Genomic DNA, 61,151 nt, shown 5'->3' with positions numbered 1-61,151 from the left:
CACCACCACACACACACACACACACACACACACACACACACACACACACACACACACACACACACACACAGTCATAACTCGGTTTTCGACCATAATCCGTTCCAGAAGGCTGTTCGAAAAGTGATTTGTTCAAAATCCGACACTATTTTATTAGACTATGATTAGGGGCTAATACACTATGCAGAAATAACAAAATACAGTCAGATTTGCGTAAAACACAACAAACACGTCTGCTCACAATGAACGCTACACGAGGAAGCGTCACTTCTTCGTGTAAGGAAGCCGAGAGGAGTCTAGGAGCGTATTCGGGTTTGCTCAGTTTGGTCGAAAACCAGTTTTCAGTCGTAATCTGAGGCGTAAAAATCTCGAATTTTCTGGTCGAAAACTGATTTGGTTGAGAACAGAGACGTTTGAAAACCGAGGTTTGACTATATAAACAGTATTTGTGTGTGTGTGTGTGTGTGTGTGTGTGTGTGTGTGTGTGTGTGTGTGTGTGTGTGTGGGTGGGGGTGTGTGGGTGGGGGTGTGTGTGTGCGTGCGTGCGTGCATGTGTGTAGAGATCTTCTGCAGTCTGATATGATATGGCGTGAGGTTAAAAATACGGCATTTTCCGAACATTTAAGGTTGGTCAGTGTTTATTCGTATCTACAACTGTTCGTAATTTGGATGCTAGTAACTTAGGGAGATCCTTAACAAAGTTAACAGTTTGTGCAAACAACAACAGCAAAAACAACAAAATCACACCATTTGGATAGAGGCCCATTCATTTTTCATTCAAAAGTGCTGACTCTCATTAGTCACATGATTTCTTTAAAATTTTAATCATAATAATAATTATAATAATAATAATAATTCAAAAAGTGGTGTATTTTGGCCAGCAAAAAAAAAAAACACAATAAAATCACAATATGGAGCATGCTTTTCAGTGGACAGCGGAGACACGATTGTTTTAGTTTCAGTGGGTGCCAGTTGAAGTTGAATCAGTGCGCTTTTTATAGGCCCATTTCAAAGACTCTGAATGCCCGTTTCAATAAGTTTTTACACTCGCGTCCGGTTGCTGATCTTAAGCCAAGACAATTAGGCTAAGTAGCTGTATAAACTGCTCCCATTTCCTGTTGTTCCCTTTGCATTGAGAAGCTTGTCCAATCAAACCCGTGTGTGCGCGCATCCTTTGAGATCTTGTCTCATAACCGCACAAATCAGGCTTCTTATGAGCTTTAATGGGCAAACGGAGAACTAAGTGCGACAAAGCCTGTGTGATGTCTGACCCATAGTGGCCAGCGCAGACCTTAACATGAACGGGATTAATGCTGTGTTTCAATTAACGGATTCTCGGGTTATTTCCCACAGTCCTTTGCTGTGCTGGAGGCTCACACGCATGTGTATTTAAGAGGTTTTTGTTACCTAATAAAAAGGAGTAAGAGAGAGCAAGCGCAATGGAAATTCCGCAAAATAGTGCCCACACCTCTGCGGAAACGTTTATTCTAATCCACCGGGCTCTGCGAAAGTGTTTGAAGCACTCCAGAGTGTTATGTCTAGACCTCCAGACCGCATTCCTGCCTCCCTCCCGGGACGTGGCCATCTAAGGCAAGAAGAGAGCCAGCGCGCCGGGTGTCCGATGACTCCAAGCGAGCAAATAAACATCAGTGAAATGTTAACCCATTCAGGCCCGGGGGCTGCCATCACTGTGCCACTGTTGACTCTCTGGAGGGTCTAATCATTCCCAAGAAATGCTCTCTTGAGGGGAAAGTAGTCACCACTTAGCCTGCGGAATGACTCATGAGCATGGAGTTGGAGCTCGACTGAAACCAAGTTTCAACCTCTGCCAAAGCCATCAGCCCACTGATTTTTAATAATATTAAAAATATGACTGCTCTATGTTGTACAGCAGCCACATAGCCATGAAATGTAACATGGACACCAGACTACTATATATCAGGGGACACTTGAGTGGTGATAAAGTCATACAACTATTTCTTCATACGTTTTGACTATTTTGTGGATTCAACTGCAGTCTTAACGCTACTTCACGATGGCAAATTAAAAATTTGTGATTGCTGAGGTATTTTATATCAAGGTCAGAGGTGGGGAGACTATCCAAAAATTGTACTCAAGTAAGAGTACTGTTACTTTAGAAAAGGGGTGCCAAACATACGGCCCGCGGGCCGGAACCGGCCCCCAAGGAGGTTCGATCTGGCCCGCAGGATAATTTAAAAAATGAAAAACTGCATTAAAGACACAGAATGAATATTTTTAATAAAATGCAAGTCCTAGATTATCCGCTAGGGGGGGCACAATGTTTTGATCAGAGTAGAAAACAACATTGTTTTGATCAGAGAAGAAAACAGCAGTCCCAGTCTGTCACTGAGGCAAACCCAACACAGCAGACGGTATCAATCCGCCAATGCTTCTTTATACCAAAACAAAGGAAAGACATGATATTTTGGTTATTGATAGCAGAGTATGGTATAATGTTAATGGTCCAGCCCACTTGACATCTCGTCCGCATGTGGCCCACAATGTGAAATGAGTTTGACACCCCTGCAAAAGTTTAGAATAATAGGATGCCAGTCAATTAGTACCATAGTTTAGTGAGTATAAAACTCATTTGTCACATTATTGAACTTACATCATTTGCCAGCGGCGGACCCGAAAGTCCGTCTTCATCAGGGCATCGCTATTTCAGGCCGAACCAACCTGTCTTCGTTTTTTATAACGTGCTTCCTTCATCGCTAAATCACATTTTGTCACCACTATTTTAGGACCCTCAATAAAAAAAAAAACAAAAAAAAAAAAAACTCTTTACAAGGTCAACAAGCACACAATTTGATTCATGAACAAAGTTCGGACCACTTTAAATACACTCCAAAATTACATTCTTATACTATTATCGCTCCTCCTCCAGCTGTTTTCATTTCCTTACTTACCTTCCTCTTTGCTTTTCGGGCCCGTGGCAGTCCGGAGGACGGCCCAAAATCGCTTCGATTGGCGCTTATTCCAACAGTGTTTCAAAGTTACCATCGGTTGTCAGTTCACCAGCGAAAACAGGAGTCCATCATGCCGGACCAAGTTCCACCGGTACTATGCGGCCGTTGTGCGGAAGAAAGAAGGTCAAAGGTTGAACAGTCATCTGCAGACAATGAAAAAAAAAAACGCCATTAAATGACGTTGCTGAAAGGTGACGAGCTGTGAATGTTCACTGTGAGTTGATGTGTGTGTGTGTGTGTGTGTGTGTGTGTGTGTGTGTGTGTGTGTGTGTGTGTGTGTGTTGTGGCTCCCCTGCCTTTGTCATTTAACTCAGATTGAAATGCAACGCTAGGTTCAATTTTATACAAATTATCCAATATTTTAATTCAGGCAGATTCAGCCACAACAAATAGTCTTTCAGCAATTTTATTTGTTTGCACTTGTGAAACACCATAATGGGCTCACTGGGCAGGGTTGACATAGACAACAACAATGTGTTTTATCACCATCGAAGTGGAGTTATTGCACGGTACAATCAGAGCGCAAAACATTTTTTCAGTTTTTTTTCTTAGTCTCTGAGGTAAACATAACTTTTGTGTGAGGCCAGAGGTATTGAGGCCAGAGGTGTTCTGCATCTTCCGAAGGGTGTTGATTCCTCGGTTGCTTTTCCCATACTTTGCATAAATTTGAAAATTTTGCCCTTTGCGGGGACCCGGAGACTTTGTGTACGGTCATGTGAGTGCCTGGTTCCGTTTAATTGATAAATGAAGTCACACGTCACTTGTAGTTACGATGGGTTGGTTCAACACAGTCACACGACAGTGGGCGAAGCACTATTTTCACCGATGAAGTGCAAGAAATTGTCGCGCAAGCAAGAATGGATACAATCAAATAAACGTAGCAAGCCGAATGTAGCTCAAGGCAACTATCTAAAAGGATGTTGCATGAAAACGACTCTGACAAGACAAGATTATTCAAGCAGTTGCTCAAGTAAATGTACAGTCATGTGCAGATGCTATCAAACGTTAAAGATTGATTTTTTTCCTTAGAAGATCCAGTATTGGTTTTAGGATTATGTTTGCATTCACCTTGTCCTCTCTACAGTTCAGATTTTCCATCTCCAGAATTCATGTTTGTGTGGAGATTGAAAAAAAAATAAAATAAAACAGAAGTGAAAACAAAACTTCCTGCCATTTTTCTGCTGAAGTGCCATTAAGGAATGCTTTGCGCTCACAAGGATGATTATTATCAGGAGAACAAACTCAACCCAAATTCTTGTAGGCCGTCTCACAAAGTGTTGAAAGCCAGCGTAGGTCACGTGGGAAATTTCATCCACACATCACCAACTTCTTTGAGCTGTTCTCTTGCTTTGAATATGAAACAGATAAAGCATCCTGGATGCAGTGAAAGTAGTGAGGTTAATGGGGGGGAGGAGGTGATGTTGAATATCTCACAACTATAAATGGAATTGTGAAACTATGGCGGCTGCATTTTCTTTCCCCTTTTCATGATTCACTCCTGCAGCTGCTCGGCGTTGAAAAGGAAGTTGTTTTTTTTTCTGACCTCCTGGCAACACTCGTCGTTGGCCCACAAATCTGCAGTAGCCACCAAGAGGGAATATTGGATTCATTTGTGCAAAATCCCAAACACGCATATGAAATTTCACATGTCAGCTATGGCTACGAGTGATCCAGCGATAAATTACAACGAAGCTGTCCACTTCAAAAAGTGACATTATATAGTTTGGCTTTGTAGTGAGATTCCAAGAGCGGGCGCACAGAACACAGTCGCACGTCAGCTGCATTCAGTCTTAGACGAAACAAAAGGAGATCATGTACCGATAATCTTGCAATCCGTTAAAGAATTTTTAACGATACCTGGCACAAGATTACCAAGGTTTTCAATGTCAAGGATCAGATCGGTTTATCCACGTCATGCTTTGCAAACCATTTTTCAAATGCATGATCTATTTGTTTTCAGACAGCCCCTCGAGTTATAATTGAGCAGACTAATGGAAATGAGTGCAGACTAAGCACAGATTTTGTCACTTTTTTTTTTTTTCCCGGCCCAAACCCGCCACCGCCGCAGTGATGAACGCCGGGAATGACTAAGTGTGTCCTTGTGCAACACAAGCACCCAGAATGGAAAGTCTGATCTAAGATCTTTGCTAAAGTGACACATAAGCACACTGACGGGAACTAGAACAGGACGTGGGCCGCGTTTGCAAAAAAAAAAAAAAAAAAAACGAAACTAAATTACTCACCTACCTTTTTCAACGTGACCTCCCTGACTAATTGAAAGGAAATAAAAAAAACAATGCACTTCCCCTTTAACTTTTAATGGGGTAGGACTGCTACATACCTGAGAGGCGAGACTCTTCACAGTGGAATAACGGAAAAACGACAAATAAAAAGTCCTCCTTTCGATACGCTAAGACTCTTGAGTCGTGTGACATCACGCATAGGCTTTCTTTGTGAACCTCAACACATAACGTATTAGGCACCAAGCTGTGTCGCAAATAGTGAAAATCAACAAGTAATTACCTATAGATGCCACAAGAGGGCAGCAAAGAACTGCTTTTGTCTAAGTGAATTGCTCAACTCACTTCAAATTGTTTCCTTGGCACCAAAACAATACTATTAGGCCGGAACATAAAAACAGTGAAATGGCAGTTTTATGAGCAAATAATGGAAGTTTAGGTTTCCCGCAAAATCATGAAATGCCCCCCAAAAAAAAAACTAAATACGGACCCAGGAACACACAGGGTTCACTGTTGACGTGTCACTGTCTCTCGTTAACTGTCTGCTTCATCCCGTGAGGCATTAAGGTTATTCTTATATCGAAGTATTTTAACTTATTTAGTACATTGCTGCAAACTGCACACAGAATAGTAAACAGATGATTATGCTGAGTGCCTTTCTGCATCATTCTTCGCATGAAATCAGTCAGCACCAGCAAGACGGACCACCCACCGTCCTGCCGACGCTCTCCACTTATCTAATAATCTGGCTATCAGTCATCAGGCGCTCTGTCGTCACTCTGCCAAAGAGGATGCCGTTTCTAATCTCCTGATCCTCTTTTGTTGAACCGCCCCAGACTCGCTCGCCCTTCCTTTTTCACGCCACGAAGCATCTTGGCGCCGGCCCACCTGCTTTAAGACATCTCCTCTGGCTCTGGGCCCAGAAAGAGGCCCTCGCCACCTGTTGCTTCTTCCACGTGTCACGCTGCCGTTTTGCGACGTGTGAGAATGAAGCACAGCTACCACAAGTACTACATCATGACCTCTTGTGTCATCAGGCTCAGCGCAAGGAGTTCTTTGTGCAGGAGCGCTACGGCCGCTACGACCTCAGCGATCCGTTCCTGGCTCTGCAGAGAGACGGCGAGGTCGTGGGGGCCCACCGGGGCAAGGACCACCCGGCCACCTCCAACCCGCTGGTGGTGCTCAAGCTGGTGGTGAGCCACTGTAGGAGGATGCAGGAGAAGATGCTGGCCCAGCTGGCGGCGGCGGAAAGCAGGCACAGAACGGTTGGTCTGTCGTCATGAACACTTGAGAGTGTTGAGCAGGTTGACTGATTTTGCGCAGATGCAAAACGAATAAGTCATCCACAGTGCTGTAGGTGGCAATAATGTGCAGTACAAAGTGATTGACAACTGCCAAAGTTGATGAACACATGGTTCTAAAACAGACGGCAATGAAAAAATATGGAAAGGAAAACAGCATAAAAGTGAGTTGCATGTTTGAGCTACTTGTGAGTTTCAGATGCAAAGGGATCGTGTTCGTGACAGAGTTTGTCTCACCTAATTTATCGGTCTCCTCCTTTTTAGGTGATCATGGACCTGGAGGAAGAGAAGAGGAAACACGCTGAAGACACGGCCGAGGGTGACGACGTCACCTACATCCTGGAGAAGGAGCGGGAGCGTTTACAACAGCAAGTGAGATGTTCCACATGCCATCTGCTGGAAAAGATCTTCTTGTTTCTCTCTTCAAAAAAGACATTGTGGCAGCTTTTTTTTCCACGTTTTGAATATCATCATAAAAAGTTTCTGGCATTCCATCCATTCATCAAATTTCCAATCCGCTTATCCACACAAGGGGCGCACGCATGCTGGAGCCTATCCCAGCTGTCTTCAGGCAGTAGGCGGGGGACACCCTGAACTGGTTTCCCGCCAATCGCAGGGCACACATAGACGAACAACGATCTGCGCTCACAACCACACCGAGGGACAATTTCGAGTGTTCCATGAACCTGTCATGCATGTTTTTGGAATGTGGGAGGAAATCTGAGTACCCGGAGAAAACCCACGCTTGCACGAGATGATACATGCAAACTCCGCACAGGAAGGAGCCAGGATTGAACCCACAACCTCTGCACTGTGAGGTAGATGCGATAACCAGTTGACCACCGGATGTCAGAATGTCAGAAGGGAGCCACCTTCTGACATTCCTTTATTAATAATTTACATTTTCAGAATTTCAAAAACCCACGATTTTAATAACATGTCAAAAAATGTTCAATCACCTCGTCATTTTATTTTTATACAATCGTAGGTGAAGTAATCTCTAATTATACTACATAGTGGGAGGCACGTTGGTCAACTGGTTTGGTGCAGAAGTGCAGGGTTGATTCCCGGCCTTCTTGTGTGGAATTTACATGTTCTCCCAATGCCTGCGTGGGCTTTCTCCGGGTACTCCGGTTTCATTCCAATAACATGCATGGCAGGTTAATGGAACACTCTAAATTGTCCCGAGGTGTGAGTGTGAGTGTGAATGGTTGTTTGTCTATGTGTGCCCTGCGCTTGGCTGGCAACCAATTCAGAGTGTATCCCGCCTACTGCCCGAAGTCAGTCAGAATAGGCTCCAGCACGCCTGTGACCCTCGTGAGGATAAAGCAGATTAGAAAATGGATGGATGGATATTACAGTGGGCGAGCCTGCCCTACAGCAGGCTGCCATGTTTCGCCGCCATCTTTCTGTTACGTCTCCTGGAAGGAGAAAATGTAGTTCCTCAACATCATGACGACAGCGTGTGTATGCAATGCAACACAGTTATTTCGTCACTCGAGGGAATACTAGAAATCGTTTGGGATGACACTGTAGTGCGCTCCGAGCTGAGGTCATTGCATTCTATTAGTTCACCTTTAGATAGCACTAAATTGTTCACACGATATATTTAAAAAATATATATTTGAAAGAGAACCTTAAAAAATATGTGCAAATGGAATCGAAATAGCATTATTATATTGTTTTTCAAAATCCTTCAGCCCTCGTTTAAATGATAATTATATTCCAAAATATATATTTTCATGCTAGTCAATCACTCGGTTTGCGGGCGGAGCTAGGGAATTGCGTTCAAGCGAGCAGTTGCTGATTACGTACTTGCTGACTTTGTGGCTTTATTCTCTGACTTTTAATAACCTTTTTAAAAATAAAATCCAGGAGCAACTAATCTTGCCTCATTTTGTGGCATCATCAGAGACCCTGAGACTCCCTTCAGGTCGGGAAATATTTACCCATCCAGCCTGTAAATTAATGACACTTGATCAAAACCACCACTAGCTAATTGAACCATGTAACAAGATTTAAAAACTCTTCGTTTCGTGACGTCCTCTCGCTCGCCCTTTGCCCTCCGCTGCCACATTTTCTTAAAGTTAAAGCAGCAAAAGACAGATAAGATTTTGCTCAGTGATTCCTTTTGGGCTTATCGAGTGTTTGTTTTGGTCAAACATGCACACACGCGGCACACATCCAAACATCGAAGTACCGCCGACCCACTTCCCTCCCATTTTGGTCATGTAGGGGCACTGGCACTCACTCACTCACATTGACAGATTACTTTCCTAATGGAATTTAATTATTTATCCCTTCCTCATGGCGGTTTAGCCAGGAAAAGACCGACAGCAGCAGGAGGCAGCAGGGGAAGGACAGGACCGGAAGGTGGGAAGGAGGAGGGAGGGAAGGGGGGGGGTGCTCATTTCCTTGTGGCAAAATCTGGACCACCTCACTTTTTTTTTTTTTTTTTTTTTTTTTTTTTTTTTTTTAAAAAAAAAAAAAAAAAAAAAAAAAAACCTGACTGGCATGGTGGTTTAATTTCACACTTGATGGGTGGGCAGAGACCTGACTATTTGCCTCCAAGCAATTAAAAAGTCAATTTACCATCATAATTCCCCTTGAACACGCCTGATCATTACATGTGGTGACTCTTCTCTCTCCATAGCTGGAATTTGAGCGTGGCCAGGTGCGGCGCTTGGAAAAAGAACAGCGACGTGTCACGGATCAGTTGGAGGAGGAGCGAGCGCAGCACAAGCAGCTCTCCTGCGCTCTGGCCAAAGAGTGCAAGTGGGCCAGCGCCAGAGCCTTGGAGGAGGGCCACCGTCTCACCGAGGCCGGTCGCAAGCTGGACAAGGTTGATGCCGTTTTCCATATTCTCTGTCGGGCCCAACTGAGCCATCGGTTGGCCGATTTTATTGGTTGTTATTAGCCCTTGGCAAAATCACAATCCGCCATTTTGCTGATTAAAAGATAATAAATTATTACTTTCTCATGAGACCGTAAAGGCTGTTCAGGATAGGAGTTGCGCAGAATGTCGTTGCACCGTTTGTCCACTAGATGGCGGTTTGACTCAATTCAATCCAATCAGCGTCTTTGCTGAGACGGTGATGCTGTTCACCGAATTATTGCCTAGTTGGGCTTTAACATCGTCATCATTTGCAACAACATGGGCAGATTACCGTGTTTGTGATTACTTTTGTGCTGCAGAAGCTGCTGAGCGGGATATTTCTTTGACAGCTTCCCAGCTTTAGCAACATGTGGAGATGTAAAAATAGTTCATGTTCTTAAATCCACAGCATATAAAATCGAGAAGAGCAAACAGGAAAAAAAAAATTGGGAACGTTTTAGCATTTGCGTGACTGTGGAAACATTTCTTGATGGTAAAGATTTGGCTTCCGTTTTGGATGAACCCTCTCCCTTTCTGTATATCATCCATCCACCTATCCATCAATTTTCCGATCCGCTTTATCCTCACAAGGGTCGCGGGGGGTGCTGGAGCCTATCCCAGCCGTCTTCGGGCAGTAGGCGGGGGACACCCTGAACTGGGTGCCAGCCAATCGCAGGGCACACAGAGACGAACAACCATCCGCGCTCACACACACCTAGGGACAATTTCGAGTATTCAATCAGCTTGCCATGCATGTTTTTGGAATGTGGGAGGAAACCGGAGAACCCGGAGAAAACCCTCGCAGGCCCGGGGAGAACATACAAACTCCACACAGGAAGGCCGGAGCCGGGATCGAACTCACGGCCTCTGTGAGGTCGATGCGCTAACCACTGGCCACCGGGCTGCCTTCGGTACATCATATATTTAAAATTCAACTCTGTCAAAGACACATTAGGACATCTGAGAAATGTCTTTCTGGTTGTTATCTTGAAGTCATCATTTCATGGCAAAGAAAATAACGGGGTAGAAGACGTCGTGTAAAATTAAAGGGCATCATACATACATAATGTTTCTCCAGTCACATAGTCACATCATTATCATTTTGCCAAGGTTACGGCATTTATTTTTCACCAAAATCTAAATTCCATCTATTAATGTTTGTTGTTTTTTTTTTTTTTGCATGTTTTTGAACTTGAAAATTCCACTCTTGTAAAGTTAAAATAAATGCTGAGGGGCAAATTATTGGAAAACCGTCAAATGTTTTGCGTGTACTTCATATCCTTGTTGTGAACATGAAAGGACCAAAAATATATTATGTATATGTTTTTAATAATCGGACGATTAATCTGTTATCATATTTTTTTTCCTGCCAAATACCAGAAATGGCATCGGCCTCAAAAAAAAAAAAAAAAAAATCCCTATCGGTTGGGTGCGAATTCATTCATTTTCCCGATGTCACATTTCACATTTTATGGGTGTCGCTCAGGAGCGGGAGGCCTGCCAGGCGCTGAAGGAGGAGTTGGAGGAGGAAAGGAGGCGAGCGCTGAGGATGGAGGCCAGGGTGGAGGAGCAGTTGGCCGAGTTTGACACGGAGCGAGAGCAGCTCCGCTCGCGACTCAAGAAGGAGGAGGCGCACTGCGCCAGACTGCAGCAGCAGGTGGGCTGCGCTCATGTGCTACATCAACATTCTCGCGCCATTACATTTATTTCAATGTAAGCCTCACTTATAAAACCAAAACATTTACGTATATGAAATATGATAGTGTTTATTGTAATACAGATTTGTTTTTGCTTGTGTGTGGGAAACAAATTTGCAGGTTGATTTTTTTTTCAGATTGCTTTCGCCCCATTTAACATCTTTTTTGTCTATTTGGAGGTGGAGGAGCTTCAGAGGAAGCTGAGAGATGTCAATGCGGTGGCAGACCTTCAAGAGGAAGGTGAGCAGTGGACCACAAAGGTTCCTTTCACAAAGAAGACGGCAGAAGCGAAACTGGAACACAACGAGGACGAAGGTCACCAAGGAACCGTAGAGACAAACGTCAACGGGCACCGTTTAGCGACGGAGGCTGACGATCCTCCTAACAGCGGACCCCCAAATGGGAATTCTCCAGATCAACAGACACTGAGTCCTTCCAAGTGCATTTCCCCCATCCTAACCAAACGTCCCAGCGCTCAGGCGGGTTGCAGGTCTTCGTACCAGGCCGGAATCAACCAGCGCTTCCATGCCGCCCGCCACAAGTTCCAAGCGGCCCCGACTGACCCCGAACCTGCCCAGCCAGATGCCGCCGGCACCTACCCTGCTCCTTCTCCTCCTCCTCCGGCCGAGTCAACCAAGCAGATGGCCCGCAGCACTGTCACCCAAGTCCTATCCCGCTTCACCACCACGCAGCAGGCACCCAAACTCTCCGCTGCCAACCACTCGCCCTTTGGGACCGACTACCGCTGCTTGGCCGCGCCCTTGTCACCCGTCGCGAGCCGGGCGGCGGCCCCATGTCAGGGGATCCGCTCGCCCACAATCCCAAGGGGGGACAGGGGAAACCCTCCGCCCATCCCGCCCAAGAAACCCGGCTTGGCTCAAGGCCCGCCCTCGCCGGCCGCCGTCCCAAGGTCGGGCAGCCATTATAATGACGGCCACCTCTCGGGAAGCTGCGGCCTCACTTCCGCCCAAGATGGCGTCAAAGAACTGGATGTGGTGCTATCGTCCAATTAACAGACTGTTCATGAGACTATTGAAACTGTTATATATATATATGATTTTTATATTTATTATGGCTGTATAGAAATATGCATCGGCTCACATGGTTGTTCAAACAGCAATACAAGAATCCCTCATGATATGCTGAGTTAGGGCACTAGCCACGAATAAGTGCCAGTTTTTAAGAAACAACTGAGGATCCAGGCTCCACAGACAAAAACAGGAACTGGTGAATTTAAATTTAAATAGTGAACCATGAATATTTGGGGGATTTCTGTATTGTATGTTTGATTAATAGCTGTCCTAATGTATTTGTACTCATAAACTTTATATGCAGTTTTTAAATGCCGCTTTTATTGTTATAAAACAGTACAGTCAACTTTTATAAAGGTTCCTTTCCTACGACATGATAGAAATCTAGTTTTATACAATAACTTTACTGTACATATAGTGATGATGATCACATTATTATATTGTCATGAGCACGGTACTATTATGTATGTATTTTGAAGAGATTAATATTACAGCCAAGTTGCTATTTCTGTGCACTCATTGTACTGTATAACATTCCTCTTCTGTATGTGCTGGAAGGTTTAATAAATGAAACGCAACAACGATGCGTGATTTTCAACTGCGGTCAACACATACGGTCTTTCATAAGAGTGAAAAAATAGACGTGCAAGACCAATATGGTATCACGATTTATAATATAAGAAACCCGTTATTTGTCTCACAATGGAGAAATTCCCAATTTACAGCAGCAAAATTATGAAAGAGAGAGAGTAGAAGACAAAAAGTATATAAATATAAACTATAAAATATAAACATAAGCATTAAAACAGCTTGCTTAATATACATTATATTAATATCCACCAATACACCCATAAATAATACAGTATATAGCTTCAGTACATTTTAGCTGCACCTCTATAGAATGTCCTCTAGGAGTCAGTATTGGATTTAATCACTGAGGCATTTTTGAAGCAGATGAGAGCCCTTGATCCATTTTCGATAACTTTGCCAATTAATTGTCCTAATAAAGGTCAATGGCCTGTTTTCAATCGGAGTCACGCCCACTTGGATTGGACACCAGACAATCACGTATAGACAACCATTCACAGTAATATAAGATTTATAGTCGATTATTTGTTTTCAGAAAAAAATTTCAGTCCATGAAAAATGAAGCAAAAATCAAAGTATTGCATTCATATTTCTGGTCACAATACCGTGCAGTTCCTTGCTAACTACAGGCTACAAGATGGCGCCAATAGGTAATTTTTTTTTCCCTTTTTTAACATTTTTTTTTTAAGATAGTCACGGCAGAGGTTATCCATAATAACTTAATAACTTTTAGTAAAAACAATTCAGATCACACAAAAGCATGAAGAAAATGTGTATGGTTTGATGTTTTGGTGCGCTTTCACTCAAGCTGGAACTGAGGCCTTAGTCAAAGTGGAGGGAGTTCAGGAACAGTTCCAGATCGCAGTCAGCACAAAACAGTCTTCAAGAGAAAAAAAAAAAAAACGTGTCAGGAAAAGCCTACTAGAACATCTGAACTTTGTTTGCAGTTACTCAGCAGCACTTTAAATAGTGTGAGGTCATTGCTGACTTCCATTGAACATGACTGAATGAGATTGGTCAATTCTAAACACAGCCACATCCCAAGTTATACAGTAAGAGGACGTGCCCTTTTTTTTGCAACCATATGATCTCAGTTGTGTATTTCCCCTTTTAAATAGATTTCATTTTTTTAGGAGTTACAAAGATTATTAAAAGTATAAAAATTATTTGTCTTGGTCTTTTTTTTTTTAAGTCACAAAACCCTGGCATTTGAACAGGGGTGTGTAGACTTTTTATATTCGCTGTGTTCATGGGAGGCACTGCTATAAATCAAGCCCCTGGAATAAAACCACTGCTCTCACCATTTTGCATTATGACTTTGCACACTGTCTGACAATGAAGATACACGATCGCAATGCCGTGAGTTCAGGGAGGGGAGGGGGGGTTAATTATTGTACACCCCCTCCACCCCCGCCCCTGTCTGACATTCCCAACATCCGACGGGTCTCCTTCTGCCCCCCAAATATAGCTCAGGGCCATGAGAGCGGCCCAGAATAGGAGATGTGGACCCCCCGCCTGACTCGAGGAGCCACTGGGTGAGCGCAGCTGGCGGGCGGGATGAACCAACAATGACGTCACGTCATGTCAGTGACATCAATGCACACAATGACCCCAAAAAATTAAATAAATAAATAATAATAATAAATTATAAGAAAAATGGAAAACTTCCAATTTTTTCACTTTTGTTATGTAATAATTTGTCAGTTATTAAAGAAGGCTCATATTTAATCTTTATCAAAAATTATGTATTATTCCATTGAATCATTCTAGTTTTTCATTTAGCGTCGTTTTGATTGTATTTCGATGATTTCATTTGCATTATTTTTGTAAAGCAATCTACATATTTTTTTAAATCTATCAAATTTTTTTTTTGCAATCAATGCCCATACTGTTTCAATTTTAAAATGTAACAATTCAAATTTGTTTGTATCATTTTTAATAATATGAATTTTCTTTGTGAAGCACTTTACAATCATTCATGTTTACATTTTTGATTATTTTTATAAGGTATAGACAAATTCCGATACCAATTATCAGTATGGTCATTGGGTACTCGTGAAGGCTGCCGAAAGCAGCCAACAATACATCAGGCAAAAACATTTAATCAATTAAATCTGACTTTGTAAGTTCTCTTTGCCAGTAGTTGACACATCGGCAAAAAATTGAGCATTAGAAGGAAAGGTCTTGAGTCGCTATTATTTGACAATATGTTATTTAAAATTTCTTGTTTCAAAAGTACTAATGGTATCGGTACGCAGTGTCAGTGATTACTTAAAAGTAAAAGTATGGTATCGGTCGGAGAAAAGTTGGTATCAAATAGCCAACATTTTGTATAATTATTTTAGAACAATTTTAGCTAGTCATTATTCATTCTGATTAATAATATTTTGTATTAATGATGATAACCATAACATTGGTAGAGTATTAATTGTTATAGGATTCATTGTTACAGGAGGAGTTATTTTGTTTGGTCCTGTTACCTAAAAAATGTTTTTTTTAATTACGTTTGTTTTTTGTTGACATAAATTGTTTTCTACTTAGTTTTTTTTTAATTACTTTAGTATTTTAATGTACTGTATTTTATTGTTAATGCTTATATATATATATATATATATATATATATATATATATATATATATATATATGCTTTTTATTTTGTGAGTTTTTGATGATTTTGTAGAGGTTGGATTACGTATTTTTTATTCTCCATTCATGATTCAGACAGATAGACAGACAGACTGGGTTTAACTAAAATTAGCCCAGATGATTTCTTACTTGCACCTTTCAAACTATTAAAGAAAAAAAAGTGATGGGTGGTGGTGGGCTTGGTTCTATTGTGGGGTGGTCGCGGGGGGAGGGGGGGCGGAGAAGGTGGGTGTGTCACATCCCATCACACCCGTTTGACGAGCCGGAGAAGCGCGTGCGTGCGAACGTGCGTGCGGAGCGTTTGCGCATCTTCTGTCTTGCACCACGGATACAAATGTATTTGTATTTTTTTCTCAATACCAAATGTTAACTACAAACCAATCCAATAACTTTCACGAATGTAACCATGGTTTGATCCCGCCGTTAATTACGCGGCACCCTACCTGCATCAACTGAATCGAGCGAACGCCGACAGGACGTCGGGACTCACTGGTGGAGCTTGACGACAGCGCTTACAAGTCTTTTTATGGGCTTTTTTTTTTCTTTTTAATCATTAACGATGGACGTCGGACGAGCACCGAGCCGTGACCAAACATGAGAGCGCAATCTCCGAACTCTACGATGGGCAAGAGGACGCTTCGTGGAAACTCCAAAGCCAAAGTGTACATGCTCATTTGGCTGCTGCTCGTCTGCACGCCAAGAGTGGATTCATCCTGGTGGTGAGGGACCATTGACGGGCTTTCACAGTATACATTTACATTTCTGTATGCGTTCGCACGCCGATTTGACACTTTTTCCATTGCACGTGGACCTAAAACTGTCAGCGCATTTCATGCTGAGAAGACAAATACAGAAATACACTCGTGGAAAGCAAATTCAATTCAATTATAATCACGTTTTGGTGTTATAAAGCGATACTTGAAATTAACCTACCCAAAGAAAAAAAATTAAAATAAAAAACAAATACTACACAGTAAATTAAAAAATAAAACAGAAATATTTCAGCATGAACACCAAATATTGATTAAAAATAAGGTGTCGAAAAAAATACAACAAATAAGAAAAATAGACAAAAGGAAAATGAAATAAAATAATGATTCATGTTCAGTACATATGTACATTAATAATACAATATAAATATTCAAACCTGTGATAATACACATATAATAAATTTACAAAAATGAAGACTAAATAACTGATAAATCAAAATATAATAAACATAATTTATAGGATGAATAAAAATCAAAAGATACATTAATGAAAAGTGGTAATGAACCAAGTTTTTGATATTTATTTCTATCAGCCTATGTTAGCATTAAATAATGTTTAATGCAAAAACAACACATGAAAACAAATCATAACATAATGTTACTCTTGATTATTGAACATTAAACAAAATAAATAAACAAATAAATAAATAACAGACATGATAAAATGAATGCAACATAAATTAAGAATAAAAAAAATCTTAAATATCACTGGCTTTGGGCCATAACCTCCTACTGTATGTCACAATTTGGTAAATTTACTCCCCCCACCCGTCTATACTATTGCTCAATTCAGACGCGTGGGAGACGCGGGGGTGTCATTCCCCCCCCCCCCCACCCCAAATTATTGACCAATCTCAAGTGTTGAGAATGGCTTGCTTTCTTTGATGCAATGTAAAAGATTACGTTGTTGGGGTCTCCTGAAAAGTGATGATTTTGGATGTGCAAGGATTCGACCCGACGAAATGAAAAACTGAACTGCTTTACATACTTACAACAAAAACAAAAAAAGAACAATGACAACATTTTGCAAATCATTTAGAAACAAACCAACAAAATAATTTTTTTAAATGAGGGCTGTTTCTAGCATATGGTTATGTCATTGAGCTCCATGAGAGATCCCTCAAAATGCACACACAATATACTAAACTCGTTCATAAATGTTGGTAAGCGAGTGTTCGGTCGTACCTTATATTGTGGCCCATGCCTTGATGAAGATGAATGGGTTGGTGGGAGGGCGTACATCATCTCCCCTATCCTGTCCCATCCATCTTTAGCTGGGACTTAAGTGTCAGGTGTGGGCGCCGGTGCGTGTACAAATGAGGCTTGATCAGTTCTTTTCAACAGCTTGCAAAGAAGACAAAAACGCGCAACAACAGTTCAGCGTGCATCAAAGCTGCAACTCTCTTTCTTTGAACTTTGACTTTTTCTCCACATTCACTGCCAAGTGATGAAACTCCGGCGGCATGCGTGACGTCGTTACCATGATAACCACGAGTGGAAATATTTGCCAAACCCTTGTGTCGAAACAAGCGGCTGCATTAAAAGTAAAAGCAAGCGTTGTATTTTCACTCGTGGAGGCAGCACTTCATCACTGCAGCGGCTTAGCGCGTCCTCAAGTGTTTTATCGATTAGTGAAGCAGCGCAAACATCAATGGAATGACACGTAAGGGGCTAACTATTTACACCAATTCAGGATGTCATTTCATGATCTGCTTTCATCAAAATACCGAAAAAAACCCCCAACAATTACAGCTTCAATTTTACATTGTGTTTAAAAATAGAAAAACTCTCATAAAAACATGTTTTGACACATCCTATTTCTTGGTTGGCTAAAGTCAGCTCACTTTTACCGACACAAACCAGGCGCGGCGACTGAGGCTTGTGACCAAAGCCCAGCGTGAGGGCAGGGGAGAAAGCGAGCTCTCATAAAGTAAAAAATAAATACGGTATTTAGGCACATGAAAGCAGCACTTGAGACACAACACTGTGTGTGTACTAAGCGAGTATGTAAGTACGTGCTGCTAAAAATGTTGGTTCATACCATTCTGTGCATTTGATGAAATTCAATGCAGTGCGGCTCACCTTTTGACTTGGCAGGTTTCAGACAATGTAGAGTCACTTGAAAGTGGCTCTGGATCTTTATCCATTTCAAATCATTCAAATTCATCCAATTCAGTTTGAAGGTACAGTAGTTATGATGTAACCAAGCCCCACTGTTACATCACAGTGGGGCTCACATGCTTTTTTTGAGATACTGTACGGGTAAATCACGAACAATTTACTTGTTTTTTGTTTTTTCTACTTTCACACTTGGATGGTGTGTAGGCACTTTTATACAAGCCATCCATTCAGTTATTTGCCTCAACCATTAGGCGCCCTTTCTCCGTCTAAGTGTGCGTGCGTCCTCAAGTATCTTTTGGCTCGGCCGCTGTGAACAAGACAATAAACACAAGTAGTGCCCCTGCTCAGCTTTTAGCACTCGGCCACACCGTTACACTCCAGAGGAGCCACGGCCATAACGGGAGTGGAAACTGAACGACGGGCAGCGATTAAAGGGACTCTTGTGAGGATGTACACTTTTTAAATGGTTACTCGCACAGCGGCATGTGATCGTCCCCTTTCAAGGATTTCAACAAAGACAGTGGTTATGTCTGCTGAGTAAGTGAGTGAATGAGTGTCATTGGACTGAGATGGAATAGGCCTCTCACGATCAAGGGGCGAGAGCAGAGCGGTCTCGGGCATCCAACTTGAGGCAGGGTGGCATTCGGCCTCCCTGCCCTCCGTTGACGATTGGTTTGCGACTGGTAAAAGTCCCCCCCGCCCTCACCCCAAATAACTCGTTGGCAACTGGCCTCTGATTGTTACCTCGTGGACGCCTGATAATTTGGTGATCATATTCAATCAAGTTTTTTTTTTTTACGACAGACTCATAAATTACTTTTCACACATAACATTTCAATGCTGTTTGCAACGACGAATAATGACCGCCACCCCCACGCAGGTACATCGGCGCGCTGGGTGCTCGGGTGATTTGCGACAACATCCCGGGCCTGGTCAACAAGCAGCGGCAGCTGTGCCAGCGCCACCCGGACCTGATGCAGTCCATCGGCGAGGGCGCCAAGGAGTGGATCAAGGAGTGCCAGCACCAGTTCCGCCACCAACGCTGGAACTGCAGCACGTTGGAGCGTGACCACACCGTGTTTGGCAGGGTGATGCTGCGAAGTGAGTCGGCGCAACTGGGATGGGGAATGTGGCTCTTTTCCAATCTGTGTGAGACACTCCAGTTAATCACCCTTGTAAATGTCTCCGCCGCGATCAGATAAGCACATAATGAATGGATGTCTCATGAATAATTCCGCCATATAAACACAAAGAGGTGTTTTTTTTCTCTTTCTCAGGGAGTAAGGGAAAGTGGGAAAATGGATTTTCTCTCGGAAAAAAAACAAGCAGCGCAATTGAGAGATCCACACTGGTGATGTATAAACAGTAATAGGAGATGTAAATATTTGGGGAGATGTTTCTGGCAGCCGGACAAAGCTTGACGGCCTGACATATCGCCTGTGTTCTGCTTGGTTGCGTGAGCGGGAATGAGGACAGGAGGTAGAGGTGTGTGTGTGCGTGTGCGTGTGTGTGTGTGGTGGGGGCCCGAATAACCTTCCCAAATCTCCTCTCTCTCAAATGAAAACAAAGGCCAGTGACTGAGAAAGCCTCCACATGTGCACATGAGGAAAAAGGTGAAAGGAGAGTCGGCCGGGCTGTGATGTCATATTCCTGACATGCCGCGATGCGTGCTACATTCCACCATACATGGACTGATCTTTCCATGTACTGGACAAATGCTGCTATAAGGAGCTACATAAGGGCAAAAAATGGACTAAACCAACAAAATCACACTAAACCTATTTTTTGACCAGAACAAACAACAATCTGTACAATGTCATCCAGTGATAATGTGCTAAACCAACCAAACTACGATCTTTAACTACTGTACCGTATTTAGAGCACATGTGCCATACTCAAGGCCCAGGGGCCAGATCTGCCGCGCCACATGATTTTATGTGGTCCACTAAGGCAATAATTGTGTGCCAACTTGATGTTTCTTGACAAAATATCCCAAATTTCAAATTGTGTTCACTAGGGTTGCGGTTCTTGAATATTTTGGTTTTCGGATAAGTATTTTTTGCTTGGTTATGAATACAGAAGACAAAAAAGAAAATTCCACTTCATAATGAACGACCACCTGGTTTTCATTAAGATAATCACCATTTCAGATGTGATTTTCGTCTCTCGAAACATTAGAGAGATTATCTCATTTTTTGTCCATGAGACGAAGTGACATCAAAACCACAGTAGCGATTTTGCTGCCTAAAAAAACAAACTTGAGTAAGCCTGGTTTGTTCAAAAGTGATCAGTTGGAACAGCAATTGTGTCAGGCTGTCAGCATCAAAGCGTGCAGTCATTTACGTCTGTTAAACTTCCTTGAAAAGTAATCCGAGGGCTCTCACTAGCATACATGGGGCTGCTATAGCTGGAGCCGCCGCTAAATGCTGGCAACAGGCGCCGTACAGTACATGCATTCATCCATCCGTCCATCGATTTTCCGATCCGCTTTATTCTCATGAGGGTTGCGGGGCATGCTGGAGCCTAGCTCGGCTGTTTTCCGGTGGTAGGCGGGGGACACCCTGAACTGGTTGCCAGCCCATCGCAGGACACACATAGACGAACAACCATCCGTGCTCACACTCACACCGAGGGACATTAACCTGCCACGCATGAAATGGAAATGTAGGAGGAAACCGGAGTATCTGGAGAAAACCCATGCAGGCACAGGGAGAACATGCAAACTACACACAGGAAGGCCAGGGCCTGGAATCGAACCCGCAACCTCTGCACCTTGAGGGCGACACGCTAACCAGTCGGCACCGGGCCGCCGCCTTACAGTTCAGTATCAGCATAATTAGTTTTTTTTTTTAAATTAGTCGTTGAACGTTATTTCAGGAAAACATTGTGTTGTTGACGTAGCTAGCAACCGTTTAAACCAATCAAACAGCAAGCTTATTTAGACCCATTCACAACTATTTAGACCATTCCACTTGGGGAAAGATGTCAAGTTACAATTGCTGTATGGTATATAAAAAAGGTACTCACCGGTAAATATACTGCATTTAGTCCCACTTGTTCCTCTTCTCACCAAGGCAGCAGAGAGGCAGCATTTGTGTACGCCATCTCGTCGGCCGGAGTGGTCTACGCCATCACCCGGGCGTGCAGTCAGGGCGACGTCAAGATCTGCAATTGTGACGGGCACAAGCGTGGCCAAGCCAGCGACCAACGGGGCAACTTCGACTGGGGCGGATGCAGTGACAACATCAACTATGGCATCAAATTTGCCAAGGCCTTTGTTGACGCCCGAGAGAGGATGGTGAAGGACGCCCGGGCGCTCATGAATCTGCACAACAACCGTTGTGGAAGAATGGTGAGTTGCTGTACAGGTCCGATAAACTGCTGATTTGTTAGCATCCCTGCTAATATATTTGGGGTCTGCCAGAAGCTGTGTCCTAATTCAAGTGACACATCCTTTAGAAGAGCCAATGTACATGTTCTACGTAGATGACATTGTTTCAAGTGCGCCAGTCTGGATTGTTTTCCATTTCTGATAGAACTACTGCAGTGCTAGCATCCTCACTCATATCTTTGGGGTGTGCCAATAGTTGTGCTCCAAATGAGGGGCTGCACATTTCAGAAGACTCAAGATGCACAGTCGACGCAGATGACTTTACTTGTCAACCCACGTTAAACAGGTTGGGTCAGATTTGTCCAGTTTGGATAAAACAGTACAACTCGCTATCTTTGGGGTCTGCTGATAGTGGTCGTCCAAGTCTTGGGCCGGAGATGAAACACTGGCGGGAACCTCTGAAAAAAAGATCCAACCCATGTTAAAAGCGTTCGAGAGATTTCTACCCTTACATGATAATGCCAAGTGGTTTCACGTTCGGGTATCAATAATGTTGCGGTTTCAAGGTCGCACAAACATGACTGGTAATTGATGAGCCTTCACACTTGTTTCATGCTTAGGAGAGTTCCTAGAGTTTCTGATCCCTTTTGCCCTCACGCTCTCGTGTATATGTCCCACAGACCTTAGTTTCCTCTTGAAAGAGGATCTCTAAAAGAAGACGTGACCTACCTACCAGGGTCATTCACACCTTGGCCACGGGCCAACATGGCAGGCTTAACGCCCCGTCAACTCTGACCTCTGCCGCAGGCCGTCAAGCGCTTCATGAAGCTGGAGTGCAAATGTCACGGTGTCAGCGGCTCCTGCTCCCTGAGGACCTGCTGGCTGGCTATGTCCGACTTCAGGCGGACGGGCGATTACCTCCACAAGAAATACAACACGGCCGTGGAGGTGACAATGAACCAGGACGGAACCGGCTTCATGGTGGCCGAGCATGACTTCAAAGGGAGTGCCAAGAACGAGCTGGTGTACGTGGAGAACTCGCCCGACTACTGCCTCATGGACCGAGCAGCAGGTATCAGAAACATTTTGCCGACACCTCAACGAAAACATGAAGAAAACATGGATAATATTGTTTGGTGTGGCGCTCGAACATGGCAGAACCAGTGTGGACAAATGTGCGTATTTGAATAGCAATATAATTGTATAGAATGACATGAAGTGTAGTTGCTCGGACGACAGAACTTGTTTGGCTGACCTGTAAGGTGATTTGAGTACGGGTACCGGACAAAGCGGAGATGGTCGAGCACCGCATACCAAACTGTGAGCTCATTTAAAGTCTGGGTACACCAGCAAGTGGAGCTGATATATGTAGCAGCATCTTCGGAAGTAGACCTGTTGGGTAGCGAGATCACGGGAGCTGCTTGAGTTCTGCCCAACAACCACTGTGAACGAATGCGGAGTAGATTTAAGTAGCGATACCTGAGATAGTGGAGGTGATTTTAGTGGGGGTACTTCAGGAAGTGTCCAAAGAGTTTGTCATTATTGAACAAGGTGGTTTTCAGGAATGTGTTGCTACAACACGCATTTCGAGATTTAGATCCGGATGGACTTTTCACAGTTCTCCATTGATCTAACAGTAGCTCGCCTGATGCCACGTCACCTTTGAAAACAAAATGAAAACCAGAGGTGTCAAGTGAAGTTTCGCATTCCATCACAGCTTAAAGTCCACCGATTTGCCCTTTCCCATCCAGTTTAATTCCTGCCATTTGATTTGCCTTGTTAAGGATCCGTCTCCCTGCTCACATCCGGTCGCTCTGTGTTAAGGATCCGTCTCCCTGCTCACATCCGGTCGCTTCAACAGAGCGTGAAGGTGCTCGGCAGTTCTTTTTTTAGATGACGTGGTGCACTTTTAAACTGAATACCTTCACTCCTCCTTGGCTTTGGGCTGATACCTGATGTAATGACTCAAAGGACAGGTTGTTAAAAAGTCATCTTAAAAGGAGCTTATGATGCCTTCTCGCTGCTAATCTCCATTGTGTAGGAATTCACGGCCCGGGGATACATGCAGGCTTATTTTTCAAATCCTTCCTTTGGTCATTTTTAAGCAGTGATCCCTCTCAGCCTGAGGGAAATATCTTCTCTTATCCCTTCTCTTTACATCACGGATGCTCGGTCATTAATGGTGGCATCTATCCTCACACCTGAGCACAGCTTTGGGTTCGGGTTAGAGAGTGTTCGAATGACCAGCTTGGGGAATGTAACCTCTGTGGGAAAGCCAACACTTCATCTGAATCATTGGATGGTTAAATGCAACATTAATCTCTTAGTTTCCCGAAAAACTAAGAACCCGTAACGACATTGATTACTTCAATAACCTCAGCTTTCCCGTGTACGATGTCTTCAGTGAGTGAGTGTTATAGTGACATCGCCCCTTAAAAGACAATCGATTGAGAAGTGTGATTGCTGTAGTGCACTACCTTCGGTAACTGTTTTAAAATGTCTCGCGTTTTTAAGGTGATTGGTTTGGCACTGTAAAAACATTCCCTGACCATCTGCAGATTAGTTAGAATTGTGGCTGTACGAGGACAGACTTGAAATGGGAGATAAACCCATAAAAGAGGACGAATTGAGAAATCGACACAAAGAACATGGACACATTTGAACTCCCCTTCCTGGTCTGTGTTGTGTAATAAATCCTTTAAAATTAATAGAGTTCTTTATATGACATAACCAAATAAAAGTTTGAAAAAAGTCAGTAAGTAAGAATAACATCGACTTGTAACACCAACTCTGACTGTCAACCTCAACTAAATGAGCTATCTGGTGGAAAATATCTTGATATATAAATGGGGTCTCCAAGTCGGGGATGAGCTGCTGTCCCAATTTGTTGAGAATTTTGATTGTGGAGCATCAATTGGAAGCACAGACTTTTGAGTGTTGACCACGATTGGTTTGACAATTCTACCTGAGGGAAAAATGACTGGCAGAGTGCCAATAAGAAACACTCGCTGATAGTTATTTTAAAACAACAAGCGGGAGATTAGAAGATATGACGCCACGGTATTAATCAACACTTATTTTGTCTCGTTAGGCTCCCTGGGTACGGCGGGCCGCATTTGCAACAAATCGTCACGGGGCACCGACGGCTGCGAGGTGATGTGCTGCGGCCGAGGCTACGACACCATGCGTGTCAAACGTCTCAGCCAGTGCGAGTGCAAGTTCCAGTGGTGCTGCACGGTCCAGTGCAACGACTGCGAGGACACGGTGGATGTTCACACCTGTAAGCCGCACAAGCGACCCGACTGGCTGGATCAGACCTAAGCCCGTCCCGCTTTAGCGTGTTGTGGGATTTTTCACAATAAACATTTGGCCAAAGATGACTGGCTGACTGATGGTAAAACTGGAAAATATGTCCAGTTGTTGATCATGGACTTCTGGAATGTTTCTGACCATTTGTGGAACTTTGAAACAATTGTTGAGTATTGTATAACACATACCGCAGTACAGTGGACACCGAGATTAAGCAAATCTTTTTTTTTTTTTTATGATAAACTCAACATTTGTAAGAGCCCATTATCATTTGAATGGCAGCGTACAGTACATCGGTAATGACCGTCTTTGCATTGGCACTTCTGTACCTTATGTTGAATAGCTCGCAGCTGATCAGATCGTCAATTTCCCCGATGCCAATAGCAATTCCTAACTTTCTCAGCATCATCATGAGACTTTTACCACTCTGCTTTCTCCGATGTCAACCAAACAAGGAGCCTTGCTTGCCTGCATGACCTCAACTGGAATCTTCGTCACACCGCCGCACCGTCAAGCCACCTAGCTATCAGTCACAAAATGTGTTTGTCAATGAATAGATGTTAGTTTGGTTTTACAGAAAAAAATTGCAAAGAGTAACTTGAAGACAGAAAAGGCTTCATTCTACTGATAATTGCCCTGATGTTTAGCAAGTCCATCATTTTTTTTAGAGAAACACTTGACAGGCTTTTCATTTAATAAGCAATAGAGAGCTTCTGGAAATGACTGAAATTGTAACTCCAACAAGTGAGGACTTCTTGGCAAAAATCCCGAGAGAGTGAAAAAAGCACTGTCTTGTGTTGACGTTGGACACTTGTTTTCACACATTCACTTCTGCCGCCTCATTGAAAACCTTGCTCATTTCTACCTCTGGTCCCTTGTCTTTGTTTCCATCCTTGCTTGTTTTGATTTGCGCACACACACACAACCTCAGACTCCATTTTTTTTACTCCCTCTCCATGCTTGGATGTTTTCGTTGTGGTCACAAAGTAAATTTCCAAATATTCAGACTATTCAGGTTTACAAAAACTGCAAAACCTTGGCAGAGGGCTATGTGTTCGACTTGCGACGCAATTTCTGCTTCCCAGTGAGAAAAATCAGCTACTTTTATAACCAGTAGAGACAGAATGGTTGGAACAGTGGTTCGAAAGAAACCCACAATGGTCACTGAAATAGCTTGAAACTGACAAAACTTGAAAAATGCATTTGGAAAAACCACACTGTTTTTGGGAGTACGTCCTGTAGACTAATTGACCAGAACTTGAGCTTTTTTGACAAATTGCTTTTATTTTGGGGCTGCATTGCTACATCTGGCATAGGGCCTCCTAAATCTACGCAGAGTACAACGAAATCTCAAAATTACCAAAGCATTCTGGAGCAAAATTGTGCTGCGCAGTCAGAAATCTCGTTCTCGGTTATGTTCTGGAGCCGCTTTACTGCATCAAGCATATTGTGTCTTCTCTTCAATGTACTACAAAAACTTAAGAATAGCAAGGCATTTCAAAGCAAAACTGTGCTGCCTGGTGTAATAAAGCTTGCTCTGGGTTATGTTCTGGGGCTGCTTTGCTACATCAGGCACAAGGTCTACAATGAAATCATTCTGGATTGAAACTGTGCTGTTCAATCTCAGAAGTTGTTTTCGTTATGCCACTTTGCCCCATCCAATACGGTGGGTACAACCAGATGCCAAGAATATCAAGGAGGGAAATGGTCCTCTGCTCAGTCAGAAATGTTGCGCTATAAGCCACAAATTACATATCGTCCAAAATCTGAATTTTCAGTACATTTTTATGTATTAGTACTTTGTCATTGTCATTTTCGTGGTTGTTGTGGGTTTTCTCGCTTTTGAACAGTACGGTATCAAAAATGAAAAATTGAATAAATGTCCACCACAATTCAAAAGTCTGGGGTCACTCAGAAAATCCTTGTTTTAAAGAAAAGCAATGCTTGTTGCTATTAACTCATTCACTCCCAAAGACGTTTTTAAACGTCTTTTCAGACTTGGTCCGGAATTGGCTGGTACTGAATGAGTTAAAAAAAACTATTAATTCTAAGTAATTTAATCTTATCGTCATTGATAAAACAGTGTAAAAGTATATTTCCAAGTGATCCCAAACGTATAAACGTCACATATACTTATGCTATTATTTAAAAATAAACCCCAAAATAAGGCAAATGAAGGGCATTTCTCAGTGATCCCAAAGTTTTGAACAGTAGTGTGTGTATGTATGTACACACACACACACACACACACACACACACACACTAAACTATTTTTCAAAGTGACCCTAAACTTTTGAATGGTGGTGCACAGTTTAGCATTTGACGTTGAACCTCAGCTTTTGCGGGCAAAATTCCATTGGCTTCTCGATGTACAGGAACTCTCCCCGCAGTTAATTGATTTTAAAAGAATAATTGGTTGTCAAAAAAATAAAAACATCTGACAAATGAACAAAAATGGATCCTTTTGTTGATGCAGTGCACAAAACGAATGTGCCAACCAAATATAAATAAAAAAGGACGATTCTGACTCACTATTTGCCGGAATGCTTTAGAGACAGCACATTCCTCCTGGATTACTTTGGTTAAATGTGACCGCTCATCTGGCAAAGGAGAGGACATCTGAACTACGTTCTGTCAAGCGAGAAAGTCTTTCCTCTTTCAGGATTCCAGACAAAAAGCAAGTCATTCATATAAAAGTGTCTTTTTTTTTCTCAAAGTATTTATGAGCTAAAATAGGTCGTTTTCATGACAAAATGTTGCATTTTTTAGATAAATCATATACCTTTCATTGCAAAATTGGTTTTTGGGGCAAAATGCTGACTATTTAGTGCAAAATATTTTCAGATTCAATAGGAAGGTCTTCTATGCAATCAAGTTTTTAATGGGAGAAATATGTAAATTTGATGGCATAAACTCGCATTTTTTATTTGTTTACCTTCATTGGTAAATTAAATGTTTTTTGGCAAAATGCGAGACAAACTATGCAATTTTCAGGGCAAAATATAATGGATTTTTCAACAAAAAATACTGCATTGTTGCTCCAAAATAACACTTTCTTGGCTGAATATACAAGTTTTCATGTTGAAAGTCAAGTGTTATGGAGAAAAACATGTAGTTTTTGAAAACAAGGCCAATTTCTTTTTTTCCCCCCTGGACAGTGTACTGAGCATACATTCCTCTGGCTCAAAATAGTGTATAAGAAATTAAGTATCAACTGAAATTGAGCCAAGATAGAGCCTCAAATTGGGACTTTGAACATCTGGTTAATGCAGCCAAAAGTCATGTTTAAGACCAACAGAGATTTCATCTCTCAAGGGGCTTTGACGGGGGCTACTACATGAATGTGGCAAAAAGCGGCAAAATCTGGAGTGTCAACATTTTTTCGGATGAACGAGAGCCAATGTAAAGTGTTTCTTTTTGTTTTGTTTTTTTATGAAGAAGGCCAAAGCGACGTCCAAGTCAAGACAAAGAGAATGTAAATTATGAGAACGTGGGCTGTGTTTATTGTACAATAGGAAGGCGAACCCAATCTTGAAATACCAAATGGAACATTGAAACGTCTCCAAAATATCAGTTTCAGAATGCCATCAGACAGATTTTCTCATTGAAAATAAACCGGCGCCGGGATACAATGAAACCAATGTTAACTGCATCGGCAGTGCTTGAAGTCATGCAAATATGAAAATAATTTCAAGTAAATTACAGATTCAAAATTTCCTCACGAAAAGCAAAACCATTAAAACTGTTGCCGAATATTTGCACCAACTTCACCCATCGATGACTCGACTTTAGGCTGGGTTCAAATCCCGAGCCACTTTCAAGTGACAGCAGGAGTCTACAGTAACTGAGAAACAAAAAATGCACCAGACACTGGTGCGACGCCCCTGCGACGACGTAAAAACCAAAAGGGAAGCAGAGCTGCATTTTGAGTTTTGTTCGATGAAAAGATTAGCAATAACCAACAACTTACACCTTCTGATATGCGGCACAGACTTCGGTCAAGTTGCGACTTGCATGACATGCCGACATCTCATTTAACGTCCTGAACACTGACCATTCTTTGCCACTTTTACGGCACAAATTCCAAAACGTACAAGCTCAGGAAGGCTTCGATTGCACTGCAGAGTCCCCACTATGCATTCATAACACCATTTCATATTTTGATGGTGTGACGCTGGCACGCAGCCTTTTGGCGGTCCTGGCTGCCATCCGGGGCGGTATTTTCACCTCGGCAATGGAGACCTTTCTACGTCTATATTAAACCTTGTTGATCCATCCTGTGTCACTCCTATTGAGAACGTCTGCTCCCCCCCAGCCTCCTCTCCTCCCACTCAGCTACTACATGCCATGAATGGGACGGAGACAATGCAAGCACCTACGGTAGGTCGCGCCGTGCTAAATAAGTTCAGCGGGTTCAGTGTCAGGTGACTTTCCAGCGACATAGTCGACAGATGCCGCATAGCAACAGTATGACAAAGTCAACTGAATGACTGGTACCTTCACACTTGAAACAAACAACCCTAAAAAAACACACACACACACACACATAAAAAGTTAACCACTGTTGAAAATAAAATATGTACTCATCCATATCTTTGCTGTGAAACAAACACACTTATTTAACATCATCATTAGTTTTGTAGAGTTTGGTGTATTGTACTGAGCAGCCTGGATAGAAATGCAGATCGAACGATGCACTCAGAGCTCATTGGTTGCATTTCATAAGCACCATGGGAACAATACAAATTTTCATGATAAAATTAAGATTTCAGTGGGAAAATATGACGAGCCAAAAAACACAGTTGCCCAAGTAGAAAAACATGGTTGTCTTCGACAAATGAACATATCATTTTGAAGAAAAACTTGAGTCTTGACGCAACGCACTCTCTGAGCTGAAGTCTTGCATGACATCACGAAGGACAACCGTTCAACATTTTCATGGAACTTTTGAAGGCACGCCTTTCATGAAAATTTCGGCTGCTTTCCAAATGGCTATGACCTTAAGTGTTGAAGCTTGTCCTGTCGTAACATTCAACACACTTCAAATCAAAGCGCCGTTTATTTGATGCGAAAGCAGTTTAACAAACAAATCCGCCTCTTCCAATGCACGCGGTGATTTCGCTGAGGGCTGGATGTGATGTCATGGGTGTCTAAAAGTTTAACAAAACCAAAAACAATCCCAGTAGAATTTATAAAGCAGTATCTGGAATATTTCTTCATTTTAAGCAAATGTAAAGGAAAAAAAAGGGTGATTTAGCGCTGTTACTTTCACAACAAACCCTCTGAAGAGCCTCAGATACAACTTCGTCACATGATAAATTTCTATACGCAAACTGGGAATCGCACCGTAAAATAAAGCGCTCTATATGCAGTGAATGGAGAAATATCATGACGTAATTTGGCAAAAAAACAAGCGGTAATGAAGACATTCATTACAGCTGTAATGTGCTCGTGAATGATGGTGAAGGTATTGATCATCATCGCTTGACCACGTGTGACGCACACAAAAAAAAAAGAGCATTTTGTGTTTCCATGCATCACTGTCGTTTTCAACGCATTATCCAGTGCTTTGCGATACAACACACAGTTACATTTCTACACTTGGCATGATTTAATGCTACAATCCCATGCATTGTACCGCTCCTTCTGGTCTGCCCACCTTGGCCACCTGGAGGCAGTATAATACTGTACAGTCATGGAGACACAAATGAAAAACAGACTTCTTTCAACACAGATACTCAGTAACACGCTGTAATTTTCTGGGGAGGATAAATAATATATGCCTGTGAGTATTGTTTTCGTACGTGTCTAAATGTGCTGCACTATTTTTGTTCATATAGGTATGCGGTATGGGGTTCAGGGGTCACTCCTTAAGACTTTCTATAACTCGGTGGTGGCCTCGGCCATCCATTATGGCATTGTCTGCTGGTCAGGCAGCATCTCGGCCCGGGACAGGAAGAGATTAGAGCGACTAGTCAGGAAGGCTGGTTCTGTCCTGGGCTGCTCCCTCGACACTCTGGAGGAGGTGGGCAACAGCAGGATGCTAGCTAAGCTAAAAGCTATGTTGGACAGTCCCTCCCACCCCCTCCAGCCAGCCCTGACAGCACTCGGTAGCTCCTTCAGTCAGAGACTGTTACACCCGCGTTGCAAGACGGAGAGATACCGCCGCTTGTTCCTACCGACTGCTGTCAGGCTGCTGAATAAAAAATGAATAAATAAATAAATCATAGAATTATTTAAATGATATGACAACATATGTGAATAGTACTGTGACTATTGTATTATATTGCACTTAATTATTGACCTTATCCATGTTTGTATTTATATTGCACTTAATTGAACTGTGTTTTCTTTTCTCTTCTTTCTACCCACAATCTTGCTGCTGAAGGCTGTAAATTTTCCCAGTGTGGGACAAATGAAGGATATCTAATCTAATCTAATCTAATCTAATGCGTTGCTTGTCAATGCACGCTATTGATGCTAACCATTAGCATGTCAATGACATTTTCCATTTTGCGTGTTTGTGCTAAGCGGACCTGAGGCAAAGCTGTTTTAAAATGTTGTTTTAAATACGCAACATGTAATTAGCTCTGTCTTGTGCTTAGTGTGACAGTTAGCCTCAACCGCGAGAGGCATGAAGCCATTCGAAGCCTCTTTTTTGATGAACTGTTGAATATTTGCCAAACTGATGCTTAGTGTGAAGTGAGTTGAACTGGGGGCGGAAACTATTTCACAACAGAATCTAACGTCCAAAAATATGTTGTTAATTTTCATCAGAAATGCTATTTTGTGTCAGGGGACTATACGAGCGACACTGTTGTGTCATTAAACAAACTGGCAGAAGGGAGGACATCAAGCGGGTTGCTGTTCTCAGCTGTTTTTGAAAGTTGCTCTAAGCAGGGAGGTGATGGAGTGACACAGATTTTACGCGTTTTGGCAACACGTGCAAGCACTCCAGCAGGCTCAGACGGCCCTCGAAGGCATGAGTATGCCATCGTGTGAACATGGCACTGATAAGTTGGTCTAAATGCATCCGCTGATGGTTCTGAAGTGCTATAATGACAACGATGAACCCGTGCTCGCGGCAACTGGGCTGCACGGCGAACAGAAAGTCTTTGAACGCAACAAACACAACCAAACGTCCATTAGAAATATTTGACGTTTCCGACTGGTAGACAAATGTGGCGTCATGTGGATGAAAAACAAAAGGAAGCCCAGAATAACACGGACATAATAAAAACACCCCAAAACAAATACTCGACTTTCACGGGAGTCATTTATTGGGAGTTTTGTTTCAAGCGCTTTTCAAACATGAGAACAGTCTCCTGTCTTCAGCATACACTTTTACATTTCTGCTTTGTCTTTTTTTTTTTTCATGACTAAGCTTTAACACGTAGGCCTCGTATTTGCCTCGTGTCATTTATCATCAGCAATACAATTACATGAGTATTCGTCGGAGATGAGTCCTCGTCAGGTTAAGATTGTTTTAAAAGAAGGCACTTACCATTTACGCTTGTAACCATCTATAAAACGATACAATATTACGGAGTGGTCGTGGACGCCTTATATCGACTAGGATCCTTGTGATGTAGATTTGATCACCAAAATAAAATGTGCTCCGAATGCCCTCCTTAGTGCCTGAGCCACTCCTGGATTCGGTGTCTGAATTTGTCACTAACACGGAAAACATCGTTTTTGCCGTTCGCATGAGCAGTGAGGAGAAAGCGAACCTGGTCTGAGAACCACAAATCATCAATAATTTTCTGAAATCAAAGGTCATCCAGTTTGGCCCCCTCCAGCATTAGAGTTGAGATTCTGAACAGTTCCATTGGGCCTGAACTTATTGACCCATCTGGCTTTAAGCAGTTATACTTTCGTTGTTCAAACATGTCGCCGTGTGTCGGCATGAGAAAGATGATAGAATCAATTTCTCAGGTCATACTGGTGGTATTTGCTTTGACAGTTTGGCGGGCAAGGTTTAAGTTAAGTCAGTAGACATGAGACAGAGGTATGAGAGCGAAGGCAATGGAAGTGATGGGTGGAGTGATTTTTTTCTTGTCATTCTTTCAAATTTGGGATGTTGTGAACAACGCTCTTCTCCGGGTTGTGTTAAATGACATTTATTTTCAATTTGCAGCGACTTGGGTTGTACGGTGTTCCCTCGCGACTTGGTTCGGTGATTGCATTTTCACTCTATAGCGGATTTTCATTTGCGAGCGCAACTTCATCCAATGCAGTTTTACATTGCTATTTTGCGGGTTTTCTTGCAATTTTTCATCCTAAGTCATACCAGTCAAGAAATGGACATTAAGATCGCGTTCGGTAATTTACTGTGGAGCCCACGCACTACACTTAAGATGTGTGTATTCAGAGAAGCACAGAGCGCTCCCTTCTTATTAGCTTCCAAACGTGGCCTATGTTCTAAACTAAACCAATCAGCAGCTTCAATTGTTTCCATCGAGAGTGTCTAACGGACTGAAGCACCGTGTTCCCATTTGGAGCACCTGTACATTGACACTCTGTTTTTGGTGCAAGCTCAATAACCGAACGGCACTTTGGAACAACATTCTGTTTGGAAAATCAGATGATTCTTGGAATGCGCCGCAAATAGTGAGGGAACATTGTAAGTCGTCTGTTTTGTAGAACATTTTTTAGGCCAGTGTGTGTGTGTGTGTGTGTGTGTGTGTGTGTGTTAGGGGGAGGGGGGTGGGGGTATGATTACTCAAGTAATCAAGGGCATAATTAATAGGATAGTCAAATCTAAAGAGGTTTGTTCGTGACAGCCCTAAATTACAGCAATCTGTTGTTTTTCCTGAGGGAACCGATGTTTATTTGTTTTAGCGGCTGACAACCCATTGGGGCACTATTTAAAGAAATTCAGTCATACATCAGTACAATACAACAATAAATCAATAATGGGTTGTATTTGCTGTAGTGTGATATTATTATTATTAATACTCATACCCTTCCCCTACTGAGGATAACACCATTAAATGCTGTGGCAAACGGATAACGGCCATTTGTGGCTACACATAACATAGTACTGTATACAACGGCTTGTTATTCTACCACCGGCTAAAAAAACCCATTTCAAATTCCCCTCATGACAAATAAATGTAAATGTCGAATTCTTGGACACGCTGCAGGCAGCTGGAAGAGCGAGCGTCTTAAAGAGTGGTACTGACTGCTTTGTTGATACGACCCAGGCCAATATAATCAGTAACAAAAGCAACAAGTAGATAGTAATGCTGAGGACAGGAGAACAACTTTGTTTTTCCCACTGTGTGCGTGTTTGTGTCGGGGTCAGATCCGAGTCAGTTGATGCCAAAAACTGGACGGCATGAAGCTTTCCATCTTGTCCGCGAAGAATCCCAGTGGTGCGAAGAGTGTGCTGAAAAACTGGAAAGGGAGGGAAGCTGAGTGCCACTATATAACCTTCAGAATGTGTAACCGCTGTTAAAAATGTTGCTGGATTTATGTATTCCAAGTGCATTTTACACAATTTAACAAACGTGTGTACCAGTCAACCCCTCGAATTTTTATGTTTGATAACACGTTTTCAAAGGATAACACTGAAGAAATGCCACTTTGCTACAATGTAGTCAGTGTACATCGTGTATAGCGGCCTAAATTTTATGCAGTTCCATACTGAACTTCGTCATCATTATAAAAAAAAAACCATTAGCAATAACATCAAATTTAAAATATTTGCTCCCAGTTCCACTTGAGACTTCAGTTTTAATACTAATGAGTCACATAACACTAAGGAGGGAAAATGGCTAATTGGGCCATATTTTGCCATTTTCACTTAGGGGTGCACTCACTTTTGTTGCTAGCAGATTTAATGGCTGCGTGTTGATTGCTTTAAAGAGCAAAATTTAATATCTCAATATTCATTTCAGATATCTCGGTAACGATACATGCACCCATGTTGGAACCTTGATGAAGTGAGGACCCCGGTACTCTTAATACATAATGTTACAAAAGTACAGTTTAGTATTGGGGGTGATTGAGGGGGATGGGATTTTGAAATGTTCAAATCTCACATTAACAGGCTGATGTTGAGTATTACAGTTTGATAAAGTTTGAATCCAAACTGATTAAACCAAGACACGGCATAACACAGTGTGATAACCATTAGAGTTGCAAAGGAGTGGGAAATTTCCAGTAAATTTTCATGGGAAATCACGCGGGGGATTTTTACATAGATTTCAAATTGAAAACTTTCCATGGGAATTAAGTGCAATTGAGAGGAATTTAATGGAAATGTATCATATATTCAAGCAAATGTATTCTCATAAAATCCAGTTCATTTTCATGGAAAAATTTCCAACATTGAAACCCTCAGAAATGAAAGGAGTGAGATTACAAGCAATTTATGCTCGCACTTGGATGTTGTCGTCAGGACTAGACGCTTAAGAAAAATGTGCTTTCCCTCAAAAATGGCAAAGAAGACCTTGTGTCTTTCCCAACCTCGCCGTCCCCCTTTGGTGGTTTTCATGTACTCCATCTGAACATTTACACAAAAGCCAGCTTGCCAAACTTGAAATCCCATCCGCGCCATATCTTTTCTCAAAACAAAACAAAAAGAGTACTCAATGTTCTCGGGGACAGTGTTGAGGCCTCACGTCGGTCCGACTAATAAACATGACGGCCGTGAAGTGAGACGCCCGCCAAACAACACCTTAGCTGTAAATAAACAGCACACGGAAGTCACGCACGCAGAGTTTTATGCGGCTGTGTTTTCAATTGGCGCCCGGCGATACCTTTGACTGGGCTCGAGCTTGTGTTGGCAGGGGAAATGCGTTACACTTTACGGGCCTATGGCTCCCATGAGCCTGACAGTAATGCAAGGCGGTAATTACCGCAGGAGGCTCATATTACAAATAAGATTATTGAAACTTTTAAAAGAACAAAAGTGGGGGGTCAAGCAGATATAAGTTCAAGTGGTTGGGAGTAGCGCAGGGGGAGCCTTTTAAGGCGAAGAAAGTGAGACGTGCAGAAACTTACTGCTTTGGCGAAGACGCCCATGAGCTCGGGGAACTGATGTGTGAGCATGGCCAGCATGGCGGTGAAGGAGCAAAGGCCGGCGGTGAAGAGGATGAAGAAAGGAAGCTCTTTCTTTGGGTACACCGACACCTCATGGAATGCTGGAGGGTGAGTAGATGGAGTCGTGGTGTGAAAATCCATAACAAAAGAGGGTTCGATGGAGATATATAGTGGTACCTTGAGATTCTTCCAAGCTTGGAAATCAATGTACTCGAGTATCAAATCAATTGTCCAGATTTAAATGAACTGAAATGCCATTAATCTGTTCCAGCCTTCAGAAAAAATACATCAATTTTTGTTTCATGTTGTTAATAAAGAAGAGCAGCACCATCCTAAAACATAAAAGTGAATGTAAAGAAACAAACTGGTTTCATAAACTAACACACACACACACACACACACACACACACACACGTTTATACACACACACACACACACACACGCACGCGCGCATGTGTGTATATAAACACAACAATACATTTATGTGTTAATGTGTTCCTTGAAGGGGAGTGGCCAAGTGAGTGCCTAAAGCCCGGTTCACATGGCAGGATATTTGACCCAATTGTAGTCCCACGATTGTAGGTCGTCCCCGATTCTCGTAATGACTCTTTTTTTCTCGTCACATCTGGGGTCTCTCACAGTTTGGAAATCGGCTGACGATTTTAAAATCTTGCGGTGTGAACCAGGAACCTGGTGTCAATCAGTTGGTGAGTATTTGAGTATATGTTGGTTAGAAACTAACTGACAACAATGTGTTGACACTGCACTTGAGACAATTGTGTTTCTGTGTCGTCAGCCACTTGGAAATGCTGGCTCTTCGCCCAACCTCGCTGCCAAGTCATCGGGGGAGAAACGAGGCATGGGGCAATTATTATTTACGATCTGCTTTATCCTCACAAGGGTCGCGGGGGTTGCTGGAGCCTATCCCAGCTGTCTTCAGGCAGTAGATTTTGATTTGACTTTTTATTAGGTCTCCCGTAGGAGAAACTTGTCTCGGAGGACAGTCCCTCTGTGCTGCTACATACCATTGAGCAAAATACATACACAACACAACATAATTCGGACAATTACATCCAAGACAAGACAGTATATACTCAACACACATTGGACACTACAGTAGGTGGGGGACAACCTGAATCGGTTGCCAGCCAATCGCAGGGCACACAGAGACGAACAACCATCCGTGCTCACACTCACACCTAGGGACAATTTAGAGTGTTCAATCAGCCTGCCATGCATGTTTTTGGAATGTGGGAGGAAACCGGAGTACCCGGAGAAAACCCACGGCAATTGCCGCCGGCAATTATTATGTACAAAGTAAATAATTTGTGCCGTTACGTCAACATGGCAAAATCCTGAATGACATGCTCTAAGACTCATTTTTGGAAAATAGCAGCCAATTTAATTTGTTGAGTAATATGCTTAATGGGTGGGCAGACACTCCAAATACACAAGTATTTGCATACAAACAATTTAACAAGCCCATTAATGCATCCATCCATTATCTGAACCGCTAATCCTCACGAAGGTCACGGTCGCACTGGAACCTACCCAACTACCTTTGGGCAGTAGGCGGGGTACACCCTGAATTGGCGGCCAGCCAATTGCAGAATTGAACTAGTCATTATTTCCGTATTATCTCCTCTCTGAAGGTGTTTCTGTCTTTTGCTTACATGGTAACAGCTCCCGATCTGCCGTTTCTGTGCATCCTGGGTACGGGTAGAACAGGTGACCCTTCTCCAGTGGGTAGGGAATTATCCGGAAAGCTGCAAATACACACACCGTTTAAATAACTCACATTCAATAGCTCAATTCTTTAAAAAAAACAAATCAAATAAACATCTAAAATGCTAAATTTGTGATACAAATTCATAGTCAGAGAGAAACATATGGTCGTGTCCTGTCCACTATGTATCCCAATTGTTTAGGATACAGGACATGTCCTATTTCCACTATAGAATTTATTCCACAACAATGAAGAATATGCCCTTTGAAATTATATGAACAGGTCCTAGAGAGGACCCTAATATGATGTTTTGAACGGGAGAATTTACACATAACAGACATGAAGACCAATTTCATGTTGTTTAAGTGAAACAGAATTCTTGAGAAAAAAAAAATCCAAGCCGATGTTTGGTAGTTACATCCGTGACTCTTAACCAAGCATCCATGTACAATAAGTGGTAATTTTTTCAGTATGAGAAAGACCACAACATGGCAATTTATATGGCCTAAAAGCAATCATGACGAAGAACGAAGCGATTTGTAATCAAAAGTGGATAACAGAGAAAAGGTACTTACTGCCCTCCCATGTACAGTGGAGAAGGTTTAAGGCGCCTTCGGCCCTCTTCCAGTGCTGCAGATGGAAGAACGCGTACGCCACCGCCTCGCTGTCACCCCTCTTCAGGATGTGCTCTGGCGGCAGGATCAGGCTCTTCATTTCTAATAAGTACTAAATAAGAAGAAGATAACAGCAAATATATTAAACATTCATCGGGCGAGCTGCTGTTTCTCGCCCCCAAAAAAAGTATCAACAATGTCCACATGCTTCAAACCCTTTAAAACTCCTAACTTGAAACTTAGGGACATTTTATGCCTACGCATTCAGTATTTTGTTTTCAAGCAATTTTGTCTATTTTATACTGTAGAGGTCGAACTGGCCAGAGGACATTTTTAATAAAACCTGCCCCCCGCAACCAAAGTGACACGCAGTTATTATTTCAGTAGTGATGCACCTTTGCAGAAGACACTGAAGCCCATATGTCACTGAGTGGCAAAGGTTGGCAAGTGAGCACGTACGTAGCGTGTGTTGTATTTGTGTCAGGTTTCATTCAGCATTGCAAAGACGTTTGCCAGTTATTCCTAAACAGTTGTTCACGTCGCCATTAAATTTTGAACATGTTCCAAATTTCTTTGCGACAAGAAAAACTGTTTGAGACTCTTAAAATTGTTGGCGAATGTTTTTTGCGACCATTTGGAACCTTGAACAAACCCTGATGAAAAAAACAACATTGGCTAGGTGCATTACAAACTTGCAAACGTCGGCCGCTCAGTGAGATATGGCCTTAAGGTGTGAAATTTTGCTCCATGCTTCGAATGGGAAAAAGTAGCTCCTTCTGATGGGCAAATTGAAAGCTGGTAGTCCAAACTGAAATCTTACCATGAAGGATTGCCTTTGTTGACCACCTTTGCGAGGATAAGCCGTTTGGAAAATGGATGGATGTTCATGGACCAAAATTGCTTTTTCAATGCTTTTTTTGATTAGACAGTTGTTTTTTTTAATGCAAATACACTTGCATTTAAAGGGAAAAAGACATTTGATATCTGATTTTTGTATTTCCATGCCGCGCAGTTTTAAAAGATTGACTCTTTCCAAGACAGGTCCTGAGGAGAGCCACTTACCCGGAGGGGTCTACCTGTGGCACTTCGTTTCATTACATGGACTCATATGCTTTTTAAACTGATATTGTACAGGACACAATCAGGTGATTGATGTTGCCCACTTTGTATGCTGGACGAAGCATCCCTCCATGTATGAGCTCATCTCAAGTTCCCCCCCATCCACACAACACCCCCCCCCCCCCCGGCGCGCACACACACACACACACACACACACACACACACACACACACACACACACACACACACACACACACAAACCCTCAAATGGGTTTTCTCTTCGTTTTTCCTTGCCTGGATAGGGGTCTAGACCAGGGGACGTCATTGATTTTTTTGAAATGGTGGCCTGCTGGGCTATAAAAATGACTTGATATGAATTCAAGAACTGATTCACTTTTCAGTCACTGTACACCATTTCCATTTTATGACTAAAAATTTGGGACCAAATAAAGTCACATCCATTATGGATGTGTCATTTTATCAACAAAGTACACATAAACTATAAAAACAAAAAACGCACACGCATCCGCGCGCTCACACACACACACACACACACACACACACACACACACACACACACACACACACACACTGAAGGCATAATCCGGTTCTACGGAATTTTAAAAAGCAAAGCAGCCAACTGTGAAAGTCGACATTCTTTTGGTGGCCTCCAAAGGGATGATGCAATGTGCTTCCATATCATGCTGATGTGACTTGGCTTTATAAAAGAAAAAAAAAGTCTGCCCTTTGTGGTCAAGTCAATCTCTTTCGTCTACCCCCCCTCATCTTTTCTTTTCTTCCGCCTCACTGACTATATCCTATTGTGCAATTCCCTCTGGCAAACTCCCAGTAGACTAAAAACATACTTTGTTCATGTGAGGTATTTAGCAAGAGCCTCCTTTTTCGTATGTCGGGAGGGTGAGGCTTCCCAAAGAGAGGTGTGTTATGGTTCCACTACAGTACAGTGATTCCGTGCATGTGTAATTTAGCACCCCCCCACCCCCACCACCACCTTCTTGTAACTTTGTCCTAGTGACTCAGTCGGCTCACTAGGCTGACAAACGTAAACCCAATTCCACAGCCGTCCGTATTAAAGACGCAAGCTGTAGACTTTGATGAACACGCCAGGCTCTATCTGTCATGTCAGTGGTTTCCAGTGTGGCAGAACTCCATGTCAAACAAAACCCGCATTGCAACCCCCAAGCCCCCGCCACCCCCAGGCCTGGATTCCCGGGCGGCCAGTTTCACAGCGCTCTGGATCTCAGACACTTTGGGAAGGTTACCCCCCTTTGGCCCTTCCCAAGATAATCCTGTCTAATCCCCTTCCATGGTCACAGGCTCATCCAGCCAACCCGGGCGACCATGTGGCCCACGCTTGGTCATCTCCTCCTCCGTTTGCCATCTGACTCTCGTTCATCCACGTCAAATGCGTCCTTTTGCCTTGATTTATCCCCTACAGGAGTCCCATGGGCGAAGAAACAAGGCTGTAAAGCAGAGCCTCTGAAGTCAAAAAAAAAAAAAAAAGTCCAACAACATTTGAGTTCGCCCAGGAAACTAGTCCACAAATTTAACCATGACCATGTTACAGCAGCAAATCCTGCAAAGACTAGAGTGAAGCGAGTATCTGCAGGTGCAACTTCACAAATATTTAGCTTTTCCTTTGATTTTTATTTGATTTTTTGTGTGCGTGATGCCTCCACAGAAGAATGATAGAAAAGAATGGTGCAATGACACATTACAATGTATTTGATTATTTTGTGTGTGTGTGTGTGTGTGTGTGTGGGGGGGGGGGAATTGACAAACAATTTGAGCAAAACTTCGATGTCCAAAAGTATTCAAACTCTCGCTAAATTTTGCGCTATCCAAAGATACCCTTGGTTTGTCCTTTTTTAAAGGTGTTCTCAAATTTCTCAGATGAGATGAAAGATCCTAGAGAAGAAAAAGGCACCTTGTAATTCTGGTTAGCATGATCACCTCACAATTCTGTGATTCAGGATTTGAATCTCTTAACTCCTGTGTGGGGTTTGCACGTTTTCCCATGTGTGTGGGTGTTTTCTCCAGATAATGCAGTTGATGTTTGGTACAGTGACTCCTCTCGATTGTGTGTGTAAATGTGCCCTGTCATTGGCTTGTGACAAGTCCAGTTTATACCCCGCATCTCTCAACAATAGTCTTGAGGGCATAGACTCCATCTTTATCTTAATAAATCAACATTTAATATTTTCTACAGGCATCATGTAACATATGCGAGGGGGTTGTTTCGAGTTGTGCACTGAATTATTGCAACCTTTGGTATCGTATACTGTATAAAGTATACAAAACATGCTTCACTTTTAAAACATCGGTCGCGCAAATGCTGGAGACAATGGAAGATCTCCTAGACATGCTCATGATTTTCAGGGGTGATATTCGCGCAAATCATGAATAATCAGACATAAACTCTGGAGCAACACATACACACAGGTAACATAATACTCTGAGGCCCCCAATCTGTGAATATATTACTAGCGTTAAATTGCTACTTTCTTCTAATCTCGTTGTGTGTACTCTCAATGTATGGCGCCACACACGGAGGAACAGCTGTTATCTATTTATTAATTTTAAAACTGCTATTATTTAAGTATTATTCTGATTTTACTTTGTGTTTTTACCTTGTTGTCCTTTCAAGTCATATTTAAAGTTCATCTTAAAAGGATTCAAGTAATTTTATTTTCCCCAAAATTCAAGGTTACAAGATCAAAAGACTTGTTTTTGTTACACCAACACAAATTTCCATGATATGGCACAAAGTATGATACCTTAAGTCCCAGGTTAAGCCAGTAATTCACAAGACTTGTGAAAATAAAGGCAGAACAATAACACAAGATAAAATAAATGTGATAAAGAGATAAGGAAGGTGGCTTTGTCATGGTTTGAATCTGTGCAAAGATGCAAGACATCAAAGGTGTGGATGGAGAAGAATGAAAATGCAAGACGCTTGAATTTCATATTACATTGACAAGGTCATCTTGTACTTGACACAAAGAATAGAAAGCTTTGCTTCTGAATGTCGTTAACTGCTATGTTTGCAAATGCTTGTTGGTGTTGCGTCTTTGCTTGCGTGAATGCTTGTGTGAAGCACATTGAGTTGACTTGTGGATCAAAGGTGCTATATAACTCCAGCTGACTTGCCTCGATTTGCCTAAGATCAAAACAATGTCGAATACATCTGATGTTGTTTACTGTGATACAGATAAATGTATTGTTTGTGCTAACAATAATATGTAATACATTTGAAGAGCACCTTGAATAAAATAATTGCGATCGCAATATTGTCAGCGGGGGCGGGGGAAACGCAATTAGACTATTTTTCTAAATCGTTCAGGGCGAGCCAAAACGCACAGAAGAAAAGCTCACCACGCTCAATGCACATGGCCTTAGATTGATCATTGAGAGAGGCTCAGCTGTCCCTGCTTGAACATTCCACAGCATTAAACCTGGTGACACCTCAGTTCTCCGCATTGGGCTGTACCCCCCGCCCTTCCTCGCTTCTCTTGTTCTTAGATCTGCCTCTTCGCTCACTGTCGCCTCTTTGATGAAGGGATTGCGTTTCATGTGCTCTCCTTTTATCCCCGGGCACTTCTAAACCCAGAGCATAACTCATAAGCCGCCTTTTGACTCTAATCTGCAGCCCCTTTTACAATGGAACACGCCGAGGAACAATGGCATCAGGGCATGTAATTGGCTCTTTATGACTCGTAATACACATGCAAAAGTGAATTTTAGAGGCTGAGCAAACACCTCGGTGTAAAGTGGTAGAGGACTGTCCTAAAGCAAAAAATACACAAAATAAAATAAATAAACCTTTGGTCACTCATCTTTATTCCGAGCGCCAGGCTCTTACTCTGCGTCCGTTTTTGCGTGAAGAAAAAGGCAATCTTTTGGAAGTAAACACATCTGAGCTCTTGAATCCGGAGGGGAGACTGTCAGCCGCAATGAGGTGACAGGAGAACCTGTCGACCAAAGTGGAGCAAACTAGTGAGGTAGACAGGGGGGCTGAATTGCAACGACTTTGGAGGCCAAGGTAAATGTCAAGCAGATAGATGTAGCCAGGACACTTTATGGGCGCAACCAACAAGCCACGGGATGTCAGCTTCCAACCCGTACGGACAAACGGCGGCGGACTGAAATGGTCGGAAGGAAGAAAAGACGAGGGGCAAGACAAGTACTCGTTGTCATCTTGTGTCGAGACAACCTTTAAAATGATTAAAATTCTCACTTTGACGTCAAACAATCATTAGGAATTGACAAAAAAAGTACACAAAGTCAAAAGAGGGTTTAAACGGGACCTATTATGCACCACTCTCTAGAATGTATTCCCGGGTGCCTAAAAAACATGTTTGTGACATGTTTTTCATTAAAAGACTCCAAGGAGCAAGACTGACTTTGTTACGATGTTCACTGGGAGCAGCACTAGGAGTTTGGGAGGAGGCAAGCAGCAACTACAGTTATTGGGCAGGAGAGCACCCATAGACTGAAAAGCCATTTTTGTATATGCACTCATGGAGTTAGTCACCGAGCCACCAAATTACATTCGTCAATTAGCATTCACATGGATGTCGCCAGTGATTGACTGGCGACTAGTCCAGGGTGGATCCTACTTTTCTCAACTCAAGTCAGCTGGTGCAGGCTTCAGTTAAACAGAGACTGTAGAGAGTGCAAGCACTACAGAAGTGGGACAAGATAGGCCCTGTGATTAATTGGCGCCCACTCCATGCTGTATCTTGCTTCTCAGGCTAAAAGTCAGTGGGAGGAGACTTCAAGTCATCCACGACTCAAATGAGGACAAACAGGATAGAAAATGGATGGATCTGATTTGAATGGGATCTCCCTGAGTGTTTCCGTACCAGTGAGCAGAATCATGTTGCGCGCAGGAGTTGTTCCCTGACATCAAATACTGACTGTCACAAGATAAATTACGGCTGAACAATGAAAAATAATCCAATTGCAATTTTTTCCCTCAACACTGCGAATGTGATTTAAAATACTATCATTTTTTTGCAAGGTCCTCTTCGCATGTATGTTTTTTTTTTTTGCAATAAATTAAGGAAGTCTTACAAAAAAAATTCAAATGAATCATGAATTAATATGGAAGGCAGTTTATTTATCTACTTCAATTAGAGTTGTTAATTAACTTACTAGATCCTTTGTCTTGCAGCCTTTTGAACGTTCACTACCAAACAAGAGTGGCATAAACATATTCAGTAAGTGATAAATCAAAACAGAAGAATAATGCAAACAGATGTGTAGCCTCATCAATTAACTCTTCATGTTTCGTAAAATGACGGCATGTAAACATGTGCAAAGTGTTTCTCAAGCACTGACATTAACCAGACACTATTGAGAAAAATAAAATACCCAGTAAATCTATCCAACAAAAAAAAGCCTACCAAATTACCAAAATGAAGCGGTTATCCGTTTTAACTTGTCTAGAATTTATTACAATTAATTAATGAGCTAAATGTAAATATATAAAAAATAAAAGAATAAAGCCAACTGACTACATTGCAATGTGGATTTGAATTTGAATGCTTTTTCAGCCCAACTATAACGTTATCCTTCATTTGGTTATGCAGTTCAACAGTTAAAGATGCCAAAGGGGTCATTCTGTAAAGCCGGCACTGTTCTGGTAAGTTCAGACTCTGTCGGGCCTGAGCAGGTGACGAGAGGGGGATGAGGGAACATGAGAGGCCAAGAAACGAGATGAGGGTGCCTGATGAGAGGCCTGTGGGCTCCACCGAGGGGGTGGAAAGATGATGAAGATGAGGGCCCTCACACCAAAACGGTTGGATCAAAGAGCCAAAGTGACATCTCCAATCCCCAAACGCCCCCACCTGGCGCACACACATACACCGATTACTTTTCTCTCTCTCAGATATGATGTCCGACCTATGAAACCACACTTTGGTACAGAAGCGAGACCTTTTTCCATTTTATATGAAAGCCAAGCAAGGATCCAGTCTCATGACTATTGTGCATATCCAATAAAAACCTAATCAGTCGACAGTGATGTGGTTTGTAGAAAACGCTTTTAAACACAGTCTTTGCAATCAGCAATCAGAGCTTTGCAAAAATGAACCCAAGTGGGGTCACAATGCCCTCTGCTGGAGCGATGGTAGATCGCTTGCCGTTCACCAGGTGTCCTCGTTTACAGAGTTCTGTTCCGACAGTGTTGCCAAGCTTGAATGGGCGTCAGAATGTGCATTCATCTATCATTAACCTACCTGAATGCACGTACTTCATAATTAGTGTAACTATATGGAAGGAAAACATTTCCAGCCCATAAATGTGAAACTATCCCAAGAAAAACAGTAAACGCAGTGCGGAGTGGGCATGTCTTCTTATCACAGGTCTGTTAGTTACCCCTCGATTTTAATTACTCATCTTACCAGGATATTTTGAACAGCTGTACACCTTCAGTTCGGGGAAGGCCGGCCATTGCTCACAAGAGTTAAGCGTTTTAAAATGGATGCTAAAAATTGATATGTATTACTACCCACGTCAGGTGTGGAAGATCTTCACTGATGAACTATCATTTTGTAATTTAACTTATTAAACTCAGTTGAATGAAAACTTACACTGTGCTGTGTATTGTTGTGCTGCACACCACACAGAGAACCAGATCACAGATGCAGGCATACAAGAAGAGAGCGAGTGAAACGGGCACGCAAACCAAGCTGCACCTCTTGAGCAGGGCGCATGGAGACAGTGCCTCCTTCCTTGCTGAAGGGCACATCGGCGGTAGCAGCAAAGGAAACTGCTATTTCTACAACAAGTCCCAGAAAGAGGACTGGCATTTCGACAACAACGAGTTGCTATTTTTACATTTGGCCTGAGTGGGTACTAATACATTTGGTCAGTTTCAGGGGTCCTCTGTTTAGTTTTTTTGACACTGTAACTATAACTTCATGACTCCATTAGTGACAGAGCACGGACTATTATGACAAACTCCGGTTATGTTACCCCCAGGGGAATGGAACTCGGTCACAAACCCAAGACTACACAGAGCGCATGGACTGGTCTATATATCCCAGCGAGGACCACTGACCTTGGGCACGTGGGGATTGAACTCCACGGCTCTGTGAATGGCCTCCACGGCGTTCATCTCGGCAGTACTGAGCCCCCGCCGTGACGCTGCCTCTGGGGAGAACCTGATGGAACAAAAGGATGGATGTGACAAAAACGGCCTTTAAGGCTTGTATTCCTTGCTGTGATTGGGAAAGAGACGTACTTATCTGAAACAGCCCGCGCTTTCAGCAGGGCAGATGTGTAGCATATGGTGGCCGATTTCGGGAGGCTGATGTCTATGGTGGAAGCAGCGAGTACATAAAAGGACGTGAGAAATAATGAAGATGCCGCTCGAGTGCAATGCGGTCATACCGTCGTATTTGGCGAGGACAGCCTGGACATCGGCGTACGCCTGCAGCTCAAGAAGCGCCTCCAGGAGGTTTTCGTGTATATTTAACATCCCTAACAACGGGAACTCTTTCATTAACTGTCGGGGGGTACAAATGAATTCAAGCAGTCAGCATGAAGCTTGTAGCTTGTATTGGATGTATTTTACACTAGCTAATGTTGTGACAGTTGTGTTGTCCACTTACGTCTCTCATCATTTTCACGGCTTCTTTAATGCGTCCAAGCTTGCGCGCGCACATGGCCAATCTGCGCTTAATGTAAACAAGCAGGTTGATGTCTTTACCCGCTGCAAAACACAACAGATCAATCCACAAAACTTATGAGGCCGTACCAAAGTATTGAATTACATGGGTGTAATTCCTGTAATTCTTTTCAATGGCATATTTTGGTGAAACCACGAAAAAGGAACATGTTCACAGAACTTGGAGGAGGTTGGGATGGGGTATTAGTTTAAGTTACGTTTAATTGAAGACCTTAGACCACAGCAACATTCCTTCTCGGATAGATATGATGTAATTGCTGTACAGATTACATCAACTGATCCTCTAAAGTAAATTGACAAGCGCAATTCATTGACTTGGTGATAAAGTGGTGCCTCCGTGATTGAAAAATAAAACTGATGCTTTTAGGCGACTGTAGAACAAGTAGCCACTCGCCTGGTTGCAATGCCTTAGTTCTACCCTTCGTCGTCATGGTAATGATAGCTCATTGGTCCCGTTGGACAAGAGTCTGGGGTGAGCAGTGGCTTATTTGCATGAGACCGAACCCCTCAAACTAAGTGATTTCAAATCCAATGTGGTGGTGAAAAAGGGAAAACGGAACGAAGCAAAACAATCCATTCAAATAATAATGAATGAACTGGATAACAACACGTTTTTAATTCTACACACAGTCTGCCATTTATTCACGTCCATTTCTTACCGATGCTCAAAGCTTTTTTAAAGAGGCGCTCAGCTTCCGTGATTGTTGTGGCTTCTTCCTCGGCGAGGAGCACGTACGCTGCGGCACATCTGCAGAAAAAAAACCCGTTTCAGTTGATTATTCTTTTTGAAGATGACGGTCTTTCGTCAAATAGCGGCCGTCCCTGAAATAATTGCTGTACCACTCTCTCACAACAAAGAAACGCCTCCTTTTTCAGGAAAAAATAAATCATATTCACCTCCATTGTTGACATGCCAATGCTGAAGCGCAACCTCCTCAACCCATTTTAACTCTTACTAATACATTTGGTCAGTTTCAGGGGTCCTCTGTTTAGTTTTTTTGACACTGTAACTATAACTTCATGACTCCATTAGTGACAGAGCACGGACTATTATGACAAACTCCGGTTATGTTACCCCCAGGGGAATGGAACTCGGTCACAAACCCAAGACTACACAGAGCGCATGGACTGGTCTATATATCCCAGCGAGGACCACTGACCTTGGGCACGTGGGGATTGAACTCCACGGCTCTGTGAATGGCCTCCACGGCGTTCATCTCGGCAGTACTGAGCCCCCGCCGTGACGCTGCCTCTGGGGAGAACCTGATGGAACAAAAGGATGGATGTGACAAAAACGGCCTTTAAGGCTTGTATTCCTTGCTGTGATTGGGAAAGAGACGTACTTATCTGAAACAGCCCGCGCTTTCAGCAGGGCAGATGTGTAGCATATGGTGGCCGATTTCGGGAGGCTGATGTCTATGGTGGAAGCAGCGAGTACATAAAAGGACGTGAGAAATAATGAAGATGCCGCTCGAGTGCAATGCGGTCATACCGTCGTATTTGGCGAGGACAGCCTGGACATCGGCGTACGCCTGCAGCTCAAGAAGCGCCTCCAGGAGGTTTTCGTGTATATTTAACATCCCTAACAACGGGAACTCTTTCATTAACTGTCGGGGGGTACAAATGAATTCAAGCAGTCAGCATGAAGCTTGTAGCTTGTATTGGATGTATTTTACACTAGCTAATGTTGTGACAGTTGTGTTGTCCACTTACGTCTCTCATCATTTTCACGGCTTCTTTAATGCGTCCAAGCTTGCGCGCGCACATGGCCAATCTGCGCTTAATGTAAACAAGCAGGTTGATGTCTTTACCCGCTGCAAAACACAACAGATCAATCCACAAAACTTATGAGGCCGTACCAAAGTATTGAATTACATGGGTGTAATTCCTGTAATTCTTTTCAATGGCATATTTTGGTGAAACCACGAAAAAGGAACATGTTCACAGAACTTGGAGGAGGTTGGGATGGGGTATTAGTTTAAGTTACGTTTAATTGAAGACCTTAGACCACAGCAACATTCCTTCTCGGATAGATATGATGTAATTGCTGTACAGATTACATCAACTGATCCTCTAAAGTAAATTGACAAGCGCAATTCATTGACTTGGTGATAAAGTGGTGCCTCCGTGATTGAAAAATAAAACTGATGCTTTTAGGCGACTGTAGAACAAGTAGCCACTCGCCTGGTTGCAATGCCTTAGTTCTACCCTTCGTCGTCATGGTAATGATAGCTCATTGGTCCCGTTGGACAAGAGTCTGGGGTGAGCAGTGGCTTATTTGCATGAGACCGAACCCCTCAAACTAAGTGATTTCAAATCCAATGTGGTGGTGAAAAAGGGAAAACGGAACGAAGCAAAACAATCCATTCAAATAATAATGAATGAACTGGATAACAACACGTTTTTAATTCTACACACAGTCTGCCATTTATTCACGTCCATTTCTTACCGATGCTCAAAGCTTTTTTAAAGAGGCGCTCAGCTTCCGTGATTGTTGTGGCTTCTTCCTCGGCGAGGAGCACGTACGCTGCGGCACATCTGCAGAAAAAAAACCCGTTTCAGTTGATTATTCTTTTTGAAGATGACGGTCTTTCGTCAAATAGCGGCCGTCCCTGAAATAATTGCTGTACCACTCTCTCACAACAAAGAAACGCCTCCTTTTTCAGGAAAAAATAAATCATATTCACCTCCATTGTTGACATGCCAATGCTGAAGCGCAACCTCCTCAACCCATTTTAACTCTGTTGCTAACCAAAACAGGAGCAAAGAAGCAACTGTACGGCCTCCTCGGATCAATTTAGGTGTGGAGTAGTAAACAAGAGTTCTTTTGATGATCCTACATAATAATGGGAAGAGCGTGCCAGTATGTGGTCCCTCCACAATGTTGTGTCGTTCTGCCCTATCTGCCATTCATCATAGTAGTCCCTTGTTTTAGACTCCACTTTCACTTGACATTCGGTGTAATATGCTGCTAATGATGTTTAATATGATTTTTTGAAATGCCGTATTTATATAAATAAAAGCACCCACCCCACCGGCAGTACATACACCATTTTGGAGTAGGACTCACTCGTGGTTCAACTCTATGGCCTGGTAAGCTGCTCTAATCCTAGCTTGAGGATTTCTCTCCCTCCAGGCCTTCTGCATGACTGTAGGGACAAAAAGAAATTTATATCGCAGCACATTCAATTAGCCACTTGCTACTTGTGTGTAGGGCTGTGCGATATGGCTAAAATGTAACATCTCGATATTTTTGCCAGATATCTCGATAATGATACAAAAACAATATGACTATTGGTTCAGTTAAAAACATGCAGTTTTTTTTTAAAGAAAAAAACAAAAAACAAAATATCAATCCAAAAGGTGATGGAAAGTGTAGTTTCTTTTTTAGAACTTAGAGCAATCAGCATTAAGAAAGTTTAATTAAATTCACATTGTACAGCTAGTGTGCTTTCATGATGAATAACAATTTTATGCCAGTGACATGAAGCAAGGAAACAAGGATTGTGCCCTTGTTTCCTTCTGTCAGGGCCTCACCTCTGTAGGGCCTCACCTCTGATTTATGGCCGGGTTAGCCCTGATAGCTCGCTTCAAGTAATATCTGAATTTCGATACGATAAAGATATATCGCCCAGCCCTACTTGTGTGTGGGAGAGAACCAGTATCAGTATAAGTGTGTGTGTGTGTGTGTGTGTGTGTGTGTGTGTGTGTGTGTGTGTGTGTGTGTGTGTGTGTGTGTACTGTATGTCAGTCAGAAAGGGTGTGTCTCTGTTTTTGCCTGTTTGTGGACGTGAAAGTGTGTCAAAGAATGATCGAAACCCACCCGAATCCTCAGGCCTGAACTGCTGCGTTTCTCCTGTGAAAAAGGTCTGATGGTCTTGAGCCGACAAGTTCATGTCGTAGTACGTCAGTGGTTCTTTTCCCGTCACCCATGTGTACCTGAGTACCGCAAGAAAAGAAAGTATGAAAAACTATATAAATGATTTTTTTTTAAATTCTGGATAAATATGCAGTAGGTATCACATTTTAGGTATTTTTCTTCACCTGTTGTATTCTGCTCCTCGGAAAAGGTTCAAAGGATTCCTCCAGACTTTACACTCTACGAAGAGGAACACATCAATGAGCTTAGTAGGGTTGGTATTACAGATGTTTCAGGTTAAATGTGCGTCTGTTTGTTACCTGACACGCTGGGTCTAGGCTCGGCCTCCCCGTTGACAGACGAGAAGAGGCCAGTAGCTGAGCTGCTCTCCACTCCGCCGAGGAGGGGGCGCAGGTGGCTCACAGAGACCTGCTCGATGAAGGACGTGCCGTACTTCCGGAAGTACCACCACTCAAATATCTCCGAAGGGAAACATTTACAAAATTATCATGTTGATAAGTATTCATTTAAATTTGAAAAAAATGCAATTAATTAAAACATGTTTATTTTAAATGAGATTTATCCATTAATCTCCAAAATAATTGAACGGATTAATCGATTAATTAAATAGTATTGCAGCTTTATGACTGAATGCAGTTGTTTATTTAACACGGGCTCATGACTGTGTACGTGCAAGAACCATAAAGTGCTTTGCCACCATCTTGTGGCAGCCATACACAGTTACAAGACCGTTTTGTGGTGGGTCTAAGCAACTAAGATTGAAAAAAATTTTTTTTCAATCACCATGTGTGGTGTGTATTCTGTGTTGTTTCAGCTGTGGTCGTATGTTGGAGCACATGGCAGTGTGGGGGAAAGTGTATGTGGTAATAAGTGTGAGCCACCACAACTGTCTGATGCGTGCCGTGCCGCCCATCTCAAATAAAAGGGTTGACTTTGATTTACCTGTCTCTCATGTTTGAGTGCACAGACATGACAGTGCGCAACCTACTTGAGCGGTGGCAAATCAAAACGCATTCTTCAGTTGAATAACTTGAAAAGCATGATGCAAAGTTATTAGGGGTTACATATCAAGAGGATAAACAGGTCTGCATATGGCCAGATGTTACGTCTAATTTCATTAAAGAAACTGAAGACAGACAAAATGGTGTTCCTCCTCAATAAATAATAAGGATCCACCACCGCTGCCACTTGTCATGCTTGCTGGAGCCTTTTGAAATCGGAAAATGTTACACCAAAAAAAGGTGTAGTTTGCCTTACTTTATGAGGTACACTGTATGTAGTTCGTAGCAGTGGTAAACAACATTACTGCATCACACAGAGAACATCTTGAAAACTTGTCATTTGGGTGGATACAGCTCCGCTACTATATCCATAAAAAGACAACAATATTTTTTAACTCACAAGGATGAGTCCAGAGATGAGGGAAGAGGTCCCAGTGAGAGCCACGTAGAACTTGGGTGTCAGTGTATTCAAAAACAGCGACGCTGAAACAACAGGTTCAGATATAGGTCATTTGTGACAAAACACACACACACACACACACACACACACACACACACACACACACACACACACACACACACACACACACACACACACACACACACACACACGCGCGCACACACACGACAATTTGACAGATGGACAAAAAAAAAAACAGGTAAACAGAGAGAAAGCTGTGACACACAAAGACCACCACTGTACCACCATTCAGAATAATTATATAGATGTTCCATGACTAAATAACAACTGGGGTAAAAATAATCAACTATATGTCTGTTATTCAGGTCAATTACAATGCATAGAGATAAAACATACAATGGGAAGTGCCACAAACGTGTCACGAAATTCATGCCTTCGTCTTCAAAACGAAACTAAGCTCTTAAAGCAAAGCAGAAAGCAAGAGCGAAAACTAACAAAGTGCTAAACAGGCAGGTGTCAAAATCCTGCAAACGTCCGTTTCAGGGCAGCTAGCAGAGGCTAGCGGAAGGCTAACAAACGGTAACGAGCAGAGGCGTCCATTCACCCGATGTGAAGCTGTCCTGCAGTTTGAGCGGGCTCCATAGCACGTAGATCATAATGAGCACCATGCCGAACCACACGAAGCACACGTACGTCCACGACCACGAGAGCCACGACTTTAACTTGTCAGTGAAACCGGGTGATTGGGGATTACTGCCAGTAGAGTCCTCCATGTTTTCTTCCCCCTCCCTCCCCTCCCCGGATGTCTGTAAACATACGACTCACGTGACCAGAAATAAAGACGGTCTTCCTTTTTTTTTTTTTTTTTACATTTATGTTTTGTTTTTGTTTTCATTGAAATGGGCCAATGGCGATTCACAAAAAGTGTATAAAAAGTGAAATAAAGACAACTATATTTGTTTTGTTTGTTTGCTATTTCCAGAGGATCAATATTTTATTACTAGGTTTTAAATATCCTTTTTAAATAAACAAAAAGTGATTAATTGATTCAGGCCACAATTTCTTTAATTAATCTCTAGATTAACAGAATAAAAAAATACAATACCAAATTCAATAATATGCTGTTAAAATTCCAGATGTGCCACTACTTTCTCCAAATTTTTTTGTAAGATTTTTAAATTAACTAACCAATTTGCAATGCCAAAAATTCATAGAACAATGACAGAACACTTCGCATGTGATCTATAAAAATATAAGTACATGGAAAAAACACATTGGGAAATAACAAATAAAACTGGTTGACTGTTTGGCGGCCCGGTTAACGCATTGACCTGACAGTGCAGAGGTATGGGGTTCACTTCCGGCTGTTGCCTCCCTGTGTGGAGTTTGCATGTTCTCCCCGGAACTGCGTGGGTTTTCTCCTAGTACTCCGGTTTCCTCTCACATTCCAAAAACATGCATGGCAGGCTGATTGAACACTCAAAATTGTCCCGAGGTGTGAATGTGAGCGCGGATGGTTGTTCGTCTCTGTGTGCCCTACGATTGGCTGGCAACCGGTTCAGGGTGTCCCCTGCCGACTGCCCGAAGACAGCTGGGATAGGCTCCAGCACCTCTCGCGACCCTTGTGAGGATAAGACAATTAGAAGATGGATGGATGGATGGATGGATGGACTTTCCATACAAATACATTTTATTTAAAACACAAAATCCCCAACAAACACAATGAAATAAAATAATGTAAAATACATTGATCCCAATTTGAACAATTTGAATAGCTTTGTTTAAACAAGCTATTCATATTTGCAGTCATAAACATAAGCTAAAATAAAATATTACAAAATCAGCAATCGACTCATTCAGAATATCTTTTATACATATTTACTTTTAAATAATAAATAGCTGGATTCCACGTCAAAATAATTGCGCACTCTGTTTTATTCTATATATATCCATGTGGCAGAACGCGTGAAATATTGAGCCCCTTGACGTTGTACTTCCCGAAAAATTTCACTAGGATGTGCTTTTATTTACAGCCAGCTGGTGGTGCTAGTGTATCTTTAATACATCTACTCGACATGCAGTTGTTTTGAGTGTAATGTCACTCCCCCAACCTCCCCAAATCTTCCATCTCCTTGCTATAGTCACAGATGGAAAATATCTTTTTCTTTTTATCAGATATCATTTTTTGAGATCACATCATACAAATGGAGTCCAAGCATTTGGGGAGAAACTATTATTTGATCCCTGCTCACTATGCAAGTATGCTCACATAGAAAGAAATCACACTCTTTTATTAAGCGTACTCCATATGGTTGTTTATTGATCATAGTAATAGACAGAATGCCAGTCGGGAATCCATGATGATTTGATCCCCAAATAAAACATAAATAAACACAAAGTGGAGAAACCCTTTTTTGGCAAGCAAAGCAATGAAATAAGATTTTGGCCAGAAACTCGATCTCTAAATCCTTCAATTTTCTCGACTGCCACTTGAAAACTCCAAGCGCAGGTTTTCTGTTGGGTTGAGGTCTGGAGACGGACCAGGCCACTCCATGACCTTAACATTAATATTCTTCGTGTCTTGCTGATGCCGACAGACCAATCCCCAACTCATCTTTCATGTTCTTGAGAAGGAAAAGAAGTTTTCATCCAAAACATTCTATTCATTGGCCCCAAAAACATCATGTTTTCCCCTCTATTCCTGATTGTGAGGATCGTTATCTTTTTAGGTCATACTCACGTTTTCCCCCCTCCAAACCTGGTGAGTGGAATTGTTGCCAAATACTGTAGCGCAACTTTGGTTTCATCTGTAATTTCCCCCCACCATTTCAGAGGCATTTAGATATTCACCGGCGAACTTAGAGTGAGTCTGGAAACAAATCAGAAGGTGGGTTTTTTGTTTACTGCAAGATTTCAGTCCACTCTGGCAGTGTACAAGTAAGGTGTCAAGGCCTTCAAATCATAAACGAGTTCCTGTACTTTTAACTTGCTCCCTTAACTCTTTCATATCATGTTCACTCCACAAGACACAATCTTGCACCGAGCACCAGAACAAGGGAAATTGGTGGTAAATTTGTAGGTCTTCTTCCACTTTGCAACAATGGTGCTAATAATTATTACCTTCTCACCAAGCCTTTTGTTTTTGTTTGCCATTCCAGCCTTGTGCACATTTACAATCTTGTCCCTGACATCCTTTGATCAATCATTTAGTTTTCCTCATGGGGGTATGGAAATTGGCAGGTAAGAAATGGATTCCTTCAACAAATGGGCTTTATATAAATGATGAGTTGAGATCAGGAGTATTGTATCATGTAGGCCAGTATTCTGGTGGATTTATATGAAATCAAGTACTGAGTGTAATTCTGTTTAAATGTTAACGGCTGTGGATGGTGGTATTCTGTCCCCAAAGGTGCCCAATGACCTACAGTGCTTATACCAAGAGTCTTTCAGCGTTGTTCTGTGCGCCTAAACCAGAAGTTACATCATCGTTTGAGACGCCAGAGAGAAAAGAATCAATTTTACTACTCAGTAACTGAATACTATTCATACTGCTCATCTAAAAACAGATATTTAACCGTTGTCCATTTCAAGGTGACTAAGCTGGGCCATGCCCACGGTGAGCCGCCACTGCCTCTTTGATCCAGTGGTTTTTAAGAGATCTTGAATATTAATCATAATATGCATAGTGAACTGTGCAGTGCAGAGAACAAAAGGCAACCTTAGCGCAATGCAAGTGGAGAAAATATGGAATATAAATGAAAGATACTACTCGAGCAGACGGCCTGTTTCTAGTCACAAGCTGTTAGCTCAACATTCCTCCACTCACCTGTGTGCTTAAGGTTCATTTACGATTTTCACATCTGGTGTCTATCTCGCAGTTTGTGTCGTTTCTCATAGCTTTTAAGAGTCCTCCTCTAATCATTCATTATTGATCAGGGTTTACACTTGAATGCATTCACTACTTAAGAGGCCTGCTCTTTAAGGTTAAAAAAAAATAATTATAATAAAAATGCAAGGTGACATTGTCCAAAAGATATGTGCATAAATACACAGAAATGGCACGTGACTCAAGCACTGATGTTAACACTTGAGATTCGTTTTGATTAGACTACAGAATACAGACCAAGTGTGTGTGCACATGCTCATATGTCTGCTGGTCCATTGGGGGTGGGGTTGAACTATTCAAACTTTCTGGAAATGCTTCTTGTCTCTCACAGCATTTTTACTCAGCAAGTTTACATGACTGTTCCCTCCACCCTCCACTTCCTCCACCACAAAACTCATTTCTCTCAAAACACTTCATTTAAAAAAGGGGGGAAAAATGTGTGTGTTTTCTATATTCACTCCCTTCTCTTTAGTTTTAACCACATCTGAGTGGAATGGTGCCGCAGAAAAATGACTTCAATCCGCGGCCTCTTTCTCTGTAAAGCCGTTTAAAAAAATGCATGTTTACATATTGCCATATTGTTTATAATTGAGCACCAGGAATGCTTCAAACAATAGTTAATACCACAGTTCTTTGAACAACGAAAAAATATACATACAGATACAGCCTATATGTATATATGTATTATTATTAGTAGTAGTAGTATTAATGATAATAGTAGTAGTTGTAGTAGTAGTAGCGGTAGTAGTAGCCATAGTAGTAGTAGTAGTAGTAGTCATTTTGTATTTTTTTTCCAAATAAGTTTACACGACAAGCGGTATTTAGTCGATGAAATGCCATTATTACAAAAATTGTAAGACATTTAACAGGTGGAGGCGTCTGATTTTATAAATGCACGCTATAGTAACATTAAAGAATATGATAGTGTTTTACTATTTCTTTACCCACCCACACATCAATCCATAAAGATACTCATTCTGTATCCATCCATCCATTATCTGAACCACTTATCCTCACAAAGTTAGCGGATGTGCTGGAACCTATCCCAGCTGTCTGCTTCGGGCAGTACTCGGCAGGGTACAACCTAAACTGGTTGCTAGCTAATCGCAGGGCACACAGAGACAAACAACCATTCACATTTACCATCACACCAAAGGACAATTTAGAGTATTCCCTCAACCTACGAAGCGTGTTTCTGGAATTTGCAAGTAAACTGGAGTAGCAGCAAAACTCACACAGGCATGAGGAGAATATGCAAACTCCACACAGGAAGGCCTGAGCCTGGAATCGAACCTTACACCTCTATGCGTGCTTGCCACTCATACTATATATTACAATTTAATATGCACATACAGTAAACACTAATACATAATATCTATTTCCTCATATACAGTTGTAGACAGTGCATTTATGTACTCAACTGCAGAGTACTAGTTGTGCAGTATATTACTGTATGTAAATTATCGGGCATATAGCAGGCCTGAGGTCTTTTTTTTACAATTGCATTTTCTAGCAAAAATTTATAACATGCAATATTTAATAAAAGTTTCCCTCGAAAAAACTAATAACTAATATATTGCGACCTTTTAATACCGCATTACCTTATTTACTAGCCAGGGGTGTTTATTTACTCAACTGCAGAGAGGAGCTGGTGTCGATCAAGTAAGGTGTGCAGCTGAGAGTGAGGAGACCTTCATTTACTACAAATGCCTTGAAAGTAATCTTTACAATTTTTTTCTTCAGCACATTTTTTGTAACTCTTGGCTATTTTCTGTAAAACGCTTCACACCAAGAAAATCTATCACCAAAATGACAAAACATTGCAGTTTACTTGCAAAATCAAAAAAATCTTGCTTAACTTCTCAAACCTTTGTGGCGTGGTATTTTTGCCTCAAACAATTAACACAAGCCATCATATTAGTAAGTAAGGACATACTGATGTGCTGAAGGAAAAACACATCTGGCTTTTGCTTTCTCTGTGCACAAGGAAGGCTGTCAGTCATCAGGTTCAGGTCATACTTTTGTCTTTAAAATGTCCTGTAAAAGACACAAGGATCCAAAAGAGAGAGAGAGAGAGAGAGAGAGAGAGAGAGAGAGAGAGAGAGAGAGAGAGAGAGAGAGAGAGAGATACAAATACTGTAATTTCTTTCTTCTGCATTTATTTCCTCAACTGACCCTTCCTTTTAAATGTCAGCTTTAAAGAATCAGTCACGGCAAAACACGGATAATGACGTAACCAAACGACAAACTGGGGTGTTGAGTCTATTTGCCACTATATGAGCATTTTTTGGGGGGCTTAGTGCAATTATGCATCATGCCGCAGTAATGTATGGATAGCCATGCAGTAGGCCGGAGCATGCTCCAACTGCATCAGTGCCTGCTAGGCATAAATGGTTGAGGCAGAGATGAATAATACATATGCTTTACCTTTTTGCAGTTAAGATTTCTTTCTTTATTTATTTATTTTATACTCAACCAACTCCTTCCCGAAGAACATTTCAATGAACAATAGAACACAAAAGATTAAGAAAAGTCAGTAGGAAGGATTTCAGAGTAAATGAGTAGTGGTATTTAAAAAAAAAAAAGGTGTCAGAATACTTTCCAAGGGTGTTAAAGAAAACTCACGTACACAAAAACTGGCCTTTATGTTTATGAGGTGGCTCATGTCACTGCGTTCGGGATGCGGTTGATGCACGGTAAAGTTAGTTTTGAAAGTCCTCAATGCAACACTTGTGCTTGGTAATGTTTGCTCTCTATTTTTCCATAACAAATGCACTAGACCGCCCAAAATGGCAGAAAGCAGTCCGCCAAATTACCATACACAGAAAACTGGACTTGCGCCAGCATAAAAAAATACTGAAATGAACTTTTGTGGGGATCTTGAAAATATTTATTCTGAAAGTCAGTTTAGTGGATAAAAACACTTGGATGGGAAAAAAAAATCATGTTCAGGAGTAATGGGCCTGGAATAAAAGTCATTTGTCATTGAATCTTCAGCAAAGACACCAGATGAGGTTGGACTCTGAGCGTGTGAAACCAGACGAGGATACCATTTGTGTGGTTTCACTCCCTCGCAACAATTGGTGTGCCAGAATCTTGAGAATGGTGTAACCTTTACGGAGCACTTTCAAAAGATGACTCAAGGCTGGCCTAAAACACATGCAACAAACTTAGGATTTTAATGATCATAAGAATTGTGTGAGACACAGATGAGGAAAGAAGCACAGTCAGCTTGAACAGTTGAGTTACACTTTCAATGCATGCAAAGCATGCAGCAAAACGTCATCAGTTTTCCCTTGCTACTGAAATGATAAGCGTGTGTGTTTGCGCTGGACAAAAGTGTGCATACATTCTTTGGTGTCTATCTAGACATCATCCATCCATCCATCCATCCATCCATCCATCCTTCCATGCATCCACTCACCACCCATCCAACCATCCATACATCCAGGGTGTAGAGCTGGTCCACTGGTCCACTGTTCCGAACAAAAACCACACTGCTCCTCCTGAATCTGAGACTACCAGGAAGGGTGAGGAATGTGATCTCTCTGGAGTTGCAACACACCCTTCGGTCCCCTTACTGAAAAAGGGGACCACCATATCGTTCGGCCAATCCGGAGGAACTGTCACCGATGTTCATGCAATGTTGTAGAAGCATGTCAATCAGGACAGCGCCACAACATCCACAGCATTTAGGAACTCTGGTCGGATTTTATCCACTGAAAGGGGCTTTGCCAAAGAGGAGAATTAAGATCACCTCATTGACTTCAAACCCAGAGATTAGAGAGACCCCTCAGAAGCCCCTGGCTTTGCTTCCTCAATGAAAGGCATGCACGTGGAATTGAGGAGGTCGTGAAAGTATTCTTCCCACCGACGTCACCAGCCGAGGTTAGCAGCGATTCGTCTCCACTATGCAGTGTTAATGGTGCACAGTTTCCCCCTCCTAAGATGCCACATCTGGAGGGCCTTGTTCATGGCCTGGCTGAACTCCTCCCACGCCCAAATGTTTCTCCCGACCACTGCCGAAGCTGCTTGGCCAGCTAAACAAGGCAGCTTCCTCTGGAGTTCCAGAGGCCAAAAAGGGCTCCTTCTTCATTTTAACAGCATTCCTTACCACTGGTGTCCACCAGTGGATTTGGGGATCGCAACAAGCACCGTCGGGCCACAGCTCCTATCGACTGCCTCAACAATGGAGGCGATCTGATGATGTAGTTGTATCATCAGATTTGTGGCCTTTACACTCGTACATTCCGATGAACAGAAGGGTGAGCTGTCAACTGAGCAACACCTGGTGGTGTCTTTGTCCTGATGGTGGAAGATGTTGGTGCGAACTGGCAGACCCAATCACTTTGTGAGTGTTTGCTGGCAGCGCCTGGCAGAATCCCCTGTCAGAAAGCGTTTCACCTCCCACCTCTGGTCGAACTTCTCCCATGTCCTGAGGGAGGCGAGGACATTAAGTCTGAGTGGACCATCTCATTTATAGAAGGGAGCTTATATACATGCCGGTGAATATTCTTCTCATTCATCCAGATCATTTCCTTCTCAAGGAATTGAATTAATCACATTGGTGGGGTTCGGGGACATTTCGCCTCAAATACGAACAGGCTTCATCAGTTCATGCAACAAGACTTAGGACAACCCTATCCTGGGTTGGTGCGGGGAAAAAAAAACAAGTACACCAACTGCATGTACAACACAGCCAATAGTCTGAAAGTTTCCCCTCCAATTAAACAATAAAAGTGAGTAGTATTAAGTCATTAAGTAACACCAAACAAGAGACGAACAATATTTACAGTTACAAGGACAAGCTTTCAGCCCCCAAACAATTGGTACAGTAAGTCCATGATTTATGGTCACCTTGAGTAATGCAAACGCATCGCACACACACACACACACACACAC

General features: G+C 42.3%; 3 protein-coding genes across 3 annotated transcripts in view; 2 read left to right on the top strand and 1 right to left on the bottom strand.

Annotated features, from left to right (window-relative positions):
* LOC109510666 (CTTNBP2 N-terminal-like protein) overlaps positions 1 to 12,715 on the top strand; it is a 19,932-nt gene extending 7,217 nt beyond the window's left edge. Inside the window, exons 3-7 of the mRNA XM_019861154.1 lie at positions 6,265 to 6,492; positions 6,793 to 6,900; positions 9,182 to 9,370; positions 10,890 to 11,060; positions 11,280 to 12,715. Coding sequence (XP_019716713.1) covers positions 6,265 to 6,492; positions 6,793 to 6,900; positions 9,182 to 9,370; positions 10,890 to 11,060; positions 11,280 to 12,113 — 1,530 coding nt within the window. The 3' untranslated portion in view covers positions 12,114 to 12,715. The remainder of the gene's footprint in view (positions 1 to 6,264; positions 6,493 to 6,792; positions 6,901 to 9,181; positions 9,371 to 10,889; positions 11,061 to 11,279) is intronic.
* A 2,772-nt stretch (positions 12,716 to 15,487) lies between these two features.
* Positions 15,488 to 25,760, top strand: LOC109510605 (protein Wnt-2b-A-like). The gene is made up of 5 exons (XM_019861027.1): positions 15,488 to 16,084; positions 19,137 to 19,357; positions 21,331 to 21,608; positions 22,395 to 22,659; positions 24,679 to 25,760. The coding sequence occupies exons 1-5, from the start codon at positions 15,960 to 15,962 to the stop codon at positions 24,906 to 24,908; spliced, it is 1,119 nt and encodes a 372-aa protein (XP_019716586.1). The 5' UTR covers positions 15,488 to 15,959; the 3' UTR covers positions 24,909 to 25,760.
* Positions 25,761 to 33,536: 7,776 nt separating this feature from the next.
* Positions 33,537 to 53,158, bottom strand: LOC109510610 (suppressor of tumorigenicity 7 protein-like). The gene is made up of 20 exons (XM_019861032.1): positions 52,968 to 53,158; positions 52,343 to 52,425; positions 51,241 to 51,400; positions 51,106 to 51,160; positions 50,885 to 51,000; positions 50,132 to 50,210; positions 49,511 to 49,599; positions 48,775 to 48,875; positions 48,554 to 48,668; positions 48,405 to 48,477; positions 48,222 to 48,324; positions 47,721 to 47,829; positions 46,985 to 47,085; positions 46,764 to 46,878; positions 46,615 to 46,687; positions 46,432 to 46,534; positions 38,247 to 38,397; positions 37,619 to 37,711; positions 35,907 to 36,046; positions 33,537 to 34,295 (listed from the first exon to the last, which is right to left on the bottom strand). Exons 1-20 carry the CDS (start codon positions 53,134 to 53,136, stop codon positions 34,200 to 34,202), a joined length of 2,124 nt encoding a protein of 707 aa, XP_019716591.1. The 5' UTR covers positions 53,137 to 53,158; the 3' UTR covers positions 33,537 to 34,199.
* Between the last annotated feature and the right edge of the window lie 7,993 nt (positions 53,159 to 61,151).

Source organism: Hippocampus comes, unplaced genomic scaffold, assembly GCF_001891065.2.
Source record: "Hippocampus comes isolate QL1 unplaced genomic scaffold, H_comes_QL1_v1.1 scaffold40, whole genome shotgun sequence".
NCBI lineage: Eukaryota > Metazoa > Chordata > Actinopteri > Syngnathiformes > Syngnathidae > Hippocampus > Hippocampus comes.
This window is presented reverse-complemented; position numbering and strand designations above follow the sequence as displayed.

Coding starts and splice junctions, on each gene's coding strand:
- LOC109510605 (XM_019861027.1), top strand. CDS start 15,960: ATGAGAGCGCAATCTCCGAACTCTACGATGGGCAAGAGGACGCTTCGT. Junction 21,609..22,394: donor ACAACCGTTGTGGAAGAATG/GTGAGTTGCTGT, acceptor CCTCTGCCGCAG/GCCGTCAAGCGCTTCATGAA. Junction 22,660..24,678: donor CCTCATGGACCGAGCAGCAG/GTATCAGAAACA, acceptor TTGTCTCGTTAG/GCTCCCTGGGTACGGCGGGC.
- LOC109510610 (XM_019861032.1), bottom strand. CDS start 53,136: ATGGAGGACTCTACTGGCAGTAATCCCCAATCACCCGGTTTCACTGAC. Junction 52,426..52,967: donor GCAGGACAGCTTCACATCGG/GTGAATGGACGC, acceptor CTGTTGTTTCAG/CGTCGCTGTTTTTGAATACA. Junction 46,535..46,614: donor GCGCGGGCTGTTTCAGATAA/GTACGTCTCTTT, acceptor TTGTTCCATCAG/GTTCTCCCCAGAGGCAGCGT.